General features: G+C 40.7%; 1 protein-coding gene and 1 pseudogene across 1 annotated transcript; one reads left to right on the plus strand and one right to left on the minus strand.

Annotated features, from left to right (window-relative positions):
• Positions 1 to 6296: 6296 nt before the first annotated feature.
• On the minus strand, positions 6297 to 16234 carry LOC113054175 (uncharacterized; annotated as a pseudogene).
• A 24240-nt stretch (positions 16235 to 40474) lies between these two features.
• LOC113055386 (uncharacterized) lies at positions 40475 to 52590 on the plus strand. Its single transcript, XM_026221673.1, has 6 exons — positions 40475 to 40610; positions 40714 to 41034; positions 41138 to 41437; positions 41551 to 41595; positions 52366 to 52446; positions 52535 to 52590. Exons 1-6 carry the CDS (start codon positions 40550 to 40552, stop codon positions 52588 to 52590), a joined length of 864 nt encoding a protein of 287 aa, XP_026077458.1. The 5' UTR covers positions 40475 to 40549.
• Positions 52591 to 72089: the final 19499 nt, after the last annotated feature.

Genomic DNA, 72089 nt, shown 5'->3' on the forward strand with positions numbered 1-72089 from the left:
TTCGGCGGAGACTACAGAGGAAGAAGAAGTTGTGGCAGGGCTTCCTGATACTTCCAAAAAGTCTAGCTCACCACGGACAGAGCCAATCGCTCCAGTCGCTACAGCCGGTGAGGGAATGGTTTCCCTAATGCGCCAGTTCCTAGATGCACAACAGCAGAGAGAGGAGAGATATCTGCAGGAGCTCAGAGAACTGCGTGAGTCTATCCAACAGACAACTCGGCCGGTTGGGAGTTTGTCTGACAGTGAGAGCCCACGAATGGAGCTACCAACACCAGCTAGACAGAGGGTGTCCACACAACACAGACCAGCACATGACCGTGACTCCCCAAGTGTTCCTGTGATCAGAGAGCGGAGGCAACGAGCTGAACTAAAAATGCCGGTCTTCCAGCAGGGGGAAGATATTGAGAATTATCTTCGGCGTTTTGAGCGTCTGGCCAGGAGCTGGAGGTGGCCTGAGGAAGAATGGAGCTATCATCTGGTTCCTTTATTGACTGGGCAAGCATTGGAGGCATACCTGGCAATGGATGAGGAGCAAGCAGAGGTGTATGAGGATCTGAAGGAGGCGTTGCTGGAGAAATTCAACATCTCAGCAGAAACTTACCGGCAGAGGTTCCGATCACCTGCTGTTCCAGGTGGAGAATCACCAACTGAGACCTACCATCGCTTAAAAAACCTGTATCAGCGATGGGTACGACCGAGGGAGCACTCCAAGGAGGAGATTGGTGAGGCCATCATTCTGGAGCAATTACTACGGGTACTTCCATACGACGCTTGCACCTGGGTAAGAGAGCATGAGCCAACGTCTGGACTGGCGGCAGCTAAGCTGGCTCAGCAATACCTGAACGCTCATCGCGGAGGTCCACGTACTCAACCACCTAAAGGTACTGTCCGTATTCACACTGGGACTGAGAGGGGTCGTGCTGAACTGTTGGACAAGGTACCAAGCCCGAAGTCAACAGGGGGAAAAGAACTGATTTGTTTTTACTGTCAGCAGCCGGGGCACAAAGCTGCAGTGTGTCCTGCTCGTAAGACAAAGTTGACAGGGTTTTGTTATGTCCCCAGGGAAGAGGACAGAGATATTGACTCTAGAGGGGAGAGTCAAGTTTTATGTGACTGGTAGTTCCCTGTCTCTCCTAAAGCCATGTTATGTTTCAAATGTGGATTATGCAACCACCACAGCTATCCAGTGTGTGCATGGGGATATACGGCACTACCCCAGAGCTGAGGTAGTTGTGTGTGTACAAGAACAGTCATTTCTGATGAATGTTGTTATAGTTGATGGACTGCCTGCTGATATGATCTTGGGAGGTGACTTACCCATACTTTATGACCTGCTGCAAGCCTCTGAGAATTCTGAGACTATTGTTAACACTGCCACTGTACATAAGTCATGTCCTGCTGTTACCCGGGCTCAAGTAAAAACAGGTTTGCAGCCACTGCCAGACTTCCACAGTAGTCTGCTGCAGGGTGGAACCAAGGGCCCAAGAAAACCACGTTGTCAACGTCGGCTTGAAAAGTATCTGGGTTCTCCAGTCCCTAAGGCCTCTGGGGAGGGCCTCAAAGCCGATGACTGGAGGATCCCAGAGAACATTGGGGAACTGCAAAGAAAGGATGAGTCACTTAAGTCACTGTTTGAAAAAGCTGCCAGTGGGAAAAGTTCAAATTTGGGTGATGAAAAGTTTGTTATTGTGAATGAAGTGCTGTACCTGCAAGCCAATGATGTTACTCGTTTAATTGTTCCTAAATGTTGTAGACCCCTTGTCTTGCACCTCGCACACACCATTCCATGGGCTGGTCACTTGGGACAGCAGAAAACATACACTCCCGCTTTGATGCTTACCCCATGCCGCGAATAGATGACTTGCTGGAGAGAATTGGACAGGCCCAGTACATCACCACCTTGGACCTGTGCAAGGGATATTGGCAGGTGCCTCTTGACAACGACTCCCGACAGTACACGGCGTTCAGAACACCGATGGGGCTGTACCATTTTACGGTCCTTCCCTTTGGCCTACACGGAGCACCTGCAACATTCCAACGGCTAATGGACCAGGTGCTTCAGGGGTGTGAGGGGTGGGCAGCTGCCTACCTGGATGACGTGCTGATATTCAGTAACTCCTGGGAGGAACATCTGGAACATCTAAAAAATACCCTGAGACGAATTCAAGAAGCAGGACTCACCCTCAATGTAAGGAAATGTGAGTGGGCAAGGCAGGAGACCAGATACCTTGGATATCACTTAGGCAATGGCCAGCTGAGACCCCAGGTGGACAAAGTCGAAGCCATCCAAAGAAGTCCAAGGCCTAAGACAAAAAAAGAGATGAGATCCTTTCTGGGCCTAGTATAGGAGGTTCATTCCGGACTTTGCCACCATCGAAACACCTCTTACTAATCTACTGGCGAAAGCTGCAAGAAGCCCGGTTGAGTGGACCGAGGACTGTGAGGCAGCCTTCAGAACTCTCAAGGAGAGGATGTGCTCCAGTCCGGTCCTACAAAGCCCTGATTTCAATCAGAGATTCCTGGTCCAGGTAGATGCCTCAGACACCGGAGTTGGGGCTGTCCTGGCCCAGGGGGACGTGGGGGCAGAAAAACCAGTGGTCTACATCAGCAGGAAGCTGTTGCCTAGAGAGTCAAGGTACTCGACTGTGGAGAAAGAGTGTCTCGCTATCAAGTGGTCCCTTGAAAGCCTAAGATATTATCTCCTAGGGAGGGAGTTTGATCTGGACACCGACCACCGAGCACTAACGTGGATTCAGACAATGAAAGACCACAACTCCAGAGTAATGAGGTGGTACCTAAGCCTCAAACCCTACAAATTCAAGGTGCGGCACAGACCAGGACGGCAGAACGTGGTTTCCGACTACCTGTCACGGTACCCTGGACAGTACGCGGCCGAGAGAAGGGGGAGGTGATGTGGTGAAGTAGACACCTCGCTGGGCACGCACGCACACATACACACCCCTGCATACATACCCCATTCACTTTTCATTCCCCTCTCCTTACCTGCTATTTCTGCTGACGGCAAAGCGGGTGCACACGCCAGGCCGATGGCACACAGACATTTCTCTACCTAGCGTTTCCCTTTAAACCCGTCTCTTACCGATCATTTCTCACACACACACACACGCACTCACACACACACACTCATACACTGTCCTTGTCTTTGTCTTGTTGTATCTATAGTCGATTAAATGTTTGTTAGAGGAGAGTTGACTGTCTTCCAGCGGGTAAATGTTGCGTCGGCCAAACAGAGCGCACGGAGGGCGCCCTTTTATGACGTACTGATTAGTCGCGTCGGCGCAGCACCGCTGAAAGCAGGCGAAACCAATGTCTTGTGTGTGTGGGGGGAATTATATTTAACAAATGTGTAAAAAATTTTTACTTCTATGTAATGTGGGTAATGAATAGGTGCTCTTTTGAATAATTGCTGGAAAGTACTTAATGTTGTTTTTAAGGTGTCTAGAAATGTGTGAAAGATCAAAAGGGTGGGAACCTGTTTTAATTACTTACCCTTGAATTAATTATGCCGAAAAGGGGCGGAGTCTGGAATATAAAAGGGGATGCAAGACTCCATTCAGGACTTGTTAACCAAGTCAGCGAGAGAGTTACAGTGGAACCTCGAGCCAAACACCAGTGTATTGTATATTGTGGATACAGTTTTCATTTTGTTTTCTTGTTTTGTTGTTCCTTTGATACTTTAGTTTTTTTTTAGGGTTTCATGCACTTGTAAATGTTCTTCACTGTGGACTGTCTTGTTTATTGGCACTGTAAATAAAATACACCCTGCACGGAAGTGCTGTGCGAGTAAGCCATATTTTTTTCTCCCTCATGGACTCCCACAACTAAAAAGTTGAACCCTTCCCCCCAAAGCGAGTAGTGGTGCTCGCTTTATCACACATGTGCACAGTGCATGAATATAAAGAGTTTCCCACTGCTGTTTTAAAAAGTACACGTTATATTGATCTACTTCGGGTCCTAATTAGGCGACGACCAGCACATGAACTGTTGTGCTGCTTAACTTTACTTAAGCAAAAGCCTTATGAGAGTCTTAAACAAGGACTGGTGGGACGTGGTCTTGTTCCACTTCACATACACTGAGTGAAAGGGGAGATTTATAATGACAGGACACTTATTTATGACACTTTATTCACCAGGAAGAACAGCTCGTTCTGTGCGTCATACGTCATTACACTATTTCTACGTCACTGCACATGCGCAGTACTCTCCAGTTTCGGTTTTCAGTCCAATCGAGTGTTAACATGTCCCCTCGCTCGGATTACAAGAAGGTTAAACCACAATCCGATCTAAATTTTAGTCTGATCGAGCCAATTCAATCCGATTGTCGTGTTCACATGTGACATTTTATTCTGATTGTGCTTCTAGTCCCATTACGATCGCTTGTGAGCAGAGAGCGCATTTCTGAATATCCCGCTCCGCACGCTCATTCCGTGGGGTCTCGCTCAACACAGAGCGGCCTGCTGGTTCCAAAATATGCGAGGAGTCATTTAATTGTTTAGTAATAAACTGGTGTTTTCTGTGTCGCTGCAAAGATGAAGTTGACGATGCAGACTCGCCATGAACGCCAGAGAGAAATGCACATTTCATATGGATTACATCATCAGAGAGTAGCCTGTTTATTTTGGTTTGAATATTTTAGTTTAAAAGAAGGCATTTCAAGCTGTCTGTAATATATAGACAGACACACACTTGACCTTATGTTATCAGGCTTTCTTATAACAAACATCGAGGTCCATGATGCTGGTTTGTCTGATTATATTTGATTGCTCTATTGCTGTTATAAAATCTGAAAGCAGGCCTTCTATTTATCTGTCTAGAGTTATAAACTCTTCTTCTAATGTACAGTTTACAAAGGTATTTTCAGAGCTCTCAGCAGCTCTCACAACACAGTATTCTGATCTGGATGCTTTGGTTGATAGTTTTACAGTTTTTTACAATCGCTATGATAGTTTTTTCAATAACTTTAACAAGTTTCCTAAACTCTTAACACGGTTAGCACAACATCCGTCTGTGTAGGCTAAACAATTAACACATTTCTTGTTGCTTTGACACTAAATGAATAGAGTAACATCAATTTAAAATGCTTGATCTTCTTTTACACACAAGCTCAACCAACACCAAAACTGTGTAGTTTTACAGTCAAGTTTACAAATGCTTTCACACTGTATGTCAGAACAGATAACATCATGTTCTAAGACTAACTTACAAATGTAAAAGTTTCACATTTATTTACTTTTTATTCTACTGTGGCTTTTTCTGTTCTGTAAATCTTGTATTTTCACATAATGACATAAATTATACATACAGTTTTTCTCAGTTGCTTTGGTACATTTCTCGAATCTTTCTTCACATTTGCAAAATAGTAAGTGCATTTCTCAGAACAACTCGTACAAAGAGCAGAACACCATGGATTACCTGCAGAAGACAGTCTCTTGCTCCAGATCAAGATAGAAAAGATTCCCTTGCACAATTCATGCCAAATTTACAAACAAATCTAATAATGATGTGTAAAAATGAAAAATGTGCTTGACAGTTTATGACAACTGGATGAACATTTTGCATTTAATGACTTATACGATGAACTAAAGACTAGATGTTTTGAGGGGTAAGACTACTGTACAGAAAACTATATACAGATTTTTACAACCGCTATGACAGTTTTTTCAATACATCTAGCAAGTTTCCTAAACTCTTAAGGCACCAAAACACCTAAAACACACAATTGGCAAAACGGTTAATTTCATGCTCAAAATCACACATTTTAAACTAAACCCCAAAACTCATTTTCCAAATACATTAATAAACTAACACAATACACTGTCTAACAAAACACTGCAAATATGTTTCGAAATCAAATAATTATTCAGAACGCTAACACTTTCTCTTCCAACAGGAACATTTAGTCAGTCTAACACAATGAGAATAAAAACACTATCATCAGCTGAAATGACAGAAACGGCATTATTTTATGTGTCAGTCTGCTCTTATACAATAGACAGTATATTCTATCTACACTTAAAAATGTTAAGAGATTTTATTTTACTGGAAACAAATCATACTACTTTGTGTAATAATTTGCAAGTTAGGTTCATAGATGTTTTTATTCAGACTTTAGATTTTGCTTACATATCATCAGGGAAAAATACATTTTAAGCTGGTATTAATTTCAGAAGCTCGTTTGAGAGACTATATGCTTGTAAGCAATGCAAGTACAATCACAAACTAACTAAGTAATAATTGTAATAAGCTCTGTAGACCATCTCCTGGCTACAGTTTCTTCAGCAGTAATCCCATTTGACTTCATCATCGGTATAGCACCATTTATTCTTTGAACCATAGTTTGCGCAGGCGGTGTTGCTGCGACACTTCTTCCTGTTTATGGTCTCACTGTTCCACAGCGGAGGGCTGCAGTAGTCCCAGCTGTTAGCGGTCCAGCACCAGTAGTAGTCGTAGCCATACGTAGCACAGGGGTAATCATCCAAGCAAGTCTTTCCATTATATGTGATGAGTGAGTACCGAGGAGAGCATTCTATCAGCGTCTGGTCTGAGTAACACCTGTAGCCCTTGAGATCATCCTGGTGAAGGCAGGGAGAGGAGCAGCAGGGCTTGGTTTCACTTCCTGTGTAGCATTGACATGTGTAACCATATTCTGAGGTGCTTGAGCAGCGTGAGCCGTCAGCTGCAATCAGCTGCTTCTCTGGGACCACCAGACATTCAACACCATCTGACCAGGCAGAAACCTCCCTTTTTCTGAGCTCATCATTCACAAATTTTAGTGGTTTGGCATAAGTAATAAGACAAGCACTTCCAGTAAAAACCTTCAGGTCCTCTCCCAGACTGTAGAAAGTGCTCATGCTGTCAAAGGATATCTTTCCTGTATTCTCATTAAGCTTGAACTTTTTTTCAGGTGTGCTGTCACTGCTGATGGTTCTCTCCATCTCAGGATATGTATCTCGTATGCCTAAGCTCAAATGTTCTGCTTGGTTCACTGGTAGATTAATTAATTTCTTAAAAAAGCTGTGAACCTCAACTAATCTATTATTGTCACCAGAGCAATCATCAGCAAAAATCGTAATTGACTGATCAGTCCCTGAGAGCTCACTGTAGAGCCTGCTGAGTTCATAATTCAGCGCTGAGACGCTCCACATGCGTATGTTCGGCTCTTCCTGCTGGTTTCTCCCAATATAGCCAAAGGAAAAGGACTTTCTGTCATCAATAAGGTGTTTGTAACAGACAGCGGTCCAGATGTGAGAGGGCACCTTGACCTTTTTACGGTCTTGTGGTATCCATACATTGGGATCAGGGACTGTACCTGTGACAATGAAAGCTGTTGCCTAACCACCATCACTGATAAGCAGCTTTAATAAAGATCTCCTGAGCTGGCTCTCCCAGATCCTCCAGTGGACACGGTTGAAACGCTCTATCATAGGTGCAGCATTGGTCAGTGTGAACGTCGCTGTACGGCCGTAACTGCACTGGAAGCTGCTGGGGTTCAGGTGTCCACGATCATACCCTGTGCCACTGTAGTCACTGCTGATGGCTTGATTTGGTTTATAAAGGTTTTGGCTATTTTGATCCTCACGGACCATATAATCAATTTGGGTTGTAGACTGGGAAATCTGCAGAAGAAATATTGTGTTATTTGGTCATTTGATGTTTTTATTGCTTTAATTACTTATTGTCTGACAAGAAGGTCTAATACACATGCTATATTTCTAAAACCATTGGTATAAACAAGCACTTAAACTGTTTAGTTTTCACCTTTGTCATATTTAAAAATTGTATAACCTGCTTAGCTGGGAAAACATGAAGTTAAAAATGTTTGTTTAGTTTATAAGATTGCATGACAGAAGAGGGCGGTATTGCACTAATAAGCTGGATCTGAGTCATGTCTGTGTGCTATTTTGTAGAATTCACTCACTGTTGTCAACACTGCTTTAGATGAGTGTAAGTCATGGAAACAAACAAATCTACATACAGTAACTAAACACAGGTTATCTATTTTATTTGTCCATTTGCAATATTGATAATTTTAGGAACATTTGTGTTGGATAAAAAGCGAGTTACATCATTTACTAACTCAACATGCAGATGCAGTATATCACAGATAGATCACAGAGGAGACTGACTCTTGTCTGGATGTTACAGGAACAGATTATGTTTATCTGCTGCAGAGTGACTGATCAAGGAATGCTGCCATCAAAGGATTTGTGTAAGTACACTATAAAAATAAATGAAAACATTTAATTAGCGAAATTTCAAACAGTTATAACAGCACTTTTCTTATTGTTGATTTCTGTGCATTTGCTGCAGATCTTTTGTGGTGGAGCAGGACCTGCAAGGAAAGGGGAAAAAAGGAAATACCTGAAACAAAAGAATAAAGTAATAACTTTTTGTATTGTGTGTGTGTGTATTTGTGTAGGTTATGAAAATGTCTGCAGACTGGTGAGTGCACTGAGGATGGAGATGGATGATGAGAAGCTCCATCACTCCAGCTCTTACTGTCTCATCAGGACCAGATGCTGCTGTGGTGTCTTCCTTATCATTGGCCCGAGCAGTGAGAGCATCTAGAGAAAGACCACAAGACACTGAGGATGTGATTTTGGTAAAGTTTGTTCTGCTGGTTTCTGTTTATACAATTAAGGCTGACTTTCAGAAGCTTCAAAAGCATCATCAAAAAATGTGATTGAGCTTTTATCTGAAGTGATTGACAGTGCTCTTATTACAGGGTCCTACAATCCCCTGATTAACCTGGAGAAGAGAGCCTTGCTCAAGGACACACTGGTGATTTTGAACCACTTCAGTGGTTTAGCCCACTACAAAAATAATAAATCAATGCATGTACTTGTAAACTCTGTGTAAATGTTTTTCAGGTAGTCGTGCTCATGGGGTGCAGGCACACGAAAGTTTGGAGCAGACACAGCATTCAGATTGTCCTGCACGTGTTCTTCTTCTCTCGCTTCAAGGTTGTGTGGTTCAGAGAGCCGTCATCAAGGTCTTCCTCATCCTGTTGCTCAACGACATCCCCGTTGAGAAGAGTGAGCTTGTGAAGTGCAGCAGCAGAACTGTATCAGCAGTGTTGAGATGATAGTAAGATGTGGGGTTCACCATCTGTAAATACATGTTTGTTAGAAAAATACGTTTGAATGAAGCTTTGTTTCATGTGTCGTTGACTTGTACATGTATGCATTTATTGTGATGCTAACTTTTATACATTCTTTTAATCATTTAGACATGTTTCTTGTTGTCAGTAAATGAAATATAAATATTTTATCTATTCGTGTCATTAATTGCTTGACTGAAAACTGATGCATTCACATCAACTGCATTAGTGTATATTCATGTACAGCTATGTCATGACAGAAAATACATTTTGCTTCTTTTACTAAAATGTAATTTTAAGGAATTTTTTTTTGGCATTTATCATTATTATTGCATGTAAGTGTTGGGGTGGGCAAAGGATGCAGTTCATTATGCAGTTCATTTTTGAGTAGTAATACTTACATTTTTAGAGTATAAAATCAGTCTTCTCCAAAGGTGAGATCTTCGAGTAGCTGTTCGACGTGTGCAGACATTGCAGAGTCGCTGAGAGAAACTGTACTGGACTGTGGAGTTAGTGATTCTGTGTGGTGGTAGTGCACTTGTACCTCTTTTTTATTATTTTTGCCAAACTTATTACATAAAAGATCAGGGTAAGACAGTTGTATTTAACAACTAGATAAAAAAAATTTGTCAAGACAAACTTTAAGTTGGCTTGAGAAAGCCTGACCAGAAAGTTTGAAAAGTTTTATAAAGTTTACAAAGTTTGAAAAGTTTAGCATTACCATGTTGTTAACATGTTTCTAACATGACTAACATGCGACTAGCATGTTTCTAGCATGGTTAGAATGTTTGCTAACATGTCGTTAGCATGTATCTAACATGATTTGCATGTATCTAACATGATTAGCATGTTGCTAGCATGTTTCTAGCATGACTACCATGCAACTAGCATGCTGCTAGCATGATTTTAGCATGATTACCATGTTGCTAACATGTTTCTAGCATGTGACTAGCATGTTGCTAGCATGTTTCTAGCATGATTAGCATGCGACTAGCCTGTTGCTAACATGTTTCTAGCATGATTAGCAAGTTTGCTAGCATGTTTCTAGCATGATTAGAATGTTGCTAGCATGTCGCTAGCATGTTTCTATCATGATTAACATGTTTCTAGCCTGACTAGCATGCGAATAGCATGTTGCTAACATGATTAGCATGTTGTTAGGATGTTTCTAGCATTACTAGCATTCGACTAGCATTTTGCTAGCATGATTTTTGCATGACTAGCATGTTGATAACATGTTTCTACCATGATTAGCATGCGACTAGCATGTTTCTAGCATGATTAGCATAATAATAATAATAATAATAATAATAAGTTTTATTTATATAGCGCCTTTCCAGAGCTCAAGGACACGTTACAATAAACAAACAACAATAAGGGCAATTGACAAAGAGAGCAGACAGAACAACAATAGGCAAATGAGAATGCAAGTACAGTAAGTGAGAATTGGGTAGATGGGGCAGCAACCAGCAGAGAGAGAGAGAAAAAAAAGAAAAAAAAACACACACCAAGAACTATAACATTCAGAAAATAGGTGTGTTTTGAGCATGGATTTGAATTCAGAGATAGTGTTAACAAAACGGGGAAATGGGGGGAGAGAGTTCCACATTTTGGGCGCAACAACACTGAATGATCTGCCCCCCATTGAAGCAAGGCGATGCCGAGGGACAACGAGAAGGCTGGAATCAGCGGATTGTAAAGAACGAGTAGGGGTGAAGGGGAGAAGCAGGTTACAGAGGTAGGGGGGAGCAAGGCCATGCAGAGACTTAAAAGTGAGAAGGAGAATTTTGAATTTAATACGGTAAGCCACAGGAAGCCAGTGAAGATCCTGCAGAATTGGGGAAATATGTGCAGAACGCTTGGTGTGGGTGAGTAGTCTGGCAGCAGAGTTTTGAATGTATTGTAATTTGGAAATGGAGCTAGCTGATAGGCCAATGAAAAGTGCATTACAGTAATCAAGACATGAGGTGACAAATGCATGGATGACAGTTTCAGCATCTGAGATACTGATAAAGGGACAGAGCTGAGCGATACGACGTAGATGAAAGAATGCCATTTTAGTGATGGAATTAATGTGAGAGTGGAAAGATAGAGAGGAATCAAAAATTACACCAAGATTTTTAACAGTACTAGATGGTTTGATAAGAGAGCCTGCAATCTCACAGGTGAAGTTAGTAGGAATTTTATTAGTGAGTGATGAAGGTCCAGTGAAAATAATCTCAGTTTTGTCCATGTTAAGTTTTAGAAAATTTGAATGAAGCCAATCTTTTATTTCATGTACACAGGCAGAGATTTTGTCAGTTGTGAAAGATAAAGTTGATGTACAGGTAGTATATAATTGAATGCCGTCAGCGTAAAAATGATAATTAAAACCATGACGGCGGAGGATCTGACCAAGAGGTATTATATAAATTATAAATAATAATGGCCCAAGAACGGATCCCTGAGGGACTCCTTGCTTCAGGGGGACAGTAGGTGAGTGAAAATTCTGAAGTGAAATGTAAAACAGTCTGTCAGAGAGATAAGAGGAGAACCAGGAAAGAGCAGCACCAGAAATACCCACATCCGAAAGGCGTGAAATGAGTAGTTGATGGGAGACGGTATGGAAGGCAGAGCTGAGGTCGAGCAGCAAAAGCATAGACAGAGAACCAGAATCACCAGAGAGAAGCAGATCATTCAGTACCTTAACTAGAGCAGTTTCAGTACTATGCAAAGGGCGAAAACCAGATTGAAAAGGATGAAAAAGATTATTTTCAACTAGAATAGACTGAAGCTGGGAGGCAACAGTACTTTCCAGTAATTTAGCTATGAAGGGGAGATTTGAAATGGGACGATAATTAGATAAAACTGAGGGATCAAGGTTGGGTTTCTTGAGAACAGGGGTAACAGCTGCAGTTTTGAGTGATAGAGGAAATGAAGCAGAGGTCAGAGATGCAGAGATGCGTTGATGAAGTGAGAGATAGGTGCAGAAATAACTGAATGGCAAAGTTTCAGTAGAGTAGTAGGAGCAGGGTCAAGATGACAAGATGAAGGGTTGGATTTCAAGATTAACTCAGAGACAGAAGAAGGAGTAGACAGAGAGAAAAAAGGCAGGGATTGACCAGGTTGATTCGGCAGATAACTAATGTTAGTGGCATCATTAAAGAGGCACTGGTTTACGGCATCAGTCTTTTCTAGCATGTGAGCCAAGAATGAAGTGCAAAGTTCATCAGAAGCTAGAGCAACATGAGATGGAGGTTTGGTAAGTTTATTTATTGTGTTGAATAATGCTTTTGGCCTGTTGCTTGATTTATTGATTATAGCAGATACAAAACTGGAACGAGCCAAACTCAGGGCCGATTTATAAATCTTGATATGTTCGATGAATGCCAAATGGTGAACAGTCAGGCCAGTTTTCCTATAGTAACGCTCAAGCCGTCTACCAGTGGCCTTTAAGATACGGAGCTCAGGAGTGTACCAAGGAGACGGATGTGTGGAAGGGACACTTCTGGTCTTGACAGGAGCATGCTTATCTAAGATATCCGAGATTATGGAGTTATAGTTGGATAGTATCAGTGAGGGTGAGGAGATATCAAAGACATCAGAGAGATTAGAAGAGGAAACGGAGGTACAAAATAATGCAGTATCAACAGCTTTGAGATTGCAGTAAGATATCACAGTTGTAGAACAATTCTTATGCATAGGCAGGCTGAAGCTAAAATCAAGAAATTTATGATCAGAAATACCAGTGTCAGTAGAGGTGATGGAAGAGATATTGGCCATTGATGTACAAATCAAATCAAGGGTATGACCACGGGTATGAGTAGGAAAATTAACATGCTGAATTAGATTAAAACATTCAAAAATAGAAAGTAACTGGTCGGAGTTAGAGCAAACAGCATCAACATGAATATTAAAATCACCAAGCAGAAGAATGGGAAATGACAATGAGCAGACAAGGGTCAACAGTTCACTGAGTTCAGAAAAGAAGTTAGACAGGACCTTAGGAGGTCAATAGAGCAAAATAATTATGAGAGAGTCAGCCTTCAAAACCATGTACTCAAATGTATTGGTGTCGTGAAAGTCAAGTTGCTTGATACGGAGGTTATCACGATGGTTGATAGCGAGACCACCCCCTTTACCATGGGGTCGCGGTCTGGACAGATAATTATATCCATCTGGCGTAAGTAGATTTAACTGTAAAAAATCTTCAGGAACTTGCCAAGTTTCAGTGAGAAGAAAAATGTCAAGGTTATTGTCAGTGATCATTTCATTGAGATAAGGGGCTTTGTCCGAAATTGATCGACAGTTCAAAAGGGCAAAGTGATAATGCGAAGGATTCAAATTAGGTGTTAGTTGCTGATCGCTATCAATGAGATAGATCAGAGAACGCTGGGTAGACAGTTGTTTTGGCATGGAAGATAGTCTATTGTTGGTCCAGATGCAAGGAGGGGAGTCAGGCTTTGAACAATAGGAACTCAAGAGTGTGCGCCGCGAACGATGTGTGTATCCTGGGCGACGGAGAATCCCTAGTCTCCGACAGTATTCATACGTCATCGAATCAAGATGCGGGCGGCAGTTGAAGGCCCTCAGTTGTGATGTAGAATATTCAATATCCATCGCAGATGTAAGACAAAAAAATAATAAGGCAGAGGAAAAAAGAAAAAAAATTTTTGCACAAGGCATGTTGATACTGAGAAAGTGAAAGCCCAACTACAAGCAAATCCACGTTAGAAAACCTGAACATCACTTCACCAAAACAGCTAACTAAATATGAGGCGACGCACCCAGATAGTAAGCAGTAAACAAACGGCGCAACCGATAGAGAGAGCGGTTAACTCACCCATCTGAGGAGCCGAGCGTGGTAGAGATGTAACAGGGAAGAAAGCTCGCAGCAGCCCGGCGGCAGACTTATCAACAGTTCAGTTCAGAGTTTAAACAGTGGAAAAGGGATTAATCCAACCAGGGGTGAAACAGCTGCACAGACGCGCACAGTGTTCGCAACGCCTTGCAGACAGCAGAGGTGGTCAGTGCAGTGACAACAGTCCAGGTCAGGGAAATGGAGTAAACAACACAGAGTTCCGATGAAAAGAGAAAAAGGAAAAAATATCTGAACCAGACAAACAGTACAAACAATCCAGGATACGAAGCGGCAGCACAAACGCGCTCAGCGTACTCGACCCGGAACCGGAAGATGCATATTTCTATGTTAGCATGTTGCTAGCATTTTTTTAACATGACTAGCATGCGAATAGCATGTTGCTAGTCATGATTAGCATGTTGCTAGCATGTTTCTAGCATGACTAGCATGTGGCTAGCATGTTGCTAGCATGATTTTACCATGATTAGCATGTTGCTAGCTTGTTTCTAGCATGACTAGCATGTGATTAGCAAGTTGCTAGTTTGATTAGCATGTTGTTAGCATGATTTTACCATGATTAGCATGTTGCTAGCTTGTTTCTAGCATGACTAGCATGTGACTAGCAAGTTGCTAGTTTGATTAGCATGTTGCTAGCATGATTTTAACATCATTAACATGTTGTTAGCATGTTTCTAGCATGACTAGCATGCGACTAGCATGTTGCTAGCATGATTTTAGTATGATTAGCATGTTGGTAGCATGTTTCTAGGATGAATAGCATGTTGCTAGCATTTTTCTAGCATGACAAGCATGCGACTAGCATGTTTCTAGCATGATTAGCATGTTGCTAGCATGATTTTAGCATGATTAGCATATTATTAGGATAGATAGATAGATAGATAGATAGATAGATAGATAGATAGATAGATAGATAGATAGATAGATAGATAGATAGATAGATAGATAGATAGATAGATAGATAGATAGATAGATGAGTTTGAATGAGTTTAAATTGATTAGAATCAAAGCTTGATTGAGTCTAATGGGATTTGGAGCTTGGGTCATCTGAACATCCTGTCAATGAAAGTCTATGGGATTTTTATGACTTTTTAATATAAATTTTTAAGAAAACCGTAACTCAAACCAGTCTGAAAAGATATAGCAAACCGAGTCAGAACAGTATGAAGGTCTGACCCGAGTTTGGAGTATGTAGCTTGAACGGTCTAGGAGAAGTAGGAATCCAAATATTTTGCGGCCAGAAAAATAATAAGAAGAAGAAGTTTAAATAGGATTTCAGTAAGTTAATAACAATCATAAACGCCATAAAACGGTAAATAAAAATGTAACGTTCATCATATGAGATCCTATACAAGAAAAACATTTTTACATAAAATAATTAAAATTATATTCTAGAGATAACAATTTTGGGTTTTCTAATTCTATAAAAAAAAATCACATTAAAAAATGTGCCAGCCACATAAAAAAAGTTAATTTAACAGCTTAAGTTATTTGTGGATTAATGCGCATTGGAGACGCGAACCGTTTAAAATGATTCAGTTCGATTTGGTGAACTGGTTCAACCGGTTCACTAAGAAGAACCGGTTAAATTGAACAATTTGTTTGCTAATCAGACATTAGGTCTTGTGCTTCATACTACAATACACAACAATATGTAACAGTTGAGTTTATTTAAAAAATGTGTATAAATTTTGTCTTGTGTCCGAATAATTTTTTAGTTTGACTGTATATACTGAATAATTTTTGATCCCCAATTTTACTGGTAGTTCTATGTATGAAGAATTCTTAGGTATAATATGTCAGTTTACTTCATTTTGCTATTCTCACTTACATAAACAAACTGTAGTGTCTGTACACACTAGTAAAAAAAAATGTTTAATTAACTGAACTAATTCTTATGGAATGCAGGATGGCTAATGAATGTCTTTTGTCTTTAGCTCATAGTAAGTCACCTGCGGCTCAAGGTGCCAGTCGCTTGGTCTTCCAGTAGTGCTTGAGCATGCAGGGTCCAATGTGTAGGCGCTGTAGAGAGGGATCTTGCGATGAACCGAGTACAGAGAAGCATAATAAAAGCCTTTATTTTCTAGCTTCTGACAGATTTTCTCTGTGTTCTGATCCATTCCTCTTGGTTCTATGCCATTGTAGAAAAAATTATTACACTCCTCAAAGCTACTGACCACTTTTGCCTGAGCAGTGAATGCTCTTAGGATGATACAGGCGATCAGACCCAGAACAATCATGATGTGAAGCTGCTCCTGTGTTACAGAGCAGAGATAGAAGCTCCGCTGCTTTAAACACAGTCACCGACAGTGATGCTCCTGTGGGAGGGACTGAAATCAACAAATGAGGAGAAATGAGGAATGTGATGGGAACTTTCTTCATCATAGTTACGGGAAGAATTTTAGAGCTGTCCCATGAACAGAAACATGGATTTAAAATAAAACAAATAGAGGAATATACTATTGTTTCTCAATAATGCAGTGTTTGCAGTTTCCACTTCAGTTTTCCGGTAAATGTTGGTTCATTTCTGCATTTGGAGCAGGGAGCAGGGTTTGTTTTTTGTAAAGCATCTGTTTTCCCTCTCACTCAGACTACGTCTACATTAAAACGGATACATTTAATAATTGAACTTTTATATGAAAATGCTCTCCATCCACACTAGCATTTTCAAGCATTTTCCAAAAGCTTCTCATCCACACTAAAATCTTGTACAATGTTAAATTCGCCTGTGTAAAAACTCGATGATACAGATGATACAGATGAATAGACATGTTTACATGCAGTTCTTTTCTCAGGATCATTTTATTTATGAAAACTCTTCATAATTCACTGACGCGTCCAGGTCGTGCTCACTCAGCATCATATATTTGATCTTAAACGCAGCTGTCCTCATGTTTTGCTGCAGGACTGCAACTGTGAGTACAAAGTTGCTTCTTTAAGTGATATAGAGACTATATGCTTGTAAGCAATGCAAATACAATCACAAACTTTGCTTATCCTCTGGTTATCACCTGCAAACTAATGGGCAGGCAGAGCGTGCTAACCAGGATTTGGAGAGGGTCCTGCGCTGTGTGGCGTCTGCCGAACCATCCATTTTTTCAGCAGCTGGTGATCAGTGAAATCAGTGCCGATTTGGTGGTGGGGCTGTGCTGATCACTAGCTGCCTCCACTCCACCTGTCACTGATTACCCAATTCCTTAATATTCCTCTTCCGTCCTGTCCTTGTTGTGAGTAGATTGTTTTGGTCTTCTATGTGTTTGGTGTCATTCTGTGGTGTTACACTCACCTGTGTCTTCCCTGCTCCCAAGACGCATAAAGAGAAGGACTGCCCCTCTCTGCTTCACTTAACTCAGAGGTTGTTGGTGCTGTGTGAGCACTGGGTCTTGGGGCTAACTTCTACCTCCTTGGTCAGCATCTAGTTGGGAAGAATTAAATTCAAACAGTCATCAACAGCCATTAGTTCGGTAAAATTGAGCATCAGAATGGACACATTTCTTTTTAAGGTAGAAAAAAGAAATGTGGAAAATGACAGGGAATGAACACATACAAACAAGAATACTCAGAGTATCAGTAGTGAAGGAGAGAGCTGGATTTTCAGTTTGCCCGCAAGTATGGAAAGAGCCATACTATGCAGCAATCATCCTTAATTGAAGAAATGTGGCAAAACATCTCATATTATTAAATTATTAAATTTGAAAGTGCTTTCCATAATTGGACCAACATAGGCTGCATTTGTGAACACACATTTTCTGTAATGTTGTGCGTCAAGTCATGCTCCCGCGCACGTCTTACTGCATCTTACTGAAAACGAAAACCGGAAACGAACGATATTTTGACAGGAAGAGAACCAGAAACAGAAACGAAATGATTTTTTTTAGTTCCGAACAAAATCAAAAATTTGAAATGGACAAAAACCGGTTAATAACGTTATTTTATCGTTCCCGTTCAATATTTGAAATTTGCTGTCAACCAATCACGAATTCCAGCAGTACAGTGTACGCAAATGTGACTCTGAAGCAGCGAGTGAAATGTCCGCTCAGCTGTGAACTCAGTCAAGTCTCAATGCACCGCCTTCAGGGCCGGATTAAGACCAAAGTGGGCCTGAGGCGTTGGTGCATGCGCATACTACACTCAAGTAGAGACCTGGGAGTACCGCGGGACCCAGCGCAACCGAGTGCGCGGGACAATATTTGATTGATGAATGCAGACGCGGGATATTATTGTGTGCGGGTTGTGGGAAAATAAAGTTATTTGCGGGACTCCCACAAAGTGAAAATATCTAGCAAAATAAAATTACTAAAAACAGTTAAACCTTTATTTATAATAGACTAAAATAAAATAAAATATACTTTGCGGATTGGGAGGATGCTGATGAAACCATGGACAGCGACGTGTAATTCCATTCCGAAATAACCAGAGATTTTTTTATTTTTTTTAATTATTTATTTATTTAGCTAAATATTTAAAATTTGTCTATTTTGATATTGAGGATTTTTTTTTGTTTGTTTGTTTGTTTGTTTAATGTTTGAGGAAAATAAGGCATTCTTAAGCAGTATAGGCTAATTTTCCTTTGAACATGAAATAAATCCTGGTTTATTATTATTATATAATTCATTTAAGCTATACTATAGGTATAATAGGTATATTTTTTATTTTCATTTCTTACGTTTTTACTGTATTTCTATGTTCTATTTTCTAAGTTTAATTATTCGTTCCTTTCATCCATTTAATGAAACGCAAATAAAACGAAACCTTTGTTTCTTTTTAAAATTTATATTCAACAGGGGAGCAATTGAAAAAATTAGAGTAGCCCAAAAGTTTCCATATGTCGAAATTGGTTATCGCATCTATCTGTGCAGTACATGATGGTGTCCAATGACTCTGGCGAGCGGAGCTTCTCAAAGTTGGGAATAATCAAAGGAGAGCTGCGGTCCTCGGTTGGGCAGGAAAGGCTAATCATGCTGCGCTTGAGTGTAGAGACCGCGCGGGATGGATTTTATCCCGCTCCCGCAAAAATATGTTATTTTCTCCCGCTCCCGCGCGCGAACGATCAAGTTACCGCGGGTAAAGTATAAGGTTTTTTAAAGTTTTTTTTTTTTAAATGCATTGCATATTCTGCCTGCTACTCTGTAATTTTTTTCATTTGCTCCCGTTGAATATAAATTTTAAAAAGAAACAAAGGTTTCGTTTTATTTGCGTTTCATTAAATGGATGAAAGGAACGAATAATTAAACTTAGAAAATAGAACATAGAAATACAGTAAAAACGTAAGAAATGAAAATAAAATTGGAAACATCTGAGAAAGATTTAACGATGACAAAAGCTCATAGCCTACAAGCTCTGCTGATTCGTTCACAGTCAGCGGTTTCTGAGTGCAGCAAACTCAGATCAGATGATTTTGACCGATTAATAATCAGTTAAACGGTTTAAAAAGTCATTTATTTATTTTCAGTAAATTATCTAAATATTTAAAAAGGTTTTCCTGCATGGTTAACATATATATATATATATATATATATATATATATATATATATATATATATATATATATATATATATTCAGAAATAGACATAATGCAGACACAAAACGTTTACAAACATCAGGCTATTTTTTATAATCATTTGTTATTCAAATACATCGCGAATACGGAAACTTTGATTTTGTGTCGAATGAGAAACCCAATGTTGGTTTCAGTTTCGTTTTAGCCTAAATTAATTAGTTTTGGTTTTTCGTTAATGTTGCTATAGCTTCTTATATTTGTAATTCTTGTTCTTTTCTAAATACTGTTAATTGAATTATTTTTGTTGTGGAGTGATGGGAACATTTCACGGATGATGGGAACGTCGGGAACATGGAAACATTTGGATTTGTGCGGAATGAGAGAGGTAGGCGTCAGCTTCAGCTTAATTTGTTTTTGGATTGAGGTTTTTATAGCCTAAACTTTAGAGGATTTGATTTGAAGAGAAACTAATAACTGTTTTTATGATGTTTTTAAACATTTTGCTTTAGGCAAGCATTTTATCCTTCATTATTTCGGAAAGTAATAGGGCTAATAAAATGCAATGAGCATTTTTTTTTTTACTCTCAAAACGCAATCTTATACAAGTGTTTTTTTTAACAATGCAGCAAACATTTTTAAGTATCTTAAAAATACTTTTAAAGTGTTGATAGTTTTTTTTTTTTTTTTTTTTTAAGTAGGCCTAGCTTACATTTGGACAAAATCTGGTGCAAGCTGTAAACTGTAGGCGTTAGATCTCTATTTATTCCTTTTTTTGAGTAAGGAAAGGCTATACTTTATTATTATTATTAAATTATTATTATTTATAGGCAAATTATAGGCAAATAATATTGTTTTTAAAAAATAACAATCAATAACAATAACAAGCTGTCCAGTTGCATTTATACATGTCTCTTCTCTTTTTTCGTTTCTTTTAGTTCCTATTTCCTTCAGTGATTTAGTTGTTCATTATTAATGCTTAATTATCACTTAATTACACTTAATTATGCTTAATATGTAATAACATTCACACAGTTCTCTGAAATAAATTAAGATTAAATATTACCATTCATAGACAAATGTCTGTAGGTTACTATAAAATGTAAAAAAAAAAAACAAATTGCAATGAAATAATTATATAATTTGAACATTGTTGTATCAGCCTCATAAAAATGCTGCCTGTTTAAACTAATCTAGAAATATTTTGGAAATATTTGTTACTTTTTTCACCGAAACCTGCTTGACTTAAATAAATGAACAAGTTTAAATGTTAAGTTTTAGGTCTTTTGTTTTTGTGTAGACACATGATAAATATTTAATTTGGGATCAGTCCCACAGCTCTTATGGACTGTGCTGATCAGCTGAGTCAGGGAGTTTATTTCGAACATGAATCTGTGTTTGGGAAGAGCACTGGTTCTGTAGATGCCTGGACCAAGACTTCCAGCCAAAAAGAAGCTAATAATTATTATCACATCTGATTATAACACTGCATTGACAATCTTTAAATTATGGATGTATTTATATCCATTACAGTTTGTTAAGTCAAGTCACCTTTAGTTATATAACGCTTTATAGAATACAGATTGTGTCAAATCACCTTTACAGTGTCAAACAGAACAGTAAAGGTTAAATTCTGTTGTAAATCAAAAAGACTAAATAAAAAAACAAAAAATTGGAGTCAATGTGGCAGAGGTGGACAGAGTACAAAAATATTCTACTCAAGTAAAAGTTACATTAATTAAATGTTATTACGTAGCTACAAGTAAAAATCCCAGTCTAAAATCTACTCAAGTAGCTCATTTAAAATTGACTCAGAATAAAAATTACTTAGTAACATTTCAATAGAGGTGTAAATAAAAAAGAGGATGGTGTTGGCGCAGTGGATAAGACACATACCTTTGGTGTGAGAGACCCGGGTAAATGTAAATGTAAATCAGATGATTCTTTATGATATGATATGATATTGATTCTCATACCAAGCGACCTTTGGGAGACATTATTAGGACATATAATGTTTCATTGAAATCATATGCTGATGATACCCAGTTGTACATACCATTGAAAGCTGGTGGGACCATTGAACCCTTATTGGCTTGTCTTAGGGACATCAAGTAATGGCTGTCCAATAGCTTTCTTTAACTTTTAATGACCTGGACAAAGTCATTCATGCTTTTATTACCTCCCGCCTTGACTACTATTATTCATTATATTTGGGTTTTCCTCAGTCATCCATTGCACACATACAGATGGTGCACAATGCTGCTGCAAGCCAATTTTAGCCTCTCTTCATTGGCTTCCTGTCTATTTTAGAATTCAATTAAAAATGTTGTTGTTTGTTTTTAAAGCTCTTAATGTCACGGATTGGCCAGGTTCCTCCACCACAATCACCCAGCGATCACAGTCACCTGAGTTTTAAACAATACACACCTGCACCTCTCATTGTCTGGGCTCGTTCATACGTAGAGGACTCTTAGTGTTTCTCTCTGCGAGTGCGAGATAACAGAACGCAGATATATCAAGTATTATATGCTCAGTTAGGGGCTGCATAACAATTGTATTAAAAAATAATAATTGCACCAACGATGTAGCGAACACACGGTGAAGCGGTCGGAGTGTTGTGCTGCACTTTATAATTTACACCCAGCACCTAAAGAAGAGAAGCACCTGAGGAAATGGATGAAGGCGCTAAATGTGAAGCGCCCACCCAAGCGCTCTTATGTGTGTTCGTACCATTTCATGGACGGGAAGGCGACTGACGAACACCCTTACCCCGAGAAATGGCTCGACTACGATGTCCCGTTAAAGAGGTCACGCCGGGGATGAAAAGGTTGTCAGATTCGGGTAAGCTAACCTTAACTAGCTATGTGTTTGCTCGCCTAACGTTAGATTTATGAAGTCCGTTCTATGAATACATTTATGATCAGTAACAGGCAGTTAACAAAGACCACGAATGTTCCATGATTACCATTGTCCACCAATTTATTTAATATTTAGGGTAGTACAAGATATTATAGTACATTACAATAGCTCACATTATTCCTGCTACAGAGATTGCAGGTGATAGCAGGCCAGCTAGCCTCATTTCTCATTCAGATACTGACCTACGTTTGAACACTACAGTTAACAGTGTGTATACTGTTTTGTCTCTAATGCATCTCTCTCTCTCTCTCTCTCTCTCTCTCTCTCTCTCACACACACACATACACAGTTCTAGGTTCGGGTCCCATCATATATTAATACTCATGATATATTGTAAGTACTAATGTAAAAATGTTGAATTATTTCCACAGATGCAGTGATGCAGTGGACAGCTGTGAGGATCAGATCCACATGCTCCTGATCTCGCTGAAAGTCACCTGACATTACCTGCTGTAAATAGTTTTTATTTATCTTAATTTGATCTTTTTTTATCTTTAATCTCTGATTTGAAGGAATAAGTCATGTCAAGTTCTACAGGATGGTCAGTAGAAGGTGTCTCTTGCTTCCTGAAAACAACAAACACTGATCAATACATCACAAATGATTTTATACATCTTATATTAAATTATCCATGTTCTAAAACACAAATCACAGTCTGTCTCTTGTTTAACAACTGATTTAAAACAACTTATTTCATATAGTTAGTCTTCACCCACATCCCAATCACCTAATATCCTATCCTTAACCTAATTATTCTCATTCCTGCTTATTTACAAAGCTGCAAGTATCTTGTGGAAAGCAGCAGGTCACCTGTCTGAAACTCATCTGACACGAGGAAGCATACACTTAAAATAAAAGGTGTGTAGTCTAGCTACAGTCTTGGCACAGAATTGCTGATTGTATGGCACATGTAACTTGCTGTGAATGATCCCAGACGAGCAGCTTACACGTCCTCAGCCCTGTACAGAACATGGCAAACCTAAAATACATTTCAAAGATTTTACAGCGGTCTTATTTTAGAATCATTCATTATTATTATTACACTTGACATTTACCTGCATTATTCATTGATTAGACTTAACGTACACCTACCAAATCTTACCTTTACCTTACCTTTTGTATATACACTGTGCAGAATTAAGAGGCAAGTTGATTTTCTGATCATATTTTTTGGTATAATTTACCAATTCCAAACCACATCAATCTTAACTATTAATTTTGCATTTAATCTTTTATAAGTGATATATAATCTTTTTTTGGCTTGTTTTATTTGTAAAATAAAATCTGCCTAATCATTATGCATACCTGGATATACAGCGTTTTTCACTTCCAAGTTCCACTAACCAGCACCACGCTGAGAGATTAGACTGCTGGACTGACTGGTTGCACGTTCAATTTTAAAAAGACGAAAAAACCCTCGCTGTGTAACAGTACACGACCCACTGTCTCACTGTGGAAATACTGGAAAGTAGGGCTGTAGTACTCGAGTCCGGACTCGAGACATTTTTCTGTCGTCTCGGACTTGTCTCGGACTCGTTGAATTTGCACTCGGACTTGTCTTGGACTTGGCCATTGGACTCGCCAAGTCTTCTAGTTGGTCTCGACCGAGTCCAGCAAAAAAATAAAATAAAAAATTTCTCCTTCAAAACAAAACCACATTTGCATGATGTCGCTACTGAAAACGTGTGGAAAACGCTAGGCGCGCCACTCTCCTTATTTCCAAAGCACTCTGTAATCTGCGCTCGCGCTCCAGTGGCGTCTGCTGTTGCTGGGCAACCATGACCCGCTCTTCATGATGACGCAGAAGTTTCAGCAAAGAATAAATGGAATTCACTTAAAATCCCTTGCAGTAGCTCTGCTAATAGATTCATTTAAAAAATGGCTATCCTTGTACAACTATGATCATCTGTTTCTCCATCTTGCCTTAGCTTTCAGTATTGTTCCGGGAAAGGATGTGCATGACCAGCGGTGCACTTACTGCGACCTGAAAAGTTTAGATGTTTCTAATTTAATTTTCTACCTGTTAGATTGTGTTTTATTTACATCTACACCCAGATAGCCTCAAACGTCCCCTTTACAATAATGAAATCCTAATTATTGTTGTACAGTATAGGGGTTGCAAGACTACTGAATTCTACTAGTCGATTTTTTTTAATTAAAAATGCTTGAGTTACTCGACTACGCTTATTAATGTATAGCCTTATGCAACAATTAGCCTACATATGTAAATTAAAAAAAAATTGTATAATTATGACATTACATATTTAAATTTTCATGTAACAGCCAGTATTTGTATCTGGGTCATTCTACAGAAACGTCCACATTTGGTATGGCAAGATCTCTTAAAATTGATTTCTTTTTCTAACATTTAAACTTAGACCACATTATTAGATTACCCTTTGACTTTATGAGTACACATAAATTACAGCTTAATGATTTTTTATTTTTTGTGTGCATGTATTTAAAGACCGCATACACCATTTTTTTGTCACTGGTGTTACCTTACTTCTTTAGCGATATTAAAGGTGTTATGAAATATTTTTTAATTTTTTTTTCAGCACATGCAGTCAGAGGTACAGAAAATTAATGATGATCTAACTAATACGGTGATTATGTTTTATTTATTTTAATCAGGTTTGTTAAAAGTGTGACTGAATGATGTTAGTTCAATTGCACAACCATGTATTTGCTATAACAATGAAAATATTTGAAAAAAAGGTTTTAAACAAGCAATAATACAATCATTTAAAGCTTAACTCTTAAGTGCAGCAGAATTCAATTAATTTAAAATGATCATTATGCCACATATGACAGATTTTATTTAATGTGAAAGAAAAAAAAACAGTAACACCAGTGACACAACATATCACCAGTGACATACATAACATATACAAATGACTCATTTCATAAGAACTGAAATCAGAGTTAGAAAAATATTATAGACAACATTTTAACTTAACATTTTAACTTCATTTCTTCACCATTTCATATCTTCGTTTCTAACCGATGATCTTGTCTTTCAGTTTCTCTATTTCCCTTTGTGCATCTCTCCTACGTTGTCGAGTGAGTGAGAGAGAGTGTGTGTGTGTGTGTGAGTGCTCTTGTTTCTGTATCATATCAGGACACAACTCTGTATAATGACATGGGTATGACACAGGTATTACAAGGAGAGGGTGACTTATGAGGACATAACCCTTGTCCCTATTTTTCAAAATGCATATAAATCATACAGAATGAGATTTTTTGAGAAAGTAAAAATGCACAAAGTTTCCTGTGAGGGTTAGGGTTAGGTGTAGGGTTGGTGAATGGCGATAGAATATACAGTTTCTACAGTATAAAAACCATTACGCCTATGGGATGAACACACTTTACACAAAAACAAACGTGTGTGTGTTTGTGTGTGTGTGTGAGAGACAGAGAGAGAGAGAGAGAGAGAGAGAGAGAGTGTGTGTGTGTGTGTGTGTGTGTGTGTGTGTGTGAGAGAGAGAGAGTGAGTATGAGTGTGTGTGTGTGTGTGTGTGTGTGTGAGAGAGAGAGAGAGAGTGTTTGTGAGTGAGTGTGAGTGTGTATGTGGAGGTACTGAATGCTATGCACTTTTATATCTCTTTTATCATTTATTTCTGTATTTGTAACAGTTCAGTTTGTACCTTGAAATGCTGGGTGATCTAGCTGGTGATGATGGGGGGGGGGGGGGATTTGGGTTTTGCTGACGGACCCTCCATCCCTTTCACTCATATCTCTTCTCCCTTTCACTCAAATCACTTACTCTTTCTTTTTTGTGTGTCAATGTCACGGACATAGCTCTGTTTCCTTTTCTGCAAATACTCTGCTCTGCATCCCTACGCTTTCTGTATAGTCGCTGTTTCTCAGTTGCGCTCAGTTTAGACATACCCTCAATTTAGAAATACATGACTAAAGGAGGATTAACAATGACAAAGAAAAGTTAGAATCATAATTTTAGTGCTATTTTATGCAAAATAACTAAATTAATAGCTTTGAACAAAGTTTATCTATAAAAGGGAGTCACTGGTGTTACTGATCTTCACTGGTGTTACCCATAAGGAAGGTGACACCAGTGACAGTAACACCAGTGACAATTTTCATGAAAACTGCATTTTACAAAATGGCTGCTGCAAGGTATCAAACCACATGTTGTCAATCATGGTGTACTCACTAAATTAAGTAGTTTAATCCATTTGTATTCTAGTTTTTTACAATGCCCAAACAATAAAAGAGGTCATACCAGTGACTTCAACTAAAAGCTTCATATGAAATCATGAGATAAATGAGAAGATTTCTGATAATTGAAAAGAGACAGTGGACTTACCAATGGCTTCTCTTCATAGATCTCCAGAAAATTGGAAGTAGGAAGTCGAGCGATGTCATCAGCGTGATTGTTATTTCAAAATAAGAGCTTTTTTGTTAAACGGTAACACCAGTGACACAACTCCAGGGGACCACTACTTTCTTTATATAATTTATAATATTTATTTAGCATTTTGTTTTTTAATGTAATTTATATCATATATTTGATAGTTATGGACACATGGTTGTATTTTAAATGGAAGAAAACACTGTTTTTGACCTCAAAATAAAGCATTTTCCCTCTGTACATGACTGTGGGGACGAGCACTTCTGTGGTGCTTGGAATTCTAATTAATTAATAAAAATCTAATATTGCCACATTGATGGCTCAAGAAAGTGTAATTGTTCAAATAACATATTGTTTCATTTTAAAATATAAAAAAATTGTAAACCTAAAGTGTTTTTCAAGTGTAATATTTCTGTAAAGGCTAGGGACAGAAAAATGGACATTTCCGTAGAATGACCCATCTGTAGCAATCACTAAATGTTTCCTATCTGCATTCGGATACAACATCGTACAGTTACTTGATAAGACTGTTATGACATTTTATATATTTTTGCGTAGTTATCACTGAACAAGTATGTCGTGTTAAACTGAAATAATTAGTAATTTCTAAAATAATATTTATCATGCAAGCAGAGATATGTCATGACAAACGTTTAGTGATCATTTGAACACGACTGAATCCATTCAATGGGCACACTTTCAGTACGCAGAACACTTTGAGCGAGTCTTAATGTTAATGAACTTCACTAAACAGATGTGTGTGTTCCGCGCAAACCAGCAAAAGGTAAATATGCAAACATGTAGGACAAGTAGACAATGTATCCGTATCGAAGCTGATTATTAGCCTACTCTTGAGAGAGAACTGATTTGGTTTTTGAGAGACTGAGACGCGCAGCGCGGCTGTTTGATTGGTGAGCGCGCTGTGCTTATTCCATTCATTCGAATCATGGTAGCCTAAGCTTTCAATATTTGCCTTTTAAATATATACAAATAATATAACGTGTATGATGTAGCCTATTATTATAGGTAAAATTACTCTTGCAACGCTCTGATTTCTGAGAGATGCACAGAGAGGCGACAACAATGCGGTGTTTGATTTGCGCTCTTTTCACTCATAAAGTTTACATTCATTCACTTCTGACGCTGATGCCCTGGCTAACCTGTTATCTAGCAAACACCAGACTGTGTCAGCTTCAGCCGAGTATTCAGGCAGAATTATTCCTTGAGCGTTATTCGTTTTTTAAGCCATTATCCTTGCCATTCCGAATAAGGAATTCGGCTTCAGGCACAACCCTAATTATTACATTACATATTTTATTTTTACATGCAACATAAGGTCATATAGTAACAGCTCCACGCAATATTGTAATTCTAAAATTTACGTCGTACTTGCAAACACTTTGTATGCATTATGGTTAATGCATGCATAATTATTTCCAACAGCGCCGAGTCTATGCAAGCACTAGTACAGTATAACAAAAATATTGCTGTATTTATGTGCGCATGCCCAGTAGAGCCAAACGTATCCCTTCTAGCCTTGCTGCGCGCATTTGTCATATCCCGAGCTTTGCGTGTGTCTGTGCCCTGTGCCAAGGCATCAGTCATTTTAATTTTTGACCAGAGACATAATGTCAGCAAAAGCAGCATTATTAAGTAAATAAAATGAAAATAACGTACATAAAAATCATTTGACCTTCAAATTATTTTGTTCTAGAGGGCCAGTGTCCTTTATAGTTTATTTTTGAAAAGTATGAATCTGAAATATATATTTTTTACCTGGATATTTTCATGGGTGGGGGCCATGGGGGCCCATCAGGACTGCCTATGCATAGGGCCCAGGATCTTGTTTAACGCCCCTGTTAGCTTTAACCCTAATTATACACAATTGAACCTCAAGCTCTTACTAGACACACTAATCTTCCAGGTGTGTTAAGGCCAGTTGGAGCTAAACTTTTCAGGACATTGGCCATCCAGGATGTAGTTTGGAGACCCCTGTCCTACAGAGTTGTTACTTTGCACATGCTTTTTGATCATTACAAATAATAATTTAATTAATTTTCTTAGAATAGGAGATATGCTTTCTCTCGCATCACAAACATTATCAGTAGTTAAGTGTGTGGTCTTGAAGAAGACCCTTTTTTCTCTCATTTGGACTCGGTCTTGACTCGGTCTCGACTAGTCCTGGACTTGGACTTGACTTGGACTCGACAAAGCTGGACTTGACTACAGCTCTACTGGAAAGCCTGGGTACATTTTTTTTAAATAATTTTTCCTTGCTGCTCCATCAACTCCTTCTGACAGGGCAGTTAAATATATAGGTTAACTCTGGCCACTTCTTCATATCGTCTAACATTACCCACATTAACAGCGACGATGGATGGGACAATTTGAGACCATCGTGCTCCCAATTTATAACATAACGTTCTCTGTCATTTCGCCACAGTTATAGCTAGCTATAAACAATCTTACAACTACTAAACTAGTAACCGGACTTGCCATATCGGTTTAGCGGGAATGTCAGATGACAAAATGCGGAAATGCGAAGTATTAAAAGTGGGCGGGGCGGAATAAGGTGAATAGACTGTACTGCATGTTATCTGGTTTAATGATGATCTCTGTAATTCCAGGGATCTTAGTAAAAGGAAGCTCTTCTAACAAGAGCTACACAACATTGCAGTGCAGTTCTTGCGAACGACAGAAACACGTGCCCATACTTGACTAATGGTGAAAACCCAGCCTAGACAACAGTTAATATCTCCTGTGGAAGTTTCATCTGATATACATTAATAACACGAGAACAAACACAGTCACAGAGAAAGTTAACAGATAGCACCTGAGAGCTCAGCAGAACATAATACTGCAGATACAGAGTGGATTATTTAAGAGGCAGAAAATACTGATTTTAGTTGTGAGAATATTAATTATTACATAAGTGCACAGGACTTATATGAGCAAAAGCCATAGAAAAAGTTAGACGTTTAATAGAAATAGAGGATGAACATTCACAAAGCATCTTAAGAGTAAGCTCCATTGTTAAGTGTACGGTTATCTACGGAGGATGTTTACCAATAACAGATAAGGTAAGAGATTATTTTTAAGATATATGGGTTAAAATATAATTTAAGATTATTTCTATTTTATTGTATTCTAATTTTATAGCACAAACAATCTCTGATATTAGTCTTTAGAAATTATTTTCAAAAGCAATGCAGAAGTCACACTATTGATGTTCAAGAATGGCTTACAAAGCCTTCCAAAGAGTCTCTAGTATTACTGCCCCCTAGAGGAAGATACTGCAGTTGTTCTGCAGAGTTTTAAGGTGTACTCACACTAGGCACGGTTGCCATGAACCGGACCCGAGTACGATTGTCCCCCCTCCCCACTCCCCCTCTGGCCTGCACTCACATATAGGGTTTCAGCATTCGTACCGGAGCACGCTTACATCATTATGGTGCGACGGTTTCGGGATAAATCGGAAGAGCGGCGCTCTTTGAACACAATGGAGTGCATCGCTCTGTTTTCTTTGTGGATAATTTTGTGATAATTTCACGATTCGGAGCACTCACACTAGTCAAATGAACCGCGCTTTGGTGGTCAAACGCACTCGGGCACGGTTCAAATTGGCTAGTGTGAGTACACCCTTACAGGTCCTGGTGATATAATTCACTAAATCCATTCAAAAAGTGAAACTCGTATATTATATTCATTCATTACACAGATTTATTTCTTTTCATTTTGATGATTATAAATGACAATGTCAGATGACATCACTGAGACAAGTCAATCAGACTTGTCTTAGGCAAAATGTCTGATCCAAGATGGCTGAAGCTGTGTTTCTCTGATCTTACGGCTGGTTTTCTGATCCATAAAAAATCGGAGGAATCTCTCTTAAATCTCAAAATGTTAGCTGCTGTTTGAAGTAAGAAAAGCTTAATCAAATATCTTCAAGCAAAATTGTGGCTGTTGTTTGTATTTTGTGAAGTTTCTGGGACACTACTGTTGAATCTTCGGGCCTAGTGTGCCTGTTCTGTCACCGATGGAGTTTCGGTTCCTTGCCACTGTCGCCTCTGGCTTGTTTAGTTGGGGTCACTTCATCTACAGCGATATCATTGACTTGATTGCAAATAAATGCACAGACAAATAAATGCACAGACACTATTAAACTGAACAGAGATGACATCACTGAATTCAATGATGAACTGCCTTTAACTATCATTTTGCATTATTGACACACTGTTTTCCTAATGAATGTTGTTCAGTGCTTTGACGCAATGTATTTTGTTTAAAGCGCTATATAAATAAAGGTGATTGATTGATTGATGTAACAGAAACTATGGTCTCTCTCTTTTCTAGCATTTTAAATACAGTTGCTCCTTTACGCTTAAGGAAGGTTAAGGAAACCAGCCGTTTGCTGGAATCAGGAGGAGGGCTACTGTCTTGACGGCGCTTAAAAAATTGCCAGATATCCATTTTTTAATCTTGATGCAGTCTGTTGCATGTCGTTCATGAATGATTCATTCATTTTGAACGAATCTTAATATGACTCGGGTCTTCCGAGTTGTCTCAGTGAGTGATTCGTTCAGTTTGTGTTGACTGCACATGTGCATTACGGTTTTATGGTTTCTGAATCGACAGGTGAGGTCCGAGTCTTTTATTCAGCTTTGCATTCCTTGTGTCAAGCCACTCTTGAACAACAGACAGCGTCAGAAGCGTCTCGCTTCAAAAAGGACTGGACTGCTGCTGAGTGCTCCACAGTTATGTTCTCTGATGAAAGCAAATTCTGCATTTCCTTTGGAGATCAGGGTCCCAGAGTCTGGAGGAAGAGAAGAGAGGCACACAATCCATGTTGCTTGAGGTCCAGTGTAAAGTTTCCACAGTCAGTGATGGTTTGATGTGCCATGTCATCTGCTGGTGTTGGTCCACTGTGTTTTCTGAGGTCCAAGGTCAATGCAGCCATATACCAGGAAGTTTTAGAGCACTTCATGCTTCCCGCTGCTGACCAACTTTATAGAGATGCAGATTTCATTTTCCAACAGGATTCTGCACCTGCACACAGTGCCAAAGCTACCAGTACCTGGTTTAAGGACCATTTTATCCCTGTTATTAATTGGCCTGCAAACTCGCCTGACCTGAACACCATAGAAAATCTATGGGGTATTGTGGAAAGGAAGATGTGATATGCCAGACCCAAGAATGCAGAAGAGCTGAAGGCCACTATCAGAGTAACCTGGTCTCTCATAACACCTGAGCAGTGCCACAGACTGATCGACTCCATGCCGCGCCGCATTGCTGCAGTCATTCAGACAAAAGGAGACACAACTAAGTATTGAGTGCTGTACATGGTCATACTTTTCATTTTCATACTTTTCAGTTGACCAAGATTTCTAAAAATCCTTTCTTTGTATTAGTCTTAAATAATATTGTAATTTTCTAATATACAAGTTTCACTTTTTGAATGGAATTAGTGAAATAAACTTTTTGATGATATTCTAATGATATGATCAGCACCTGTAAATATAAACCTTCAATAAAATCATTTAAAATGTATAGTTTTCTATTTAAACTTCAAAAGGTGTGTCTTGTTACCTGGGCCTAAAAGAGCATTTTCTTGCAGGTTTTACTCTAATATGTAATTCAGGATACATGCTATGATTTACAGTAAATACTAAAAAGTAGGTTTCTTGAGGCATCTCATTGTCAAAGTTATTCTGGTTTATTCTCTCTCAGTTTGTATGTAATTCCAGACAGACTGATGATGATGATGATGATCAGATCTATGTGTGGAGCACTGCCTGCTGTCAGACTAAAATCTCACTGGATTATTACAATTAATGGCCAAATGATTTTTTGTTTGTTTGTTTGTTTTTTTGTGAAATTTCCATGCATTACCACCACCAACACCTAAAAAGTACTCTTAGAAGAGGCTGTATATTATCCTCTTATGTACTTTTGAGTAAAATATTGAGGACAGTCCCAAATGCTATTGCAGTGACATATTGTCACGGTTGGTAAACCGTGATCTCAGGGTTTTTCACAATGTGGGTGAAGTCTGTGTGTTACGTGTCAGCACTGATTAGTAAGTGGGCATCTCCGCTAATTGTCATCAGCGACAGCTGTCACTGATTGCTCATCCCTATATATTGGCTTGTCTAGCAACTTGTGTTCGTGAGAGCATAGTTTCATGTACTTGACTTAAGTTTGCTTTCTTGTGTGTTTCTGCGTTGGATGTCCGTGTCTCCCCGGAACCCCATCCACTCTCCGCACATCACCAACAAGCAACATCACTTACCTTCAGCTCGCTTCCCCGCTGTTCCTGTGTCACCCTCTCCTGCTGCCAACTCATCTCTGCCTTCCTGATCCTTCACTCTCCTGCACCATCCTGGACTGTGTATTCCTTTCAGCGTCAACTTTGTGTCTTATTGTTGTCCTGTATCATTGTCCTCATTAAACTGTGTTAACTCGCACTTGCTTCCTGCCACTCCTTTCACCCCGTCGTTACAGAACGCTCTCACCGAAGAAATGAAAAGAGTGTTCGATCGAGCCCGCAGCCGTCAGGGAGGCCGCTAACCAACTCTCGGACCTCCTACAAGGGAAATCGTCGGTGACGGATTACTCCATCCAATTCCGCACCCTGGCGGCTGCGTGCCAGTAGAACGAGGAGGCGCAGTGGGATTGATTCCTACATGGGCTGGCCGACTGTGTTTATAAGGAGATCTACCTCCTCGAGTTGCCCCAACACTCAACGGTCTCATCGACCTGGCGCTCCGGGTGGACGCCCGGATTAATCGCCTTGGTAAACAAACCAGCCCATCAAGCCTTCACATCTCTCTGGAACGGGGCCACTTGAGTCGAGAGAACATGTTCGGTCCCGTCTCTGATCACGAACCCATGCAGGTGGGTAGAGCTCGGTAGAGGCGGAGATCTCAGGGACTGTGTTTGTATTGCAGTGACTCGGGTCATTCCCTCCAGTCATGCCCGGTAAAAGAGCCAGCCCTGGTAGTAAGTTTCAGGCTACTATCGGGTGGGATCTCCACCGGAAAGTCCTCAACTACATCTTCGACTCTCCTTCCGGTGAAACTGAGGTGGGAGAACCATACTCATGACTGCCATGCCCTTCTGGACTCTGGAGCCGAAGGTAATTTCATTGACACTGTCCTTGCACGTCACCTGAACCTTCCTGTCCTTCCTGTGTCTCATCCCATCCATGTCACCGCACTAAATGGCCAGGAACTGCCCCACGTCACTCACAACACGGAACCCATAACTTTGCTCTCCTCAGGCAACCACATCTAAACCATATCCTTTTACCTCCTGGTCTCCCCTGTCGCTTCCATTGTTTTAGGTCACCCCTGGTTGGTCAAACATAATCCACGAGTGGATTGGGGTTCCAACACAGTCACTTTGTAGAGTGAAAGTTGTCATGAGTCTTTTCTGGTTTATGCTTGTCCTGTTGTGCCTGTTTCTGTCTTTCAGAAGGAGACCATGGTGTTATCAAATGTGCCCGCAGAGTAATTGGACCTGAAGGAGGTGTTCAGTAAGTCCCGCGCTGCTTCTCTTCCTCCGCATCGTCCCTATGACCGTGCTAAAGACTTAGTTCCAGGTAAGTCTCTGCCTAAGGGCAGGCTTTACTCTCTTTCTATTCCAGAGAGGGAGGCCATGGAGAAATACATTTCAGACTCCTTGGCATCGAGGTTCATTCGCCCTTCCTCTTCTCCAGCGGGGGCAGGATTCTTTTTTGTGGGTAAGAAGGATGGTTCTCTGCGACCTTGTATTGATTACCGATAGCTGAACAACATCACGATAAAGAATACCTATACTTTGCCATTGATGTGTTCAGCTTTCGAGAGGTTACAGGGAGCATCCGTATAAACAAAATTGGATTTACGTAATGCTTATCATTTGGTCCGCATCAGGAAGGGGGATGAATGGAAAAATGCCTTTAACACCCCTAGAGGGCACTTTGAATATTTGGTGATGCCGTTCGGCTCTTATTCTTCATCTCTCCAGGAACATGTGCAACACGTCAGATGTGTGCTCCAGAGATTACTTGAGAATGGGCTTTTTGTCAAGGCGGAGAAATGCGTATTCCATGCACAGTCTGTCTCCTTCCTAGGGTATATCATCTCGTCCGAGGGAATACGTATGGACCCTGACAAAGTAAAGGCTGTGATAGATTGGCCATCTCCAGATTCCCGTAAGACCCTACAGCGGTTTCTGGGGTTCGCCAATTTTTATCAACGTTTTATTCGTTATTTCAGCCAACTAGTCTTACCTCTGATGGCCTTGACCTCTCCCAGTACTCCGTTCAGGTGGTCTATTACAGCCGAAACTGCATTTACCAACCTCAAGAGCCGCTTCGTTTTGGCTACCATCCTTGTAGCCCCTGATCCCACACGGCAGTTCGTGGTGGAGGTCAACGCATCAGAGATGGGAGTAGGAGCAGTTCTTTCCCAACGTGCTGCCTCGGGTGATAAGCATCCCTGTGCATTTTTCTCACATCGTTTATCTCCTGCTGAGTGCAATTATGACATTGGTAACAGAATTGCCATCAAATTAGCTTTAGAGGAGTGGCGTCACTGGTTGGAAGGGTCAGGGGTACCTTTCATTGTTTGGATCGATCACAAGAATTTTGAGTACATTAGAACTGCCAAAAGACTCAATTCCAGGCAGGCTCGGTGGGTACTTTTAGTTAAGCAATGATTCTGGTGTCCACTTATCGCTTGCGATGTCCACAATTTAGTTTTGGCTTTCTCAGTTTGCACCAGTGGTAAGTCATCTAACCAGCCTCCAGATGGGCTTCTTCAACCGCTGTCTGTCCCTTCGAGACCCTGGTGACATATCGCTCTAGATTTTGTTACCGCCCTCCCGCCCTCTCATGGCATGACGGTTGTTTTGACCGTAGTGGACCGGTTCTCGAAGGCGGCACATTTCATTCCCTTGCCCAAATTACCTACAGCCAAGGAGACAGTGGTCACTGTCCTTGATCACGTCTTACGGTTACATGGCCTCCCAGTAGGAGTTTTGTAAATTGTTAAGAGCGATGGTTAGTCTGCATTCGGGTTATCATCCCCAGAGTAACGGGCAGTCTGAGCGAGCCAACTAACATTTAGAGAGAACGTTGTGATGTTTAGTCTCCAAGAATCCTTCTTCCTTGAGCCAACAACTCTCTATGGTGGAGTACGCTCACAATTCGTTACCAGTGTCAGCCACGGGCCTCTCTCCGTTTCAGTGCAGCTCCACCAGCGTTTCCCAGTCTGGAATCTGAAGTCGCGGTCCCCTCCGCTCACGCGTTTGTCCAGAGGCACCACCGCACCTGGACCAAAGCCCACGAGACTCTGCTCCAGATGAGGGAGCGCAATAAGGCCAAGGCAGATCGCCACCGGTCAAAGCCTCTCGTATACGTTGTGGGTCAAAAAGTGTGGCTTTCTACTAACAATATTCCTCTCCGCTCCATTTCTAACAAATTAGCTCCCAAATTTATTGGCCCATTTCCGGTCATTTTCCAAGATCATTAGTCCGGTGACAGTCCGCCTCAAACTTCCTCCAGCGTACAGGAGGATACATCCCGCCTTCATGTGTCCAAAATTAAACCCGTGTTTTATTCGCGTATTAATCCGCCTACCCCGGTTCCCCCACCGCCGCGTCTCGTAGATGGGGAACCAACTTATTTGGTGAATCATATTCTGGAGGGGACGAGGATTCCAGTACTTGGTGGACTGGAAGATTACGGTCCGGAGGAAAGGAGTTGGGTACCTGCTAGCTACATACTGGATCACTCCCTTATTGATGATTACAATCAGCAGATAGGCCCTTCTGGGAACTCTAGGAGGCGTTCTTAGGGGGGGGTACTGTCACGGTCGGTAAACCGTGATCTCTGGGTTTTGCACTATGTGGGTGAAGTCTGTGTATTACGCGTCAGCACTGATTAGTTTGTGGGCGTCTCCACTAATTGTCATGAGCAACAGCTGTCACTCATTACTCATCCCTATATATTGGCTTGTCTAGCTTCTTGTGTTCGTGTAAGCGTTTTTTCATGTACTTGACTTATGTTTGCTTTCTTGTGTGTTTCTGAGTTGGATGTCCATGTCTCCGCTTTCAGCACCTCACCAACAAGCAACATCACTTACCTTCGTCTCGCTTCCCCACAGTTCCTGTGTCACCCTCTCCTACTGCCAACTCATCTCCGCCTTCCTGATCCTTCACTCTCCTGCACCATCCTGGAGTGTGTATTCCTTTCAGCGTCATCTTTGTGTCTTATTGTTGTCCTGTATCATTGTCCTCATTAAACTGTTAACTCGCACTTGCTTCCTGCCACTCCTTTCACCCTGTCGTTACACATATAAAGAAAATATATTCAACCAGGAAATTATATTGTTTAATGAACATCTTTATAAAAAAATATAAATAAATAAATAAAAATTGTAATGTAAATACAGAAAATATTGAAACAGGTAACAACTGTATTCAATCAAATTCAAGACTGCAACGGAAGAATTATTGAAAAATAACTATTTATTTTAATTCATATTTATATTATTATTATTATTTATTTAAATTGTTTATTTTGGATGGTAACATTTATAAATGTGATTATAAATAACAGTAAAAAATATAAATATAACTTTTTACTAGCTGTCAAAGCAATAAAATGTACAAAGCGTCCATTTGACCCCCTACTGCAGTTTATTCTGAATTATAATTCTATGAAGATATAGTTGTGGGCAAAATGTTAACTATTTTACCAAAATAAGAGGTATTAAACAAAATGCATTTCATTTAGTGCTGTCCTGAGTAAGATATTTTGCATCAGAGATGTTTACATATAGTCCACAAGACGAAATAATAAATGAATTATGTCAGAAGCTTCAGGAGAAACCTATATCTAAAATTTATCCAAAGAGTTTGTGAGTCCTGGAGAGTTTTTATGAAGAATAGTGGACAGTTTAATGGGACTCATGAACAACTATCAAAAAGAATGAAAAAGAATTGCAATGGAATGGAATTTAATTTAATTTGTAATTTAATTCAATAGCATGTGTCCTGAATTACATGTGAGAGTAAAACCTGAATTGAAATGTTCATGTAGAAATCAGAAACGAGACACATCTTTTGAAGATGAAATATAAGACTTTAGTGATTTTAAGTTCTGTGGCGAAAACCATCATCAAAATGTTTGTCTAATCTGTAACAAGACACACCCAAAACAATTGTGTTATAAATTAATTTAATTTATATTTGCCAGCGTTGTCTTAATTGACTAAAACAAATATAAAAGATGTTCTTATGAAAACAATAACAAGACCCACACTTGAGGTTGATAAAGAAGAGTGTATTTATTTTAAATTAATTTAGTTATTGTTTTTCATTTCAGTAGCGTGTACTTTTTTGGTGTAATTCTTCTGTGAATATAACAAACAAAACAAACAAAAAAACAAGTTATCACAAGGACCTGGAATCAGTCTACTGCATAACCACTGGATTATGGAATGATAATGCTTTTAATGTTGTTTTTCTTTTATTAATATATTTATTAACATGAAACAATATAATAATAACCACTATCACATATCTTGTTTACAAAATTTCTTATTTTTAATTCAAGTGAGCATTATATGTGTTTAGCCCCTTTCACACTGCCATTCCGGCAAATACAGGGGTAAAGTGTTCCTGTAATTGTTCCCTGGTCGCTAGATTTGGCACTTTCACACTGCCAGTGATGACCCGGTATATGTGCGTGCTTTCACACACAACCCTTGAAGATCCCGTAACGACACGTGACATCAGCGCGTGACGTGTAATGTACGAGTCGACAACGCTAGGCACGTTATACTTTCACTGAAGCAAGCAAACGATCTCGGCGTCCGCGCGGAAAGTGAGGAACTAACTGATCTCTGCTTCATTACAGTTTGCACATATGTTTTCGTCGCGAATGTTGATCTTCCTTCAAAACAGCTGGTAAAAGAGTCGCGCGATAACGCATGCCATCACTTCGACACGGAATTAGATCTGGCTTTTGTTCACACAGCGCTCGTTCCGGATCGATTACCGCAATGTTACTATGTCCCCGACCCGGGTTCGATTCGGTAATCAATTCCGGGACGTGGTTGCTTTCACACAGAAGGTGACCAGGCAATGTTACGGGAATATTGCGGGTCCGACGTGCAGTGTGAAAGGGGCTTTTGTCTGTAACTCTAGTGTTCCTGTAGCTCAAATGGTAGAACTTTGCACTATCAAGCGCAAGGTTGGGGGTTCAATTCCCCTGGAACACATGATATGTAAAAATTGATAGCCTGAAATGAACTGTAAGTTTCTTTGGATAAGAGCATCTGCTAAATGCATATTTAAATGTAATATCTTTCAAAGACCTTGGTGCACAAATTGCACGTGTTTTGTTAATTGTAAAACACATTCCGATGGAAAAATATTGTTTTATCATTGTTTTATCATGTACTTAGCATCTAGGGGGAAGTCGTGGCCTAATGGTTAGAGAGTCGGACTTGTAATCGAAGGGTAGTGAGTTCGAGTCTTGGGCCGGCAGGAATTGTGAGTCGGGGGAGTGAATGTACAGTTCTCTCTCCACCTTCAATACCACGACTTAGGTGCCCTTGAGCAAGACATCGAACCCCCAACTGCTCCTCATCTCCAACGTTACTGGAGGAGCTCAATCTCTGGTCAATCACGCAGAACCTGATTTTACCAAGTGAGACATGTTCCTTGTTGTCCCTGGGACAACATTGTGATTAACCAATCAGATTTGAAGAACAAGTTTATAGATTTTGTGAAGTTTACGCTTAAAATCACTGTTTGGTGCTTGTACATCAGTGTCATTCATCTATCATTTCCTCAGATTTTAGGGATTACTCATGGTTAAGGTTAGGTTTAGGTGTAGGGATAGGGTCAAGAATATATTTTTGGAGTAAAATGTTGTACCAGGGTCAACAAAATATGTTGACCTAGGAACACATCTAACTCAGCAAAATCAGGACGTGCGGTCAATCACAGTCCTGACTCTGTATCAAATGCTCTTACACAACCGACTAATGCAGGAGTTTATCACCTAAACTTCCGTACGACGTTAAATAAACATCCCAATACTTTGTTTAAGTGAATGAATACATTTACTGCACGGCGACACACTCCGTGTAGTCACTACTCTCTCTTTTCTTCTTCTTCTTCTCATCTCACTCTTGTTATATATATTTACAGGTCTACATGTTAATTATTAGTTACTCAAACCCCTTTATATAACGCTCTCTTCTGAACCATCCTTCACAAGCATCATATCTTGTTCTGACTGAAGGAAGGAACTCATTGATAGTGAACATCTTTTCAGTAACCAGTTTAATTGTTAATAACTCAATGACTTTGTTTCTAAAAAGTAACATCATGAAGAGGAAATGCTGAAAGGAAAAAGTGAAACAGTGATTCAGATTGTGTTCAGATGTGGTTTGAGTCTGTGTGGTTAACAATACACAGATCTCACACTGAAGAACATGTTTCACAACAAATCATCATCGTCTCTGAGTCTTGTGTTTCCACAGGTCAGTGCTTATGGTTAGAGTTAAAAAAGTAAGGATAAGGATCATAAGATAAGTAAAATATTGATTTAATATTTACAGACAAAAGTGAAGCAGCACTTCTTTATAACTGTCTCTAAAGCTCCATCAGAACATGACTCAGTCTGTAGATCAGAGGAAATGAACAAACACAGGAAGAGCTGGGAGTGTTTAAAGAAAGAGATAAGATCATATACTGAAGAGAAAGACTGAGAGAAAGAGAAAATGTCTGATAATAATCATCTGTGTCTGCTGGGACTGATCTTTCTCTCTTCACTTCTCACAGGTGAACACACTTCTACACGCTCCTTAAACTCCTGTCAAAGAGTTCAGTGTAAAGTTTCATTTATTAATATATAACATAATGATCAGATGTTCTTGTGTTTCAGGTGTCAGTGGAGTGGATGATGCTCATGTGTTCATCAGTTCTGGTGAAGATGTCCGTCTGCCCTGTAATAATGCTCTTCAGGACTGTACATCAACTGATTGGCTCTATAATAACAGACACAGCAATTCAACAGTTGAACTGATTGGTTTAGGGATAAAGAAGAGAGACACAGAGAGACATGAGAGACTGAGTCTGGGGTCTAACTGCTCTCTGAACATCAGGAACATCTCAACAGAAGACTCTGGGTTGTACAGATGTCAACAATATGTGAAATACAGACAACAAGGACCTGATGCTGGTGTTTATCTGCATGTTCTTCATGGTAGCTTTATGATTATGTGGTCATTTTAAAAAGGGTAAATTCTTGATTTAATCTCTCCTGATGACTGTAGAGTGTGTGATGTGTGTGTTATTCTGTGTTTCAGTCTCATCCTCACACACTGAGATCAGTTCAGGTCTCTCTGTGACTCTCTTCTGTCAGCTGTATTCATATCCTCGAGTCTCTTGTGATGATTGGATCCGTTCTGAGAGAATTGATCTGTTCTGGGTGAATCAGACTGGTGTTAAATCAGACTCCAGATATCAGATATCATCCTCATCAGGTCATTGTATTATCTCTCTGAATAAAACACTCCTGAATGAAGATGACAACAGAGAGTGGAGATGTGAAGTTACTCAGAGAGATCATGTCAAGACCTCAGTCACATACACTGTCAAGAGTTCAGGTGAGAAAACATCTCATCAATCAGTCTGTTAGATGTGCTAGCAGAATACTAATGCTAAAGTTATCTTGTGTGATTGTCATAATCTAAGCTGAACTAATATTCATCTCTCACAGCTGAAGCTGATTCAACAACAGCAGTGAACAAACACGTAATTAAAGGTACATCATCACTGTCTTCATCACACAGTGCTTTACAGCGGCTCTCAGATACTGTTTTCTTCTTAAATCACTATCTAGATATAATGAATTCCTCTCTGAAGACATTAAGAGATGGAGTACAGGGAATCACTAACAGTTTGAGAAAGAGTTTATTTGCTGGTTTATTCTGAGGTCAGAAGAGTGTGAGAGACATTAAAAGGTTAGTTCATCGAAAAAAATTATGTCATTAATAATTCACCCTCATGTCGTTCCAAACACGTAAGACCTCCGTTTATCTTCAGAACACAGTTAAAGATATTTTAGATTTAGTCAGAGAGTGTCACAGTGTCTGGGTTGTGTTCCCTGGGTTTCCACTAGGTGTCCTCCTTTCCCATGGTGTCTGTCACTTTATGAACTGTCTGTTCCCTTATTTGGTCACCTTCCTACTTGTTTGGGTTAACTGATTATTCCCCACCTGTCTCCAGTTCCCTCATTACCTTCCGTGTATTTATACCCGGTCTGTCTGAGTATGTGTCATGGAGTCCTTGTTTTATGTTAATGCTAATCCTTTGTCTTGCTCTTGTAGTGTGTTCTTCTCTGTTTTCTTGTTTATTTGGATACTCTGGTTTTCAATCAATCAATCAATCACCTTTATTTATATAGTGCTTTAAACAAAATACATTGCGTCAAAGCACTGAACAACATTCATTTGGAAAACAGTGTCTCAATAATGCAAAATGATAGTTAAAGGCAGTTCATAATTGAATTCAGTGATGTCATCTCTGTTCAGTTGAAAATAGTGTCTGTTTTTATTTGCAATCAAGTCAATGATATCGCTGTAGATGAAGTGACCCCAACTAAGCAAGCCAGAGGCGACAGCGGCAAGGAACCGAAACTCCATCGGTTACAGAATGGAGAAAAAAACCTTGGGAGAAACCAGGCTCAGTTGGGGGGTCAGTTCTCCTCTGACCAGACGAAAACCAGTAGTTCAATTCCAGGCTGCAGCAAAGTCAGATTGTGCAGAAGAATCATCTGTTTCCTGTGGTCTTGTCCTGGTGCTCCTCTGAGACAAGGTCTTTACAGGGGATCTGTATCTGGGGCTCTAGTTGTCCTGGTCTCCGCTGTCTTTCAGGGCAGTAGAGGTCCTTTCTAGGTGCTGATCCACCATCTGGTCTGGATACGTACTGGATCCGGGTGACTGCAGTGACCCTCTGATCTGGACACAGACTGGATCTGGTGGCCACGGTGACCTCGGAACAAGAGAGAAACAGACAAATATTAGCGTAGATGCCATTCTTCTAATGATGTAGAAAGTACGGTGTTATGTGAAGTGTTTCCGGTTCCGGTTTACCTAATTAATGCAGCCTAAAAAATCCTTTAACGGATTTGGATATTAAAAGCATATTAGTATGTTATGTGTATGCCAGGTTAAAGAGATGGGTCTTTAATCTAGATTTAAACTGCAAGAGTGTGTCTACCTCCCGAACAATGTTAGGTAGGTTATTCCAGAGTTTAGGCGCCAAATAGGAAAAGGATCTGCCGCCCACAGTTGATTTTGATATTCTAGGTATTATCAAATTGCCTGAGTTTTGAGAACGTAGCGGACGTAGAGGAGTATAATGTAAAAGGAGCTCATTCAAATACTGAGGTGCTAAACCATTCAGGGCTTTATAAGTAATAAGCAATATTTTAAAATCTATACGATGTTTGATAGGGAGCCAGTGCAGTGTGGACAGGACCGGGCTAATATGGTCATACTTCCTGGTTCTAGTAAGAACTCTTGCTGCTGCATTTTGGACTAGCTGTAGTTTGTTTACCAAGCGTGCAGAACAACCACCCAATAAAGCATTACAATAGTCTAACCTTGAAGTCATAAATGCATGGATTAACATTTCTGCATTTGACATTGAGAGCATAGGCCGTAATTTAGATATAATTTTGAGATGGAAAAATGCAGTTTTACAAATGCTAGAAACGTGGCTTTCTAAGGAAAGATGGCGATCAAGTAGCACACCTAGGTTCCTAACTGATGACGAAGAATTGACAGAGCAACCATCAAGTCTTAGACAGTGTTCTAGGTTATTACAAGCAGAGTTTTTAGGCCCTATGATTAACACCTCTGTTTTTTCTGAATTTAGCAGTAAGAAATTACTCGTCATCCAATTTTTTATATCGACTATGCATTCCATTAGTTTTTCAAATTGGTGTGTTTCACCGGGCTGTGAGGAAATATAGAGCTGCGTATCATCAGCATAACAGTGAAAACTAACACCATGTTTCCTGATGATATCTCCCAAGGGTAACATATAAAGCGTGAAGAGTAGCGGCCCTAGTACTGAGCCTTGAGGTACTCCATACTGCACTTGTGATCGATATGATACATCTTCATTCACTGCTACGAACTGATGGCGGTCATATAAGTACGATTTAAACCATGCTAATGCACTTCCACTGATGCCAACAAAGTGTTCAAGTCTATGCAAAAGAATGTTGTGGTCAATTGTGTCAAACGCAGCACTAAGATCCAATAAAACTAATAGAGAGATACACCCACGATCAGATGATAAGTGCAGATCATTTGTAACTCTAAGGAGAGCAGTCTCAGTACTATGATACGGTCTAAATCCTGACTGGAAATCCTCACATATACCATTATTCTCTAAGAAGGAATATAATTGTGAGGATACCACCTTTTCTAGTATCTTGGACAGAAAAGGGAGATTCGAGATTGGTCTATAATTAACAAGTTCTCTGGGGTCAAGTTGTGGCTTTTTTATGAGAGGCTTAATAACAGCCAGTTTGAAGGTTTTGGGGACATATCCTAATGACAATGAGGAATTAATAATAGTCAGAAAAGGACCTATGACTTCGGGAAGCACCTCTTTTAAGAGCTTAGATGGTATAGGGTCTAACATACATGTTGTAAGTTTAGATGATTTACCAAGTTTATACAATTCTTCCTCTCCTATAGTAGAGAATGAGTGGAACTGTTCCTCAGGGGGTCTATAGTGCACTGTCTGATGTGATACGGTAGCTGACGGCTGAATGGTTGCAATTTTATCTCTAATAGTATCGATTTTAGAAGTAAAGTAGTTCATAAAGTCATTACTGTTGTGGTGTTGGGAAATGTCAACACTTGTTGAGGCTTTATTTTTCGTTAATTTAGCCACTGTATTGAATAAATACCTGGGGTTATGTTTGTTTTCTTCTAAAAGAGAAGAAAAGTAATCAGATCTAGCAGTTTTTAATGCTTTTCTATAGGATATGCTACTTTCCCGCCAAGCAATACGAAATACCTCTAGTTTTGTTTTCCTCCAGCTGCGCTCCATTTTTCGGGCTGCTCTCTTTAGGGTGCGAGTATGCTCATTATACCATGGTGTCAAACTGTTTTCCTTAACCTTCCTTAAGCGTAAAGGAGCAACTGTATTTAAAGTGCTAGAAAATAGAGAGTCCATAGTTTCTGTTACATCATCAAGTTGTTCTGAGGTTTTGGATATGCTAAGGAATTTGGATACATCAGGAAGATAACTTAAAAAGCAGTCTTTTGTGGTAGAAGTGATGGTTCTTCAATACTTGTAACAAGAAGTAGAATTTACAATTTTGGCTATATGAAGTTTACACAGAACTAAATAATGATCTGAGATATCATCACTTGGCTGAATAATTTCAACACTATCAACATCAATTCCATGTGACAGTATTAAATCTAGAGTATGATTTCGACAATGAGTAGGTCCTGAAGTATGTTGTCTAACACCAATAGAGTTCAGAATGTCTATAAATGCTGATCCCAATGCATCTTTTTCATTATCGACATGGATATTAAAATCACCAACTATTAAAACTTTATCTGCAGCCAGAACTAACTCGGATGTAAAATCACCAAACTCTTTAATAAAGTCTGTATGGTGCCCTGGTGGCCTGTATACAGTAGCCAGTACAAACATAACAGGGGATTTATCATTAACATTGGTTTCTCTGGATAATGTTATATGAAGCACCATTACTTGAAACGAGTTATACTTGAAGCCTGCCCTCTGAGAAATCCTGAAAACGTTGTTATAAATTGAAGCAACACCTCCCCCTTTGCCTTTTAGACGCGGCTCGTGTTTATAACAATAATCTTGGGGGGTGGACTCATTTAAAATAATGTAATCATCAGGTTTTAGCCAAGTTTCTGTCAAACAGAGCACATCTATATTATGATCAGTTATCATATTATTTACAAAAAGTGTTTTCGTAGAAATGGATCTGATATTCAATAAGCCAAGCTTTATCATTTGTTTATCCATATAGCATTTGATTTTTATTTGTTGAACCTCAATTAAATTGTTAACCTTAACTTGGTTTGGACGTTTTTTGTATTTTCTAGTTCGGGGAACAGACACAGTCTCTATAGTGTGATATCTAGGTGAAAGAGTCTCTATGTGCTGAGAATTAACTGACCTCTGTGACGGGAGGCAGCTAGCAGATGGTCGGTTTAGCCAGTCTGTCTGCTTCCTGACCTGGGCCCCAGTTAGTCAAGTATAAACACTAAGACTATGTGCCATATTTCTAGACAGAAGAGCGGCACCACCCCAGGAGGGATGAAGACCATCTCTTTTAAACAGGTCAGGTCTGCCCCAAAAGCTCGTCCAATCGTCTATGAAACCTATGTTATTCTGTGGGCACCACTTAGACATCCAGCCATTGAGTGATGACAATCTGCTATGCATCTCATCACCACGGTAAGCAGGGAGGGGACCAGAGCATATTACAGTGTCTGACATCGTGCTTGCAAGTTCACACACCTCTTTAAAGTTATTTTTAGTGATCTCCGACCGGCGAAGTCGAACATCATTAGCGCCGGCATGAATAACAATCTTACTGTATTTACGTTTAGCATTAGCCAGCACTTTTAAATTTGCCAAGATGTCAGGCGCTCTGGCTCCCGGTAAACATTTGACTATGGTGGCTGGTGTCTCTATATTCACGTTCCGTACAATAGAATCGCCAATAACTAGAGCACTTTCATCAGGTTTCTCAGTGGGTGCATCACTTGGTGGGGAGAACCTGTTTAATGTTTTGATCGGAACAGAAGAGCGGTGTTTTGACCCACGACTACGCTGCCTCACCATCACCCAGTTGCCCTGCTGCAGGGGCTCTGCTGGAACCGAACAATGTACAGGAGTCCCTGAGCTAGATGCATCCAAAGCCGTATCTAGAGCCCTAACATTCTTACTGTCCTCAATTAAAGTTTGGATGCGTGTCTCTAATTCTGAAATCTTCTCTGTCAGCCTAACTGTTTCCCTGCATTTATCACATGTGAATCCCTCATCAGCGACAGAGATAGATAAACTGTACATGTGGCAAGAGGTGCAAATAACAATTGTAGGAGAAGCCATTACTCACCGTGCTTGATGAAATATTCTTACTGCGGTTGTTTGATGAACTTATGAAAAACTGCAGCGTGAGAGAGGAGAGGAGAAAAGAAAACGGTAATGACAAGCTAACGAGTGCTAACGCTTTGCAGGTGTACTGCAGTCACGGAAGAGTGAAGGTCAAAGTTAATCTGATAAGATTGATCGGTAATATCAGAAATATGGTGTGAATTAAGTTATATTTTACAATAAAAAAAACAAAAAACAAACAGACAGTGATAGTAAGAAAGATTATAGAGAAAAAAATATAAAATAAAAACAGCTACACGGAGCTATGATTAGCTACAGAAGGCCAACAGGAAGTAGAGAAAACACTGTCCAACAGCGACACCAACAGGCCAAGGACCCTGCCTGGACTGCTTACCCCTTAGCACTTGCCCTTTAATAAAATCTCATACCTGCACTTGGATCTCTCTGTGTTTCCTGTATCACCGAACGTGACAGAGAGCTCTCAGTCCCTCCATTGAAGCTGTGTGTACGGTCTACTGTCCATGTCCAGAAAGGAAATAAAAACATCATCAAAGTAGTCCATGTGACATCAGAGGGTCCGTTAAATAAAAAAAATAGCAAAAACTATGACTTTATTCAGCATTGTCTTCTCTTCCGTGTCTGTTGTAAGACAGTTCAAAACAAAGCAGTTTTGAGTCACTCAATGTAACCGGATCTTTTTGAACCAGTTCACCAAATCGAACTGAATCATTTTAAACGGTTCGCGTCTCCAATACGCATTAATCCACAAATGACTTAAGCTGTTAACTTTTTTAATGTGGCTGACACTCCCTCTGAGTTCAAACAAACCAATATGATGACATGAGGGTGAGTTATTAATGACATAATTTTGATTTTTCGATGAACTAACCCTTTTGTATCTACAGTGAGATTGTGTCAGGAGCTAACTAACAAAATACTACAGTAAAAGTAAAGACGTTTGTGTTCATGGTCAAACACACTGCAGCATTTTTAAATGTTTCCAGAAAAGTACCTTACAAGTACCTTACAAGTGCTTACACACTGTTTTTGAAACTATGGCTCCATTTCTCAAAACTCTACCCACAAAACACACTCACAACATGCAAAAGCAAAAGCTTCTTTCAAAACTATTGCACACACTCTCTGTCTCTCTCTCTCTCACACACACACACACTCACTCTTTCATGTGTGTGTGTGTGTATGGGGCTGAGCCCCCACTAGAATGAAAATCCTAGAATCGCCCCTCCCAAGACAAAAATAAATAAATAATGATAATACAGTATTTCACAATTGCTAAAACACATTTCTTGAAACCTTCACCCATATTCTCAAAACTTTAAAAATAAAACCCAGTCTTTAAACTATTCACAAAACCCCTGACTCTTCTGGCAAAATCAAACACTTGCCTCAAAACCATTTGATCTGTGCTCAAAATCAAACAATGCTTTCAAAACATAAACACAGCCAGTCAATATATAAACACTCATCAGCATTCATTAGACACTACATCAAAAAATTGACAACACACCGTCCAGGGCATGATTTTTTTTATTGCATATAGAAAATAATATTGCCATAAATAAAAGTAAATAATTCACAACTCAGTACAGCAAATATATTGCATACTGTAAGTACTGCAAGTACATTATAATATTTCTGTATTTTCATCATAAAAATAAAGTAAACCCAAAGAACAAAGACAACTCTAAATGCAAAGCGTATTACACAAAACATTGTGCAATTGCAAAATCAAAGTCAATGAGAGACTCATTCTGCTTCAAACACCCTCTATATATAAAATAGATAAATAATTAGTTTTGTAAGTGTAACAGAAAGACATACTTCTGCAAAAGTGTATGTACATATTTATATGGACTCCTGATTTACATACACTACAATATAGTGCAGTTACAGTAACAGTATAGGATAATAACTGTAGGTTACAAACTTGTACTGTAAGCATCAGTGATGAAAGTGTACACTTACTTACACATACTGATATCGTAGATCTTTGACCCTTTCTGAATTACGCTCAAAGGGAACTCTGTACACTTGCTTCATGCTTACCCTGTTGCAATGGAGTCTTTGCTGTATTTCACACAGTCGGATGATATTGTTTTTGACGGACTATATGAACAATGAGAGCCCTTCCACCCTCATTTGGTGGTCTAGCAATTCTACAAAAGGGAAAATGCTCTTAAAAATGTATACATACAGAAACAATAGTAATGGACATCCCATTCATATGTAAATTGTATTCTAAATCTTTTCTTTTTTCAACACTCCCCTTTCTATTGACAAACTGATGTACTATATCAAATGTCAAATTAGAAAAACAATACATTTACCTGTTCTCTTCTCTGAATGTCCTGATCATGGTGGCCACAGTTGTCCTTGTACTCTTCCTCCTCGTCCACCACCTCTTACACAAACTCTTCCTCCTCTTCCTCTCACATTGTTTCCATCCATCGTGGTATCAACACTCACTGTACCTGGGTCACCTGTACTGGCTTATATTCTAGACAACTGATTCGATCTCATCATTAGAAACAAGTGTGAACAATTGAGTTGTTGTGTGTAAACTTTGACAGTTGTGTTGTAGTTGTTGAACTTTTGCCACATGTATTTACCATTTTGCAACACAGTGCAAAATGTGTTTCAGTGAGTAAGAATGTGTTTAAAGTTTTACAAAAAGAGTGGATGAGATTTACAAACAGTGTCTTAACTACCTGAACTTGTTTAAGATTTTGCCTACAAAGTGACTGATTCGACAAATGGGTTTAGGCCACTGAGCATTGGGTTCAGAGAATGGGGCTTAGTGTTTTAGCAATTGTGAAATACTGTAATAATTAAAGTAAGTAAAGTTTATTTATATAGCACATTTATCATAGCAAGGCTGACCAAAGCGCTGAACAAAGTTAAAAAAGAAACATAAAATAAGCAAAACAGATGACACAATAAAATAATGGAACATAGATAAAATACAAATGTAAAAATGTAAAAAGCCTGGGAATAAAGATATGCTTTCAACTTCATTTTAAATGTTGTAATAGAACCTGAATGGCGAATGTCCAGTGGAAGTTGGTTTTCAGAGACGGGGGCAGCAATAGAAATAGCCCTATCACCCCTTCGTTTTTAAGTGTGAACGAGGGACATCTAAAAGAGCTCTATCAGAAGATCTTAGAGATCTGGAGGATGAAACAGGAATAAGATGATCTGAGAGATAAGATCATCTTATCTCATTTATGAGACCACTTCTCAACTTAGGGGGGCCAAAGACAATTACCTCCGTTTTATTTTCATTTAGTCGAAGAAAGCTATTGGACAGCCATTTTCTGATGTCCCCAAGGCAAGCCAATAAGGGTTCAATGGTCCCGTCAGCTTTCAGTGGTATGTACAACGTGGTATCATCAGCATATAGATTAAATGAAACATTATGTCTCCTAATAATGTCTCCCAAAGGTTGCATATATAAATTAAAAAGGAGTGGCCCTAAAATGGATCCTTGGGGCACTCCACAGATAATAGGAGCAATAGATGAAGAAAACTTACCTAACTCGTAAAAGACCTGTCTCTCTGCAAAGCAATACAAAACAAATCCGGCAGAGAAGAATATCATGATCAAATGTATCAAAAGCAGCTGTAAGATCAAGAAGCGTTAGAATTGAATTTTTACCACTGTCCACAAGCAAAATGTCTCTGAATAGTTTAAGCAAAGCGGACTCAGTGCTATGATGGGCAGAGAATGGGAAGAGAGTTTCTGTTAATTTAGCTGCATTTAAAAAGGAAACCAATTGTAAATATACAACTTTCTCTAAAGGTTTTGATAAAAATGAAAGCTTAGAAACAGGCTGATAATTATCAACGCAATTTTCATCCAAACTCTGTTTCTTAAGCAAAGATTGTACTACAGCATGGTTAAATTGGCATGGCCTTATTTTCAATAACTATATGAGTCATGCTTCTCGATCATTTGAGGAGTCTTGGAGTACGAGCAGAAGAAGAGTGTATTTTTCTCTCTTCTAGGAGCGCATTTACATATGAGACACTTTCATTTATTCATGTAGTTCACACAGGTCTGGCACATGTTTATCTTGTTTGTGACGTGAAGTGTGACGAGTGGGGCGGGGGCCGAGAGCCGTGGGCGAGGCCGGTGGAGTGATTGGAAATGAGTGACACCTTCTCGACCCACCGGTCTGGAGTCCCACGGAGGAGATGGAAGGATATAAAACAGGAGCGACGACAGTGAGGGGCGAGACAGGACCAGGCCTGGATTTTAGTTGTGTTTGTTTTGTGTTTATTTTATTATGAAAGTTTTCATTTTGATTGTCCACCGGTTCCTGCCTCCTTCTTCCCATAATTATGGAGTTTTTATTGTTACATTGGTGCCGAAACCGGGGAGAAGGAGGGACGCACTGCTGAAGATCCCTCCCCGCAGTGGTGAATCCGCGGTGCCATCAAGCAGGCGAGAAAGTGTGCCGCCATGGACGCTCGAGGCGATGGGCTGGAGTGAGTTGCCGGGGATGTGGAGGGGCGGCTGCCATCCGTGAGTGAGCGGAGGAGTCGGCGCCGTTTGCCATGATGGGGAGGAGCAGGGAACGGGGGACTCCTGCCGGCTGCCCAAAACCAGAGGAGCCGTCGCCGTCCACCAGGCGGCGGAGGAGTGCCGTGCCGTCTGCCGAGGGCTGTCCAGTGCCACCACCAGGCACCGCGGAGGAGTTCCCCCACCTGGTGGAGGGCCGAGCGCCAGTGCGTCTGGGAACCAGAATTTTTCTTTTTTCTTTTTTACTCTCTCCCTTCTCTCGTCTCTGTCGCTCCTCATCCTTCCATCTCCTTTTCTCTAGCCTCGTCTGTCCTACCCCCAGGTTCCCGCAGGCCCCGTGAGCGGTCCCCCCTGGAGGGAAGGTGGGGGGGGGGGTAGATGGGGCCGATGGGGGTATGTGATGAGTGGTGCGGGGCTGAGAGCCGTGGAACGGGGCGAGGTCGGTAGAGTGGTCTCGAGTCCCACGGAGGAGATGGAAGGATATAAAACAGGAGCGACAACAGTGAAGGACGAGAGAGGACCAGGCCTGGATTTATTTTGTGTTTGCTCCTTATTTGTGCATGATAGTCGTCCTCGAGGGGCTATCTTGCTGTTTTGTGTTTATTTTGTTATTAAAGTTATGATTTTGATTGTCCGCCGGTTACCGCCGAAGCTAAAGTATTCAGATGTTTTGTTTCTATGTTCATAACGATCAGAGATCCGGCAGAATCTGAAGTCTGTAGTTCTGCTGGATCATTATTCAGAGGTACATTCTCATTAATGCTGAAACAGTCAATCTGAAGAACTGATCATCATTTGATACCTTTTGATTTCATTCACAAAGTCTTGATTGTGTTCATCTCTCCATCTTTCCTGCAGTGATTTTGATTATTGTTGAGTTTGCGGTGTTTGCTGCTCCTACTGTGATTCTTCTTCAGATCATCTGTGCAAGAAAAGCTGGTGAGTTTTTCAGATAATTCACATTGATCTGAAACAATCTGCACTCACGAGAGCTCAGTAAATGATTTTGTGTTCAATTATTTTGCAGAGAGGAAGGACTCGCAGCAGCCAGCGGAAATAGATATTAATACAATAATAGAATAAAATACTCTACAAATAACAGGCCAGATTAGAGATTTATCTTCATGTCTATGAATTTTATGGATATTTGCATACAGTTTTAAAGGATATTTTCCAGTGCTCCATACTGTACTGAATACATAAAATATAATATTAAAGGTCCCACTTTATATTAGGTGGCCTTAACTACTATGTACTTACATAAAAAATAAGTACAATGTACTTACTGTGTTCATATTGTATTGTAAAACACTTTTGCAGCTATTGAGGTGGGATAGGGGTAAGGTTAGGGAGAGGGTTGGAGGTATGGGTAAGTTTAAGGGTGGGTTAAGGTGTAAAGTATGGGTCAACAGTGTAATTATAAATGTAATTACAGAAATTAAATACAGATGTAATTACATGTCGTTTTTTTATATAAGTACAATGTAAAAACATGTATGTACACAATAAGTGCATTGTACTAAATTATGAATTAAAATGTAAGTACATAGTAGTTAAGGCCACTTAATATAAAGTGGGTCCATATTAAATCCTTACATTATATGAATGATTGTCTTTCCAACTACATCATGCTGCAACATGTTTTTATGTCAGAAAGGCACATCCGGTCCAGTTTCTTGTCTAGTTATATAGTGAAAACAGCTCTGAACTCTTACGCTGTCGCTCATGCAGAGTCTCAGTCAGCTCTGTAGCTCCTGAGTGTGTGAGTCACACAGCACCGATGTGTCTAGAATAAGCATATAGACCCTTTACACATGACGTCATGCAACATCCGCTCTGACTCGAAGCAGTGTATTCTTACTCCACCAGGTCAGTAAAGCACTATAGCTTTACACTTATACATCTGCCACAAACACGATTAGAGGATGACTGCAGCTGTCTACTCTCGTCCTCTTTCAAGGACAAGTGTCTGGCATTTCACATGAACTAACCGAATACCGATCAAAGAGATTTGCTGCTTGAAGTCAAGCAAGAAGTAAAAAATGTTTATATATTTACATATGGTAAAAGAAAGCCTTTTCATTCAGTACTTTATACACTGCTCAAAACAGAGTCTGTATGTACAAGAATAAAGTTCAGCAAAACAAGCTTGTGCTTAAGTTCCCAAAAAACGGCAAAGAGATTAACATGGCAGCCATCGCTAGCCTTCTTGAGGAACACCGCACCACTCTTTCTGCAGACTTTAATACCGCCGTTTCAACACAAAGCTAGACCAAATTCAAATGGCCATGACAGACCATGCTTCAAAGATTGCCATGCTCGAGACACACGTAAACACACAGGATTGGAAAGGACCTGTTCAAGTTTTTTTTAATTCAAGTTTATTTGTATAGAGCTTTTTACAATACAAATCGTTACAAAGCAACTTTACAGGAAATAATGTTTCTACAATATTTAGTAGTAGCTTATGGTGGTGACTGTCAGTTTGTGCATGTTTGACCAGCTAGTTGTGCTTCAGGCTTGTTACATCAGGCCCAGCCCTCTAGTTGCTACCGTAGGCGCACACCAGGCTCAACATCCCTGGTGAGTCGGTACAGTCAGCAGCTGCTAACGCCGAACCCCGGGCGGCGGTTAACCCGGAAAACTCCGCTTGTCTGAGCTTGGGCGCGTGGAGCCCTTGGGGGAGGAAATTCCACCTAAACAGGTCTTTGGACCTTCTACTGCAACCAGGACCATCTCCAGTCGTCTTTACTACGTCTTGCCACTGGGTACAGATGTGGCTGGTCGAGAGAGTGAGGTTGAATGCTGCGCAAATCACCCTCAATTAAATCCAAGTTCTCTGCGCAAGTCATGGCACTTTTTCTTACCATCGTCATTATCCAAGTCCTGTGGCGATGGGTGAGCGACGAAGCAGCAGGCATGGATATGCTGGAAGCTGTAGCCGCAAACCTGCACACAGGCGGCTCAGGATATTGGTCGTTCCCTGACTGGACCAAAGCAGCAGTAAAGTCCGGCAGCACCCTGAGTGGCTGAGCAGCCCTATTCAGGATAACACTGCTCACCTCCGTAGTGAGGAAAGGGTTAGAAAAGGTACCCTAAACATTGTCTGCTTCAAAACATCCTGGCCAGCCTACCGCAGCTGGGGGGAATCCCGTACTTGCGGTCGAGAAACAGAAAGAAAAACAAATAAAATGAAAAAGACCAAAGTGATACCACTCACTGTTGGCGCCTGGAATGTGCGCACCTTGATGGACACATCTGGATCAAAAAGACCTGAGAGACGCACCGCCCTCGTGGGCAGAGAGCTAGCCAGATATAATGTGGATATTTCTGCCCTTAGTGAGACTGCACTTAATTAGAAGCCATTCCCAAGGAGTTCAAGGATACTACTATAATCAATCTATATAAAAGGAAAGGCAAACGGCAGGACTGTGACAACCATAGAGGCATCTCCATACTATCAGTCGCTGGCAAAATCTTGGCAAGAATTCTTCTGAACCGCCTAATTGTCCATCTAGACCAGGGTCTGCTACCTGAGAGTCAGTGTGGTTTCAGAAAAGACCGCCGAACCACTGACATAGTATTTACTGCTCGGCAGTTACAGGAGAAATGCCAAGAACAAAATGTTGATCTATATATGGCTTTCGTTGACACAGTCAGCCGGGAGGGCCTATGGAAAATCATGGCCAAGTATGGGTGTCCAGACAAGTTCATTGGCATTGTGCGCAATCTCCATGATGGCATGATGGCCAGCGTCAGAGACCAGCAAGAACTCTCTGATCCGTTCCCAATCACAAACGGGGTGAAGCAAGGCTGCGTTTTAGCACCAACGCTCTTCAGCATGGTCTTCTCTGCCATTCTGCAACACTCATTCCAGAATTACAACACTGGGATTAACTTCATCTACCGTTTTGACGGTGGGCTATTCAATCTGCGCAGGATGCAAGCCAAAACTAGAGTGGAGGAAGTCACTGTTCGAGAACCTTTGTTTGCTGATGACTGTGCTCTGTTTGCTGGCTCAAATAAAGATCTACAGGACAGTATGGACCACCTCTCCTCAGCTTGCAACAACTTCGGCCTAACAATCAGCACAAAGAAGACTGAAGTCCTATACCAACCTGATCCTGGGAAAGCCTACACTGAGCCAACCATCTTTGTGAATGGGCAAAAGCTTTCAGCCGTTGACAAGTTTACTTACCTTGGTAGTACACTGTCTCGTGCTGTACACATAGATGATGAAGTTAACATCAGGATTGTCAAGGCCAGCGCAGCCTTTGGACGTCTACGTGACTCGGTATGGGAGAGGACTGGCATCAAGCAGGAGACAAAACTGAAGGTCTACCGGGCTGTTGTCTTACCAACTTTTCTGTATGGGTGCGAAGGCTGGACAGTTTACCAGCGCCATGCCAAAAAATTGAATCATATCCACCTGAGCTGTCTGAGGAAACTGCTGAGGATCAAGTGGAAAGACAGAATTCCTGACACGGAAGTCCTCAGCAAGGCAAATATCCCCAGCATCTACACCATGCTTGTGAAGGAACAGATTAGATGGACTGGCCACGTGACCAGAATGCCCTACGTGAGACTTCCAAAACAAGTCTTTTTTGGCGAGCTGAAAAATGGCAAGCGAGCACAAGGTGGCCCCAAAAAGTGCTACAAGGACACCCTTAAAGCTTCCTTGAAGAACTTTGGACTCGACCTGAAAAGCTGGGAATCCCTAGCACAGGACCGACCTGCCTGGAGAAGAAAATTCCAGGATGGTGCAGTCCTATGTGAGAGCAGGAGAAGCTCCTGTGCTATCTTGAAGAGGCAGCAGCACAAATCTACCAAGGAAGGACATGTGGCTGTAACTCAGAGCTCTATATCCTCCCTGACCTGTCCAGTGTGCCAAAGGGAATTCCGGGCTCGGATTGGCCTCTTCAGCTATCTTCGCACTCATCAAAACCCAACAAGATGACAAAACGTGCCATGGTCATCATCAACTGTGATGGACGAACAAGAAGAAGAAGAAGCATGTTTGACAGGATTTTTAGAAAAAAAATAATACAAGACGTAGTCAGCTAGACGATGAACATTATTAATATTATTAATTAATAATTGTTATATGATGCAGTCACACTTGTAGCAATATTTGTTAGTTCTGTTTGTTGATTCAGGGTTAGCGTCATCTGAGGTCCTCTGAGGGTCAGCATCATCTCTTCTCAGGTGTTCTGGATCCAGACTGGAGCTTGTGTAAATCCTAGTTACCATGGGATGAAGATCCAGCAGAAACAGAGAAACAAATGGAGACATCATTAGCATAGCTGCTAAGCAAACAAAGTAAAATTAGTTTAACCCAAGCTAATGAATAAAAATGCACATTTGATCAGATACAACTACACTCACAATTTAAGAGACACATTATTAGAATGCTTGGCGAAAGAGATGCATTTTAAATCTAGATTTAAACAGAGAGAGTGTGTCTGAACCCTGAACATTATCAGGAAGGCTATTCCAGAGTTTGGGAGCCAAATGTGAGAAAGCTCTACCTCCTTTAGTGGACTTTGCTATCCTAGAAACTACCAAAAGTCCAGCGTTTTGTGACCTTAGGGAGCGTGATGGATTGTAGCGTGGTAGAAGGCTAGTTAGGTACGCAGGAGCTAAACCATTTAGGGCCTTATAGGTAAGTAATGATAATTTGTAACTGATAGGGAACTTAATAGGTAGCCAGTGCAGAGACTGTAAAATTGGGGTAATATGATCATATTTTCTTGACCTGGTAAGGACTCTAGCTGCTGTATTTTGGACTACCTGTAGCTTGTTTATTGACGAAGCAGGACAACCACCTAGAAGTGCATTACAATAGTCCAGTCTACAGGTCATGAATGCATGAACTAGCTTTTCTGCATCAGAAACAGATAACATGTTTCGTAGCTTGGCAATGTTTCTAAGATGGAAGAATGCAGTTTTTGTAACATTGGAAATATGGAAGCTAATTTCGTATTTTCTAATAATATTACCAAGGGGCAACATGTATATTGAAAATAAAAGGGGACCTAGAACAGATCCTTGATGCACTCCATGTTTTACTTGTGACAAATGAGATGACACCCCATTTAAATAAAAAAAATGGTAGCGATCGGACAGCTAGGATCTAAACCATCTTAGAGCCTGTATAGTTTTGTAATCTATCTATGAGTATGTCATGATCTATGGTGTTGAACGCAGCACTAAGATCAAGTAAGACTAGAAATGAGATGCAGCCTTGGTCTGACGCAAGGAGCAGGTCATTTGTAATTTTAACAAGTGCAGTTTCTGTGCTATGGTGGGGCCTGAAACCTGACTGAAATTCTTCATACAGATCATTTTTATGCAGGAAGGTGCTCAATTGAGCTGACACAACTTTTTCTAAAATTTTTGACATAATTGGAAGATTTGAAATAGGCCTATAATTTGCCAGTACACTAGGATCTAGTTTTGGTTTCTTAATAAGAGGCTTGATAACCGCCAGCTTGGTTTTGGGACGTGACCTAAACATAACGATGAGTTAATGATATTGAGAAGCGGTTCTTCGGCTACAGGTAACAGCTCTTTCAGTAATTTAGTGGGTACAGGATCTAATAAACATGTTGTTGGTTTAGATACAGTGATAAGTTTATTTAGCTCTTCCTGTCCTATAGTTGTAAAGCACTGCTGGACATACTGTTTTTCCATGCAATTCTCAAAACTTCTAAGTTAGTTTTTCTCCATTTGCGTTCAAGACTACGAGTTTCTTTCTTAAAAGTGTGTGTATTGCTCTTATACCATGGCACAGAATGTTTTTCTCTAACCTTTTTCAATTTAATGAGGGCAACATGCACGATACAAGGAAATGGTCTGTAATACCATCACTTTGAGGTACAATATCTATAGCAGTAAGATCGATTCCATGTGATATTGAATTAAATCTAGTGTATGATTAAAACGATGAGTGGGCCCGGTGACATTTTGCTTGACTCCAAAAGAGTTTATTAGGTCAGTAAACGCAAGTCCTAATGCATCATTTGCATTATCAACGTGAATATTAAAATCTCCCATGATTAGTGCCTTATCAACTGTAACTAGAAGGTCTGAGAGGAAATCTGCGAATTCTTTTAGGAATGGTGGTCTATACACAGTAGCCAGAGCAAGAGATACATTAGATTTCTTTTGCATGTAAATTCCAACAAAAACATAAGATCATCCGCGAGGCCAGAGCGAGGAAGGGAAAGCTTCACTACCGACTCTTCACTATCTCTTTTTATGAAGACTATGCGCCGGAGGTGATGGAACAACGCTCCAAGTACAGAGAGGTGATATATGAGCTGTACAGTCTCGGCCTAAAACCAGCGCTGTTGTTTCCGGCCAGGCTCACTATTGTAACGAGGGATGGTGAGAGGAGAAGGTTTGCATCGTCACTGAAGCCAAGGACTACACTGCTTCTATTTGTCCTGCTGAGCTCTAAACTCGGAAGTGATTTGTGGAGTAACTCATGACTGGTCTAACTGACTCAAGAAGCGGTATTCGTTAAATGCTTGGATTTCTATACTGACTTTGAAGTGCGTATTATACATAATGTTTGGTTGTTACATATGAAAATGGTTATTCTAAAGTTATAACGTTAGATGTCTTTTATTTGGCAGTATGGAGGTATTGTTTTGTATACACTCTTGTGTTCACTTAGTTCAGTGATTTAGTTCTAAATTTAGAGCATTGTACACTTACAGGTGCACCAAATTATAATTATTACTTTTTCAATTTTAATTTTTATTTTGTGACAAAGCTGACCTAATTGTCACTGCTGGGAAACACTGGCACACACACACACACACACACACACACCTACACTTAAGCAGAAATACTTACCTTTGTAATAACTAACGCTCGTTTCCCTCCTGGTGTTCCGCCGTCGGCAGCGCGGGTGCACACGCACTCCCGATGGCACATATGCGTTGGACATTATTTCATCTTCCCCTCCACATCCGTCAATATTCATAACCCCGGACATTTCGCACACTCACACTGCACGTTGTTTGATGTTGTCTTGTTCGTCAGTGTTTGTTATATTGAATTGGGCGTGCGATGGTCGGTGTTCCGGTGTGAGATGCGGCCAAACATAGCGATCGAGCTGCGATCAGTTATGACGTCACTGACTGCGCCGCGCTGCCGCAACGCTCCGGAAACCAGCCAAACCATTGTTTTATATTAGTAGGGGGTACCTTGTTTTTGTGTGTGTATATAAATTAAATGGTTGAATGTATTATTTTTGTGTTTAATGTTTTATTTGTTGATTACGTGTTTGAGTTTGTGTTTAGTATTAATTATTTGGGTAAAAGAAGTAGAAATGCCTGAAGTATTTGGTATTTACAGTCTGTTATTACCCACTTGAGAAGTCCCATGTGAAGGGGCTGGAGTCTGGCCTATATATGGGCAGGCCAGATTAAAACTCATCACTTTTTTACCAAGTCCAAGCGATAGAGCAACTGTGGTGCCTCAAGTGATCTTTTCTAACTCCTGTATATTGTGGATACTTACCTGTATATTGACCTTTTTTTGTTTGGATTATTTCCTCTTTATTTTTCTGTTTGTTGTTTCTTTGGTACTTTGTGCACCTATATATTTTTTTTCACCATTGGATTGTGTTTATTTTTTGGCACTGTAAATAAATTTCACTTGCACATAAGTGAGCCATCATTTAACATCTTTTACGGACATTCACAACGTCCCCTAGTGAGTGGTGGTTCTCGCTTTATCACATATGGTGGCAGCGGTGGGATGGCAACCCGCAAGACAGCGCCAAAAGGTAAAAAACCCAGGACGGGTTTGCGGTCCCAGGGGAAGGTGGTGGCTGAAAAGGATGTTACCTGGGATTCAATGGAATCTACGGAGGACGAAGAGGCAGCTACAAGGCTTCCTGAAGCATCAGCAAAGGCCAGTTCACCACAGACCAAGCCCTTCACAGCCGGTGAAATTTCTGGTGAAGGAATGGTGTCTCTGATGCGCAAATTCCTGAATGCACAAGAGGAGAGGGAAGAGAGATATCTGCGAGAACTCCGTGGTCTACTAGAGTCCATCGTACAGTCAGCACGGCCTGCAGAGACCTCGTATGACATAGATAGTCTGCGGATGGACCTACCAACTCCGGCAGCACAGAGAGGACCTACACGAGACAGGCAAGCACATGTCCTAGACTCCACAAATGTCCCAGCACCAAGTCATCCAATGCAGCAGTCTGAACCAAAGATGCCAGCCTTCCAGGAGGGGGAAGACATCGAAAAATATCTTCGGCGGTTCGAGCGGTTGGCCAGGACCTGGGGGTGGCCTGAGCAGGAGTGGAGCTTTCGACTTGTCCCGTTGCTGACAGGGCAGGCACTTGAGGCATATTTAGCGATGGATGAGGAGAAGGAAGAGGTGTATGCTGATCTAAGGGAGGCACTGCTGGAGAAATTTAACATCTCACCAGAAACTTACCGCCAGCGCTTCCGAGTGTCCTCTGTTCCAGCGGGAGAGTCACCAACAGAAACTTACCATCGCTTGAGGAATCTGTATCGACGATGGATACGGCCTGAGGAGCATACTAAAGAGGAGATTGGTGAGGCTATTATCCTGGAGCAGCTTCTTCGTGTACTCCCGTATGATACTCGCACATGGGTACGGGAGCATGAGCCAATGACAGGCCTGGCGGCAGCAAAGCTAGCTCAACAGTACATGAATGCTCACAGGGGAGGCCTGCGCACTCAACCACCAAGAGGTACTGTACGTTATGTTTCTGATCGCTCTGGGGCTGCAGCTGAGAAAAGTCGTGCTGATCGTATAGACCATGCACAAGGACAAAAATCATCTGTGGGCAAGGGACTAATTTGTTTTTATTGCCAACAGCCCGGACACAAAGCATCAGTGTGTCCTGTGCGGAAAGCAAAATTGACTGGATTTTGTTATGTTCCCAGAGAGGAAGACAATGTTAGAGACTCTGTAGAGGAGAGTCAAAATATGTGTAAGGTGACAGTTAATGGACATTCTTTGCAAGCTCTTTTGGACACTGGTAGCACTCTTTCTCTGTTAAAACCATGTTTTGTGCCAAATGTAAATTATGTGAACACTACCGCTGTTCAATGTGTACATGGGGACGTAAAGCAGTACCATAGAGCTGAAGTCTTTGTTGAGGTGTATGATCAATTGTACTTGTTAAATGTTGCCATAGTTGATAACTTACCAGCTGACATGATTTTGGGTCAAGACTTACCAGTACTAAATGATCTGTTACAAACCACCAAAAACTCTGTAACTGCTACTCCCTCTGCCACTGTTGAAGTGTCATGTCCTGTTGTCACCCGGGCACAAGCTAAGGCAGGTCTGCTGCCACTGCTGGACTTGGACGGTAGTCTGTTGCAGGACGGCACAAGAGTCAAGAGGCATTTATTTGTTATTTGCATAGTTAACATTGCGGAAAACTGGGCATTGAAATGCTTGTGACGAGGCTCAGACACACAGTGACAATAACAAGACATAAGACATAGACGTACATGGAGAGCACTGAGATTTTTGAGTGACTATAGTGCCCTTAGACAGAAAGACATAGACAGAGCAGTATATACAAATAAGTGGAAGTAACAGGTACAATAAAGGTAATCAGTGTTTAGAATATATAGAGTACATAAGAAGTCCTGAGGTAGTATTATGATTACTGAGGTAGAACGGTGTCTAAAAATGTCTTTGTAGTGTGACGTAGAGCTACATGGAGGAAAATTAAAGTGGCAGTGCAGATTCAATAAATAAACTTAAGAGCAGCACACATTCAGATGTATTCCTGAGTAGAGCAATGTCCAAAAGTCATTGTAGAGTGTCACAGAGAAACATTAAGGAGTATTAAAAAAAAAAAGTGGCAGTGCAAGGCAAGTACAATGAAGTAAACATAAGAGCAGCATGTATTCCGGTTTTTAGATGGAGGAAAGCTGATTGTTAAGTAGTCTTATGGCTTGAAGATAGAAGCTGTTATTCAGTCTGGTTGTCCGTGAACGGATGGATCGGAAACGTCTGCCAGATGGCAGTGTGGCAAACAGGTGATGAGCAGGATGAGTGCGGTCCTTGATGATGCTGCGAGCCTTTCTCAAGCAGCGAGTCTGATAGATGTCCTGTAAGACTGGGAGTTTGTGTCCAATGATGAGCTCTGCTGTTCTCACTACTCGCTGAAGAGCTTTGCGGTCCAAGGAATAGCAGTTGCCGTACCACACGGTGATGCAGCTGGTCAGAATGCTCTCTATAGTGCAGCGGTAGAAGTTTGACATGATGTTAGAGGAGATGCCAAACCTCTTCAGTCTCCGTAGGAAGTAGAGACGCTGACGGGCTGTTCTCACTATGGTCTCAGAGTGAAGGCTCCAGGAAAGATCCTCAGAGATGTTAATGCCAAGGAACTTGTAGCTCTTAACTGTCTCTACTATCTCTCAGTTGATGTGAATGGGAACGTGACCCTCTCTCTGTGACTTCCTGTAGTCCACAATCATCTCCTTGGTCTTGCTGACGTTAAGAGAGAGATTGTTATCAGCACACCATGTTGTGAGTGCATTAACCTCATCTCTGTAGGATGTCTCATCGCCATTAGTGATGAGTCCTAGGATAATTGTTTCGTCAGCTAATTTGATGATGGTGTTGGAGCTATGCTTAGCAGAGCAGTCATAAGTGAACAGGGAGTACAAGAGAGGACTGAGTACACAACCCTGTGGGGCACCAGTGCTGAGTATAAGTGAGGAGGATGTGTGATTGCCAATTCTGACCACCTGGGGTCTGCCGGTCAGAAAGTCCAGGACCCAGTTACATAAGTGACTGTTAAGACCCAGATTTTTCAGTTTGGCTATAAGTTTGGTAGGGATGATGGTGTTAAATGCAGAGCTGTAATCAACAAACAGCATCCGCACATAGGTATCTCTTCCCTCAAAGTGTTCCAGGGCAGAGTGTATGGCCATTGCAATGGCGTCATCAGTGGATCTGTTAGAACGGTAATCAAATTGTAATGGGTCCAAGGTGTCAGGCAGAGAGGAGCAGATGTGGGATTTGACTAGTCATTCAAAGCACTTCATGGTGACTGATGTCAGTGCTACAGGGCGGTAGTCATTCAGGCAGGAGACGGTTGTTTTCTTGGGAACAGGGATGATGGTGGTTTGCTTGAAGCATGTGGGGATCACTGTAAGTCTCAAGGAGAGGTTGAAGATGTTGGTGAAGACATCTGCTAACTGGACAGCACAGGCCCTCACGACACGTCCGTGTATGCCATCAGGACCTGGAGCTTTGCGGCCGTTGACTCTCTTGAAGGCCTTACTCACTTCGTGTGTGGTTAGAACCAAGGGGCAGGTGTCAGTGTCAGCAGGTATTTTCACAGCAGGAAATGTATTGTCTGCCTCAAAACGAGCATAGAATGTATTGAGCTCATCTGGTAAAGAGGCAGACAAAGACACACCACTGCTTTTCCTTCCTTTGTAGTCTGTGATGTAGCGTCGACTGCTCCACATTCGTTGGGGGTCAGAGCCATGATATTCTGACTCCACTCTGTCCCTAAAGTCTCTTTTGGCTGTTTTTATTGATTTTAGAAGGTCATACCTGGACTTCTTATAGGCAGTTTAATCACCAGAGTTGAAGGCAGCAGTCCGTGCTCTTAATTTTTTTTTTATTATACCTTTATTTAACCAGGAGGTCCCATTGAGATTCAAAATCTCTTTTACAAGAGAGACCTGGCCAAGGTAGCAGCCAAATCACAACAAATACATACATAACAAACACTAAAGTACATTTTAACAATAAAAGAAGTACAAAATATTAAAAATAAGAATATAAACACAATGAGACTCTTAAGAAAAACAAGAACATGTCTCCATCACAACACTCTTTATAGTAGTTTTAAATTCATTTAAGGACATAAGGGTTTCTAACTTTAGCTCTTTTTGTAGATTATTCCATCCCCAAGGTGCTAAATAAGAAAAGGCAGTTTTTCCCAATTCGGTTGTAACTCGTGGCACATTAAAAAGCAACCACTTTGAGGAGCGTAGCTGATAGGTACCAGAGCAAACAGAGAGGAGGTTACAGAGGTACAGTGGAAATTTGCCAAGTATAGCTTTATAAATAAAGATATACCAGTGCTGTTGTCTACGAATTTTAAGTGATGTCCAACCAACTAAATCATAAAGAATGCAGTGATGGGTAAGGGACTTTGTATTTGTTATGAATCGTAGTGATGCATGGTAAACTGAATCTACATGACGCAGGATGGAAAATGCAGCATGCATGTACAATATATCTCCATAATCAATTACAGGCAGAAAAGTAGCTTCCACAAGTTTCTTCCTAGCACTAAAAGTAAAGCAAGATTTGTTTCTGTAATAGAAGCCAAGCTTGACTTTAAGTTTCTTAACTAAAACAGTAATATGTTCATTGAAGGAAAGCTTATCATCTATCCATATCCCCAAGTACTTATATGAAGACACTCTTTCAATTGATTTCCCATCTAATGACAAAATGCCACAATTGTCGAGTAGTTGTGCTCAAGCTTTTGAGAAGACCATAAACTTTGTTTTCTGTGTATTTAAAACCAATTTTAGACTCAATAATGTGTATTGCAATGCCTGAAATGCAGTCTGAAGTTCCTGCACTGCTACTGAAATGGTGGAAGCCTGTGTGTAAACCACTGTATCATCAGCGTATAAATGTCATTTGGCTTGAACATCTCTATCCAAATCATTTATAAAAATTGAAAACAAAATGGGTCCTAAGATTGATCCTTGAGGGACACCTTTAGTTATCTCAAGAAAATCAGATTTATAACCCTCAGCATAAACACATTGAATACGATCTACCAAATAATTCTGGAACCATGCAACAGCCTTCTCACTTAAACCAATTGAACGTAGTTTGGTCAATAACAATCCATGATCAACCGAATCAAATGCCTTAGAAAGATCAACAAATAATGCAGCAGAATGTTGCTTCTTATCTAAGGCCCCAATACTATCATTTGTCACTAATGTAGCAGCAGTGATAGTGCTATGGCCACTTCTGAACCCTGACTGAAAATTATTTAAAATATTTTTGTCAGTCAAATACTGTTTTAACTGTACATTCACAAATGATTCCAAGATCTTTGACAAAACAGAAAGTTTTGATATTGGACGGTAATTATTCAATTCTGATGGGTCTCCACCTTTATGTAAAGGGAGAACATAGGCTGCCTTCCAACTTTTAGGAATGGAGTTAGAAAGAAGACTCAAATTAAAAATATGCGCTATGGGCTCAGCAATAATATCAGCTGCCACTTTTAACAGAAAGGGATCCAGATTATCTGTACCTGCTGACTTTTTGTGATCAATGTCTCTGAGGGCTTTATGAACTTCTGAAACTGAAATCGGTTTAAAATTAAACAATTCCCGATTTACATTATCAGATGCTGACATGGCTGGACATGGGACAGATTTATTTACGGTTTGATTAAATATGAATCCAGCCTGAATAAAGTGTTTATTAAACTGATTGACAATGACTGCTTTATCTTTTATTTCATCTGAACCAATAAGAATCTGATCTGGGAGGTTTGAGGTCACACGTGCACCCGATAAAGATTTAATTGATTTCCAAAACTTTAAAGGATTGTTTAAGTTTTCTGTGGTTGACTTAAAAAAAAACTCAGATTTGGACTTTCTAATCATCAAAGTACACTTGTTTCTTACAGTTCTAAATGCAGTCCAATCAGCAGAAGAGTCGGAAAATCTGGCTTGTGCCCACATTTTATTTCTCAAACAGATTAGCTCTGATAGGCTGTCTGAAAACCAATGATTGTCCTTACCACTGATCCTAAACTTTTTGATTGGTACATATTTATTTACAATGGAAATAAAATTTGAATGAAAAAAATCCCATGCCATTTCAGCATCCGAAAACAAAGACACCCTGCTGAGTTCACTATGATACAGATCATGCAGAAAAGCTTGTTGTTCAAAACTTTTGAAATGTCTTTTTAGGATCATGCGTGGTTTTACCTTAGGGATTTTTGTATTTCTTACACAAGCGACTGCACAATGGTCACTGACATCATTACAAAATACGGCAGTTGAGGTGTATTTATGAACTGAGTTTGTTACGATTAGATCTAGGAGAGTAGATTTTATTTCTGCTTTGGGATTTATTCTTGTCGGTTCATTAATAAGTTGCACTAAATTTAAGTCATTACATAAGTCTTTAAAACAATCAGAGTTCCCAGACAGCCAGTCCCAATTCATATCACCCATAAGAATAAATTCAGAGTCATTAATTTTATGTAATATTTCGGATATAGATTGGAAAGCATCCTTTGAAGCAGATGGAGGTCTATAGCACCCAACTACTGTAATATCAGCGTCTTTTGAAATATTCACTTTCACTGTCAGAATTTCAAACTGTTTAGCTTTAGTTAGTGACAGGGTTACCGAGCTTAAAAACTTGGATTTCACATATATGGCAACCCCACCTCCTTTGCCAACCCGATCAGTTCTATAAACTTTAAAACCTTCAATAGAAATAAATTCATCAGATACAGATTTTTTTAGCCAGGTTTCAGAGATAATAATGATATCAGCATTGGTTGTATTAGCCCAGACCCTAATCATATCCATTTTAGGGACTAGGCTTCTAACGTTTAAATGTATAAACCCAAGGCCATGTCTGCTTTTGAAATCTGAAGGAGTGGCTAAGGATTGCAAAGTATTAAGAAGACCAAGAACAGGACCAGGATTGGGCTGAACATTACCAGATAACATCAATAAAAGCATAATCAAACAACGTAATTTTTGTTTAGCTGGGTAATATTTATCATTACCACTGTCCTCTATGAACTGAGAAAAAGAGTAATCTGAGACAGTAAAATGATCATTTAACAACAATAAGTTCTGGAGATACAGGGTGTTATTAATTTGTGAACAATTTTTTTGGTAACACAGGTTGATTTTCTGGCTGTACATCTCATAATAACTTGTAGATGAAATTGAGAAATGACCGTAATTTAACTGTATCAGTATACTACTCATTTTGGGCATATTAAATTCATCTAGTATAGGGCTGGACTGTAAAAGTATGAAGAGTATAAAAAAATGCATGATGTCAAGTTACCAGGTTTAGTTGAAGACAGCCTTAACAGGGGTGAACAGTAGCTTGGAGTCAAAAAGTCAGGGCTATAGGATGGAGGCTAGCAGGGAAGCTTCCAGGTGATAGCTCGCAAGCAAGGCTAATAGTAGCAGGCTAGGAGTAAGGTTATCAGCAACAAAGCTAACAGCAGGGCATCCAGGTGGTGGCTAGCTAGTGGGGCCAGCAACAAGGCATCCGAAAGGTGGCTAGCAAGTGGAGCTAGTAGCAGAATCCTGGTGGTAGCTAGCAAGGGCAGCTAGCAGCAAGGCATCCAGGTGGTAGCTACCAGCAACAGGCTAACAACAGAGCATCCAGGTGATGGCTAGCAGACAAAGCCACCAGCAGCAGGCTATGAAGCAAGGCCACCAACAGCAGGCTAGCAGCAGAGCTACCAGTAGCAGGGTAGCAGCAGGGCATCCAAGAACCGGCTAGCAAGCAAGCAGGACTACTGACAGCAAGCTAGCAGCAGTAATTCCAGCAGCAAGGTAGCAATAGATCATGCAGGTGGTAACTAGCTGCAGGGCTAGTTGCAGCAGGCTAACAAGCAGGGCTACCTGTAGCAGGCTGCTAGCAGGGCATCCAGGTGGTGGCTAGCAAACAGGGCTACCAGGTGGTCAATGTCCAGGTTTTAAGTTCAAAATTCAGCCTTATCCGCTATTAAAATAATCCCAGTATGGAAGAGAATGTCCTGTTTCTCAAGAGTATACTCATTTGAGTTTAAAAGACATAAAAAAGACATAAAACATCACAAAAAAAAAAAAAAAAAAAACCTTGAGATCTCAAACACTGAGGTCAACACATAGGTGTGGCTCGGCTGCCATTTTGAATATTTTTGGCCTGCACCTCACCGTTGACCCATGGTTTCTGGTTTGGAAATGATTTAACGTTAGTGGATGGAACAACATCCTCTGTGCATTTGTTAATGTAGCCTATCACAGAGTCTGTGTATTCCTGTATGTTGTCTCCAGCTGCATCATGAAACATCTTCCAGTCTGTGGAATCAAAGCAGTCCTGCAGTGTGGAGATGGCCTCTTCACTCCATTTGTAGTATGTTTTAGAAACCGTTTTTTCCTGATTGAGGCATTGTCTGTAGGCTGGTAACAGCAGTATGCTAATGTGGTCACCTTTGCCAAATGCTGGTCGGGGGAGGGGTTTGTAACTGTCCTTTAGTGTTGAATAGCAGTGATCTAATGTCTGATCACCTCATGTGGGGAAATTTATGTGTTGGTAGAATTTGGGAAGAACTTTCCTCATATTCACCCTGTTAAAATCCCCAACAACGATAAAAGCAGAGTCAGGATGAGCAATTTCCAATCCGTTTATGGTGCTGTACAGTTTCGTCCAATGCTTTAGTTTTGTCTACATGAGGCGGGATGTAAACAACTGTGAGAATGACTGAATTAAATTCCAGGGAGGTAGAAGGGGCGCACTTTAACGGAGAGCAGTTCAATCTCAGGGGAGCAGTGTGTAGATAAAACTTTAACATCAGTGCCCCAGCGAGTGTTAATCGTAAAGCACACACCTACACCTCTGCTCTTACCGGAGTTTAGCGATCTGTCTTGACGGAGAATCCAGGTTGGTGTAATGGCCGTATTGGGTACCTCTGAGTGTAACCACGTCTCACAGAAAGCCAGAACGCAGCAATTATGAATGTCCCGTTGGTACGTGATTCTCGCATTAAGTTCGTCAAGTTTGTTATCCAGAGACTGTATGTTGGCTAACAAGATTGTAGGGAGAGGAGGATTATAACTTATTTTCCGCGATCTGCATAGAATTCCAGCACGCTTGCCTTTCCTCCATTTCCGACGGTGTCTTAGGACACAAGCTGGCAACAGAGGGAGTGCGTAGACGCTGAAGCTGGAGTTCAGAGGCGGCGTTGTTTCCGAACCGAAGTTTAAATTTGATCGGATATTCAGTAGTGTTTGCTGATCGTATTGTATTAGAGTCTGTACTGTCTGAGCAAAAGTAAGTATACTAAGTAACACGAAAAACACAAAAAAAAAACAAGAAAAACAGCAAAGTTTGCACAGAGCGCTCATCAGCGACGCCATCGTAGCGGCACGCCGGAAGAGTCAAAGGGCCCTAGGAAGTCATGCCGACAGCGGCGTCTAGAGAAGTACATAGGCACCCCAGTTTCTAAGACCTCTGTGGATGGCCTTCAGGTTAGTGGCTGGAGGATTCCGGAGGACATTGCGAAATTACAAAGGGATGACGAGTCTTTAAAATCACTCTTTGAGAAGGCAGGGTGTGAAAATGCAGCTAATCTGTGCAATGAAAAATATGTTGTGTTGAATGGAGTGTTGTATTTGCAGACAAATGATGTCACACGTTTAGTTGTTCCAACATGTTGCCGCCATATTGTCTTACATTTAGCACACACGGTTCCCTGGGCTGGCCACCTAGGACAGCAGAAAACATATGCACGCATTAGTTCACGGTTCTACTGGCCTACACTATACACAGATGTTCAGACATATTGCAATACATGTGCCATCTGTCAAAAGACCAGTGTTGTTTCCCAGCGGGGCAAAGCACCCCTGCATCCTCACCCTGTGATCTCTTCTCCTTTCAGACGCATCGCCATGGACATTGTAGGCCCACTTGAAAGAAGTAGTGCAGGACATCGGTACATCCTGGTGGTCAGCGACTACGCTACAAGATATCCCGAAGCGTTTCCAATCCGATCCATCACAACGCCGAAAATCATACATGCCCTCGTCCAAATGTTCTCCAGAGTAGGCATTCCAGAGGAGATCCTGACAGACCAGGGAACTAACTTCACCTCACGGTTAATGGGGCAACTATACCAGCAGCTGGGTATCAAAGCCATCAAGACTACCCCATACCACCCTCCGACAGATGGTATGGTGGAGCGTTTTAATCAAACCCTTAAGAACATGTTACGTAAGTTTGTTGCCGACACAGGACGGGATTGGGACAAGTGGCTGCCTTTTGTGCTTTTTGCCTACAGAGAAGTACCTCAAGCCTTAACTGGGTTCTCACCATTCGAACTGCTCTATGGATGGCAAGTGCAGGGACCATTGGACCTACTGAGAAGAGGGTGGGAAGACCCTGCATCCAGAACTGAGGAGAAAGGCATAGTGCAGTATGTTCTAGAGATGAGAGATCGACTTGAGCGGTATAGGGAACTGGCCAAAGAGAACCTGCAAGAGGCACAAAAAGCTAAAAAATGATGGTATGACCAGCATGCAAGACTTTGACAGTTCCAGCCGGGGCAGAAAGTTCTACTCCTATTGCCAACATCATCAAATAAGCTGTTGGCCAAGTGGCAAGGGCCATATACCGTGGTACGCAAGATGGGGCCAGTGACCTATGAGATCCACCACCCTGACATAGGGAAAGCTAAACAAACTTACCACATAAACCTGTTGAAGGAGTGGAGAGAGTCGACCGGTAAGGCAACAGAGACGTCACTTCTAGTACGGAAGGTGGAGGATGTGGAGGATGAAGGTTCAGAGGCAGAAGCTCAGAGACAGACGTCAGTGGTGAGCTTGGATCACCTAGATGATTTGAAAAAGGAAGAGCTACAGCAGCTGGTGAAACAATTTCCTGCTTTGTTCCGCCAGAGACCTGGGCGGACTGAAATGTGTCAACACACCATACACCTGACCGACCCAGCACCCTCAAGACAGCGGCCTTACCGTGTTCCTGAAAGGTTGGTGGAACCTCTGAAGGAAGAGATCAAGATGATGAAGGAACTAGGAGTAATAGAGCCCTCAGTGAGTGAATGGAGTAGTCCCATGGTCATCGTACCAAAGAAGGATGGGACATTGTGTGTCTGCATCGACTTTCGTAGGCTGAATGCGCAATCAAAGTTTGATGCCTACCCAATGCCACGAGTGGATGATTTATTGGAGAAAATTGGACAGGCTCAGTTTATCACCACCTTGGATCTGTGCAAGGGCTACTGGCAGGTGCCCCTCGATCCAGCCTCCAGACCATACACAGCGTTCCGGACCCCACTGGGGTTATATCAGTTTACGGTCCTTCTGTTTGGCCTGCATGGGGCACCTGCCACGTTCCAGAGGTTAATGGATCGAGTCCTCCAGGGCTGCGAGGAATGGTCTGCTGCTTATTTGGACGATGTGGTGATCCACAGTAACTCCTGGCCTGAGCATCTTCAGCATGTGCGACAAACCTTGGAGAAAATACAAGCAGCTGGGTTGACACTGAATGTAAATAAATGTGAGTGGGCGCGTCAAGAAGCTGGATACCTTGGATACCACCTAGGCAATGGCCAGCTGCGACCACAGGTGGACAAGGTGGAGGCAATTCGGCGGAGCCCAAGACCCAGAACAAAGAAGGAGGTGAGGTCTTTCCTAGGGTTAATGGGCTGGTACAGAAGATTTGTACCAAATTTCGCCTCAATTGCAGTAACCTTGACGGATTTACTGAGTAAGTCAGTAAGCAATCCAGTTCCTTGGACT

Source organism: Carassius auratus, chromosome 3, assembly GCF_003368295.1.
Source record: "Carassius auratus strain Wakin chromosome 3, ASM336829v1, whole genome shotgun sequence".
NCBI lineage: Eukaryota > Metazoa > Chordata > Actinopteri > Cypriniformes > Cyprinidae > Carassius > Carassius auratus.

Coding starts and splice junctions, on each gene's coding strand:
- LOC113055386 (XM_026221673.1), top strand. CDS start 40,550: ATGTCTGATAATAATCATCTGTGTCTGCTGGGACTGATCTTTCTCTCT. Junction 41,035..41,137: donor TTATCTGCATGTTCTTCATG/GTAGCTTTATGA, acceptor TCTGTGTTTCAG/TCTCATCCTCACACACTGAG. Junction 41,596..52,365: donor GAACAAACACGTAATTAAAG/GTACATCATCAC, acceptor TCTTTCCTGCAG/TGATTTTGATTATTGTTGAG.